Source organism: Eleutherodactylus coqui, chromosome 8 (assembly GCF_035609145.1).
Source record: "Eleutherodactylus coqui strain aEleCoq1 chromosome 8, aEleCoq1.hap1, whole genome shotgun sequence".
Taxonomy (NCBI): Eukaryota; Metazoa; Chordata; class Amphibia; order Anura; family Eleutherodactylidae; genus Eleutherodactylus; species Eleutherodactylus coqui.
In genome coordinates, this window is record NC_089844.1 from 46,392,473 (window position 1) to 46,462,360 (window position 69,888).

The 69,888-nt window shown below is 46.5% G+C and overlaps 3 protein-coding genes across 3 annotated transcripts; 1 reads left to right on the forward strand and 2 right to left on the reverse strand.

The window, feature by feature from the left end:
• The first annotated feature begins 11,579 nt into the window (after positions 1 to 11,579).
• On the forward strand, positions 11,580 to 16,424 carry TMEM177 (transmembrane protein 177). Its single transcript, XM_066575578.1, has 2 exons — positions 11,580 to 11,635; positions 13,297 to 16,424. Exon 2 carries the CDS (start codon positions 13,308 to 13,310, stop codon positions 14,235 to 14,237), a length of 930 nt encoding a protein of 309 aa, XP_066431675.1. The 5' UTR covers positions 11,580 to 11,635; positions 13,297 to 13,307; the 3' UTR covers positions 14,238 to 16,424.
• A 5,397-nt stretch (positions 16,425 to 21,821) lies between these two features.
• Positions 21,822 to 27,517, reverse strand: LOC136577471 (fibrinogen-like protein 1-like protein). The gene is made up of 2 exons (XM_066577370.1): positions 27,315 to 27,517; positions 21,822 to 22,619 (listed from the first exon to the last, which is right to left on the reverse strand). Exons 1-2 carry the CDS (start codon positions 27,490 to 27,492, stop codon positions 21,970 to 21,972), a joined length of 828 nt encoding a protein of 275 aa, XP_066433467.1. The 5' UTR covers positions 27,493 to 27,517; the 3' UTR covers positions 21,822 to 21,969.
• Positions 27,518 to 40,008: 12,491 nt separating this feature from the next.
• Positions 40,009 to 60,374, reverse strand: LOC136577472 (fibrinogen-like protein 1-like protein). The gene is made up of 3 exons (XM_066577371.1): positions 60,343 to 60,374; positions 41,839 to 42,017; positions 40,009 to 40,729 (listed from the first exon to the last, which is right to left on the reverse strand). The coding sequence occupies exons 1-3, from the start codon at positions 60,345 to 60,347 to the stop codon at positions 40,032 to 40,034; spliced, it is 882 nt and encodes a 293-aa protein (XP_066433468.1). The 5' UTR covers positions 60,348 to 60,374; the 3' UTR covers positions 40,009 to 40,031.
• Positions 60,375 to 69,888: the final 9,514 nt, after the last annotated feature.

Consider the following 69,888-nt stretch of genomic DNA (forward strand, 5'->3'; position numbering starts at 1 on the left):
CTGCCCCCTCTGTACAAGAATATAAACTCCTATAATACTGCCCCCCATGTACAAGAATATAACTACTATAATACTGCCCCCTCTGTACAAGAATATAACTACTATAATACTGCCTCCTCTGTACAAGAATATAACTACTATAATACTGCCCCCTCTATGTACAAGAATATGAATAGTTACTAGTAAATATACGTTCTTTTAAAAAAAAAAAAAAAAAGACCTCCAGCCCAGAAGAAGTTGTCGGTTTGCTGTAAGCTGGTCCTGGAGTCCCATCTCGGGCAGATCTGTAGATGATGAGAGTTGTGGTGATTAGATGAACGGGCTTGTCAGCGGAGACCCTAAATGTGGTTCCCACCTTGGCCTATAAGAGGCTCTCGGAGGCTCCTTGTGTGTAGTGACCTCTTCTTCCGCTTGTAGAGCTTGTTGACCACTAGACGCCTCTACGATGCAGAGAAGAGATTTCACCCCGTTACCAGAGTCTGAGAGGGGCGCATTATTGGGATGTGGGAGGCTGGATGGTTGTAGCGATGAATTGTCCCCCACCGGCTGTTCTAACCAGACTGTTAGGACCAGTGGATGTGTGAGGGCACACAAGGTGACCGGGCTCAGGACCCCCTACAGACCATCAGTAAAGAGGAGCATCTGATCATCCAACAAGCACCAGCAGCTCCAACTGTTTTGTTGTCTATCAGGCAGAGACAGGGGGCGCCATCGTTGCACACCTATGGCTGTCGGAATCATTTCTAGGCACTTGGCTGAAGGATATTTGATCTCGCCCCCCCCCCCCCCCCCTTAACGTGTACTGGCTTTGACACCCGGCGTCACCTACATTTGTAGTGGTGTTGTGAACGATGCAACTGAAACTTGGTTATCCTCAGCTACAAATTCTAGTTAAAGGGGTTGTCCCGCGGCAGCAAGTGGGTTTATACACTTCTGTATGGCCATATTAATGCACTTTGTAATGTACATTGTGCATTAAATATGAGCCATACAGAAGTTATTCACTTACCTGCTCCGTTGCTAGCGTCCCCGTCTCCATGGATCCGTCTAATTCTGATGTCTTCTTGCTTTTTTTTTAGACGCGCTTTTGCGCTATGTGGTCTCCCCTTCTCCTAGGTCCAGGCACGAGCGGTATTCTGGCTCCGCCCCCTTCTACGCGGCATTGCGTAGGTCCGCCCCGTCACGTGTGCCGATTCCAGCCAATCAGGAGGCTGGAATCGGCAATGGACCGCACAGAGCCCACGGTGCACCATGGGAAAGGACCCACGGTGCATCGTGGGTGAAGATCCCGGCGGCCATCTTGGTGAAGAAAGAAGAAGGATGACGTTGCAGAGCGGGGATTCGGGTAAGTAATATGTATATATATTTTTTTTTTAACACATGCCTTGTGGTTGTCCTGCGCCGAACGGGGGGGCCTATGGGGAAAAAAAAAACCCCGTTTCGGCGTAAGACAACCCCTTTAAGTTTGGGCGCCAAGGAAGGCCGTGTTTGTGTCTTGACAGCTTGGGGTGAGCACCTCAATCCTGCCTTTGCTGTGGAGCGGCACACTGCCCCCTGCTGGGGTGATGGTCTGGGGAGGTCCATCACATTTGACAGTCGGTCCTCCTAGTAGTGGTACGAGGGACAATGACAGCTCAGCGATATGTGCAGGACATCCGGCAGCCACATGTGTTCCTCTCATGGTGGCTTCCGAGAGGCAGCAGAATAATGCTCAGCTGCACACATAAGGGGGTCACAGGAAGCCCCCACAACATTGTCACACTTCCATGGCTGACCAGTCACCAGATTTATCGCTAATAGAACATGCATAGGACCATCTGGGACACTAAATTTGCCCTCCGTATCACATTTTGTATCCAAGCTAGAGGCGGTACAACAGGATACTAGAGCCTCCATGCCTGACCGTATCACATCTTGTATCCAAGCTAGAGGCAGTACAACAGGGTACTACAGCCTCCATGCCTGACCGTATCACATCTTGTATCCAAGCTAAAGGTGGTACAACAGGGTACTAGAGCCTCCATGCCCCTGTATCATATCTTGTAGCCAAGCTAGAGGCAGTACAACAAGGAACTAGAGTCTCCATGCCCACCTGTATCAACTCTTGTATCCAAGCTAGAGGTGGTACAACAGTGTACTCAAGTCTCCATGCCCTCTGTATCACATCTTGTAGCCAAACTAGAAGCAGTACAAAAAGGTACTAGAACCTCCATGCCCGCCTGTATTCCATCTTGTATCCAAGCTAGAGGTGGCATAACAGGATACTAAAGCCTTCATGCCCACCCATATCATATCTTGTATCCAAGCTAGAGGTGGTACAACAGGGTACTAGAGCCTCAATGCCCGCCCGTATCACATCTTGTATCCAAGCTAGAGGTGGTTCAGCAGGCAACTAGAGCTTCTGTGCCCGCTAGTATAACATCTTGTATCTAAGCTAGAGGTGGTACAACAGGATACTGGAGCTTCTGTGCCCGCTAGTATAACATCTTGTATCCAAACTAGAGATGGTATAATAGGGTACTAGAGTCGGTTCTCCACAATTAATTAACCTTTTTGATTTGATATTCTAATCACTTGCTTATATCAGCGTTACAATCACACAGAGAAAGAGCAATTCCCTCTGACAACTAGAGGGGGGATGGGTTTTAGTGTGTGTGTGTGTGTGTGTGTGTGTGTGTGTGTGTGTGTGTGTGTGTGTGTGTGTGTGTGTGTGTGTGTGTGTACACACAATGGGGGCATATTAGTGCTGTCGCAGTTCTGATAACTGAGGACTACTTCTTGGGTTTTCACAGATCTGGTAACGGTTTACGATTGCTCATGCGCTCTGATCGCGGTTACATTGTGACTCGGCTGTAGTCGCTGCCACTTCTTGTCACGCTGCGGTTATCACATATCTGGGTGGGGTTCAGCTCCTGGGAGGAAGTTTGGGGTATTTGAGCTCTTCAGATTCTGCTTAGTTCTTATCGCTTACTGCACCCAGAAGTAATATCGCCATATGCCGCTGTGCAGAGGATGTGGGACAATCACCAGCGTCCAGTACCGTGCAGAGCCCCCGGGGACCTGTTCTGTCTGCGGACCTCCACAAGAAGATATTCGCTGCCTCCATGAACTGGATCCTGTTACAAGTCAATGCTTGGACCGCTGCTCAGACACAGGAGCAAAGTCCTAGGGACCGGGTCACATGTGAGGACTAGATACAGCTCAGCACCCAGTATCACAGCATAGGATTAGATACACAAACTCAGCAGACGGTATCACACACAATGCGATTAGATACAACAGAGCAAACAATATTACGTAGCAGTAGATACCGCTGTGCATAGAGTACCAAACAGGATAGGATTAGATACGGCTCGTATCACACAGGATAGGACTTGGCAGGCACTATCACATATAGGATTACATAGAGCTCAGCATACAGTATCACATTGGATAGAATGAGATACATCAACTCAGCAGACAGTATTACACAGAGGTTTAGATACATCAGTTCAGGAGAGGATTAGATACTCTTTACGAGCTACTGTATCTAAGCAAATTGTGTAAAACTGCTTGCTGTGCATCTTGTGATGCTATCTGCAGAGCAGCTGTATCTATCATAGTCTGCTGTATGTAATATTGTGTGATACTCCTTACTGAGCTACGGTATCACATGATAGGATTAGATACAGCAGCCCTGCAGATTGTATCACTAGATGCACAGCACAGTACTACACAGCATGCTTAGATACAGCGGCTCAGCAATAACTATCATACAGTAGCATTAGATACGCAGTGCAGCAGGTATCACACATGCCAGGAATTAGGCTTAGATACATTGGCTTGGCAGACAATATCACACATGATAGGTTTAGGTCGGCTTCATAAGTCAATGGGACGTGCGCAAATGTGTATGAAATACGCAAAGAGATGCGTAAAAAACACTGCGGAATCTCGCTGGAAAAAGAACACATCTGGGACTCATTTCAATCGTTGCGTCATTGTTTGCCGCGCACCAATAGACATGCCCTGCGGGCGCAAAAAGTTCAGTAACATACGCCGATGTGCATAAAAAAGCATCTTTCACTCTGCAGAAACGCAGCGCTCATGTGAAGGGGTCTTGGATACGCAATTCTCAGCAGAGCTGTTTTGGGGGTCGGTCGCTCTAATCACTTGATGTGAAATATTGACGCCGTTCGCTCCTTTCTCAGGGTCTCGGTCGTCCTTCATCACTTCCAACAGCATCGCGCATTTTATAGGATCAGGCGGTTTAGGTTACGGAACTGAACAGACTGATGGACGCTGATGCGCAGTGATGGCGGGTCCACGGCTACCTCGCAGGTTGTGATCAGTCACAGAGCACAAAAAGAAACATGATGATGGCGCCCCCTGCTGGTACAGGAGCTAAATGTCATTGAGCTCTCTGTGGATGTACGGCGTACGGTATCCAGCCTGCTGTATGCTGCAGACCCAGCGCTGGGGTCGGTGTACCGCCTTACACCCCTACAGGCTGCCGCTCACGCCGTCAGGTGTCTGTCCTTGTTCTACAGACATTACACGGACCCCCTCACAGTAAGTTGGGGTATTCAGAACTATGTTTATGCAGCGGATCAATGCTGCGCATAAAACAAGTAAGTCACAGCGTGGCCTATTTAGCCGCATAATTACTGACCAAAATTGGCCATGACAGTCTATGGAGCATAAAAAACGTAGCAAACACGGGAGTTACATGTATGTGCGCTGCGATTGTTGCATATGTTGCCTAGACACGGTAAGGAAAAAAATAAGCGACATCAATTGGGCATTCTTCCAAAAAAACACACAAAAACCACCGCAACACAACAGAGACGCAGGGAAATTGGCTGATTTTGGTGGACTGAAATTGCCTACACCCGTGCGAATGAGCCTTAACCCTTTAAGGGCCGCCCCCTTATTATTCATTTTAATTTTTTTCCTTCCCACTTTCAAGAAATCTGAACTTTTATTTATTCTCGCCGCAGATGTCTGGGGGCTTCTTCTTGTTGTTTTTTCTCAGGACGAGGTTGAATTTTCAGAGGTACTATGTCATATTCTAAATGGAGTGATTTGGGGGGGAAAAAAGCACAATTCCACCATCTTTGGGCGTCTTGTTTCTGTGGTGTACACACTGCAACAAAAATGACGCAGTAACTTTATTCTATGGGTTGGGATGATTATAATGACACCACATTTATATCGTGTTTTGTTTTTTTTCCGTTGGACTACTTTTTAAGTATAAAATATCTTTAGAAAAAAAGTAAATTATTTTTTGCCGCCATCTTCTGACAGCCATAGCTTTTTATTTTCCGTTGACTCAGTTGTGCAACGGCTCGTTGTTTTTGCAGGCTATCCTGTATTTTTTATTGGTACTATTTTGGAGAACGTACAACATTTTGACTGCTTTTTATTCCATTTTTTTTTACCAAAAAAGCACAATTTTGCTTTTTTCTTTCATCATGTGGAGTAAATAATGCCTTACTTTGATACACCGGGCTTTTATGAAGGCAACAATACCAAATATGTTTTTTATTTATATTATTTTTTATTTTAAATATGATAAAAGGGTTTTTTAAAACTTTTATTACCATTTTATTTTTTTTTAGTAATTAATAAAACTTTTTTAAACCGATTTTGACACTTTTTTTTTTAGTCCCCACAGGGGACAAGAACTTGCGGTGGTTTATATTGAATTACACCACAATCTGGCAGGCAGTCTATTAAGTCTGCTGCAATCTGCAATGGCAGCCTTTCAGAAAGCATATGACTGTTATGGCAACTGCACAGCACCCCGAGATCTCATTGCGCGAAGTGGGGGAGGGGTTTGTATGGGACTCCGGAACATTGATTGGGGCATTTAAGTACCGCTGTCAGAATTGGACCTTAAAAGATATGGCATGGCACTCACATACCGTACGATGTGCACGCGAGTGCGATGTGATGGTTCCTATTGATAATAGGTTAATGCATACAGCATACGCAAAAAAACGGCAAATTCTCTATGCATATTTGCACAAAATCAATGCAATTTTGTGCGCGCGAACACGCGATGCATTCGCTCACACGAATAAAGCACTTTTCGGTCACACACATTACCGCGTATTTGCTCGGCCAAAATGCGCTTCCGTTCGTGTGAGCCCAGCCATAGAATCCACATCAGGCTTCAGGTACGCCACAGGACGCAAGTTTACATCCCGGCTGCCCGGTACTTAAGGCAAGAGGACATGAACTTACATCCTGTGTATGGAGGCTGAGCCCCTGCCATCTGCAGCGGAGGCTGGCCGTGACTGACAGCGGGGATCGGTGTTGATCGCCACATGCAGACCAACATCATCTTCCTGCCCTGATGTCATCACGGAGGGCTGATGGGTTGCCATGACTTACTGTAGTATATTATCACAGCGGTCGTATAATCACCGATTCAAGTACCCTACTTGGACATAAAAAAATGTTTTAAAAAATTAAACTAGTTAATTAAAAAGTGTAAAAAAAACTTTTTTTCTCTCTCTCTCTCTCTCTATATCTATATCTATATCTATCTATATCTATATCTATCTATATCTATATATCTATATGCACACGTTTGGCATCACGACATCCGTAACAACCTGGACAGTAAATCAAATAAATGATTTATCCTGCATGGAAAAAAAACTGAGACAAAATGTTTATTTTATTCATTTCTCTTCCTACAAAAATGGAATACGAGTGATAAAAAAGCCACAAGTACCGCAAAATGGTACCAATGAAAACTACAGCTCGTCACACAAAACAATCCCTCGCAGAGCTCCGCCATGGAAAAAAGAAGAGTGCAGCAAAAAAAAGTGGGAAAAAAACTAGAAAAAAATATATAATTTTAGTGCTGTAAATGTACCCAAATGCAGAAAAAAAGGATCATGTCATTTAAGGCTGAGAATCTCTTGTGCGTTGGTGCGTTCTGAGACTCACAAAACCTGAGCGAATATGAACCCCTTTCTTTTGAATGGAGTCCTATACATAATGCGGCGTGTCCCATCTGTTCGTGTTCCTCGGAACGCTTCGCCCTTAGTTTTCAATGGGAGAGTAAAACACATCGCACGCCGTATGATGCGCACGCGAGTGCGATGGAATGTGAAAACAATGGGAAACACTTGCCAATCCTCCGACGCGCCTGAAAGCGCGACTTCTAGAAGTGATACGAGGCATTTGTGGCAGAAAACCGCCTCGCATCCGCTCAGGCGTAGGTAGCGCAAACGCTGTAAAAAATACACAAAAAACGACAGAATTCAGGTGTTTTTTTCCTTTCTGCCCTCCAAAAAATATGATAAAAGTTTTACAATACATTATATACCCCAAAAATAGTACTAATAAAAACTACAGCTCATCACGCAAAAACGAGCCTCGTACGGCCGTGTCAACGGGAGAGTAAAAAAGTCACGGCTTCTGAAAAGCGGGGGGTGAAAATCTCTCGAAAATCGTCGTGTCCTTAGGACCAAAACAAGTTGTGTCCTTCAGGGGTTAAATCTCGTCACTTGACTTGTGCTGCAATTACTGCAGATTTTCCTGCGATTTCCCCCCCCCCCCCCCACTGATGAAATACCTGCGTAAATACGGTTGTCTGAATAAGCACTGAGGCCCGTGTTTCAGGCGCGTCAGAAGATCTCAGGTCGTTCCCATTGATTTTAATGGGACGCATCACATCGCGCTCACCTACACATCACACCGCATGCAACTTCCCCTGCAACCTATGACATAAATATACATTGTTAGTCGTTAAGGGGTTAATGTGTATAACTGTGTGGTCTGTACGAAGAAGCGGTAGGCGATTTGGACAGGCAGCTCCATCATCCATACAGGAAAACGGTAGAACAGAAAAGCTCTGGAAGCCCCGACCACAAGAGGTTGTAATTACCGCGGTAATGAATTTATCACATGACCAATGATTGCGGCAGGAGAAAGAGATCGATCCAGGAATATTTCCTCAATGCTGCATGCGGTCAGGAAGACAACAGCGCAGCATCTCTATAGGCTATAACAGAAGAGTATCCGAAATATTGCAGATTTGTTTCCAAAACACTGAAATGAAGACATAATTGCAACTTTATGATAAGACAACGTTCACACTAGCAGTTTTTTTGGGTGGTGGCGGTTCTCCTTTAATGAATGCGGCTCGGTGGTTAGCACTGTAGCCTTGCCGTGTGGGGGTTCAAGGTTCAAATCTCACCAAGGGTAACATCAATTTGAAAAACTCCATCCAGCCATCACCCGTGGTTGTTGGTTTGAATCTACAACTAACCTACAGCTAACCACTGAGCCACGGGGAGAGAGAAGGGAGAGAACCATGCCAGGAAGCAAGCCAGTGGTGGTACACGGTGAGACAATCTTCTTTTGAGGTAGCAGGTATAGAAGGAGCAGGTGTACAGGCTGAAGGCTCAGAGTACAATAAACACACAAGGAATGAAGGAATAGGGTCAGGTTTATATAGGAAGGTAATTGGGGAAGGTACAAGACATGGGGTGGACTTAGACATGGAATCACGGAGCAAGAAACAGGAGACAAGGGATGCGCAACAAGGTATTAGGACTCAGGGGAGCTGTCCAGCAGGCTGGATAGCTCAATCAGCAAGGGCACTGCCTAGTGCAGGTTTGAGACCTGACATGCCTTCTCAGTATTAACAGTGCCTCTTTAATGCCCAATGAACACGGGCATATTTGCACTGCGGGATCCGGAGCGGGCGTTCGCCTCCGGATCCTGCAACAAATACTACCCATACATATGCTATGCAAAACGCTTTTCCATGAGTGAAAAACAATGGTTGCAGCATATCCTCGTCATCCTCTGCCCTGCGCATGTGTGGCTATGTGCCAGCCAGCACATAAAAGACATCACACAGGTACGCGGGCTCACCGCCGGGGCGCAGGGTCTGATTCCGCTGGGAGATCTCACAGCTGGAATCCGATTTGGCCTAATAGTAATAGTACCTCTACGAGCTTTCTTAACAGTTATAGTTCCCCTTTAAGGGGTTGTACTAAAACTGCAAGTTATCCCCATCCATGGGGACTCCTCACTTCTGTCCTGCAATGACTTCACTGTGATGGAGCGCTGGCTGACCATGCGTGGTCACTGCTACCTTTATTTCAATGGGGCTGACGTAAAGATCCGAGGATCTCAGCAGTCCCGTTGACAGTGAATTGAGCACTAGCGCCCTCCTGTCCTTCTCCTCCTAATTGTGGGGAGCACAGTAACCCTGCAGTGAGGAGAACGAGGGACACTAGACCCCCATTCTCAAAATCGTCAGGGGTCGCAGGATCGGGACCCCCACCACCAATCAGCAAGCTACACTCGTATAGCCTTTGGAGTAGGGAATAATTTGCAAATTTGACACAACCCCTTTAATAGCAAAAGTGGCCCCAAGTAGTTATAGTGCCCCCTTCATAGTGATAGCGCCCCCAGAGCCTCTAAGGTCCAATTATGCTGCTTTAATAGCCCCCACATAAAAAAGAATATACATATGTAAACTTGGCGAGCGCAGAGCCCTCTTCTGGCCGATGCAGGCAGTGAGATGGAATGATGTCATCACACTGCCTGCATTGGGACACTACGTCCCGGCCTCGGCTGTCTCTACAGTCCTGTACACTGCAGGGCTGCCGGAGGTCCTGACTGCAGCAGAAGGGGCTGCGCAAATACGCTCATGCGAATGAACCCTAGAAATCACTATACAACTGCTATATGTCAGTACAGAAGTGTATTGGAAAACCTGTGAAGCTCAACCGTGGTAGCTGGCAGACCCACAGCCCAAATCCAGGCCAAACTATCAGGCCCCTGCGATCACATTGTGATGGGTGACCGTGGCATGTAAAGGTTAAACTGCGGGGATCAGTGGGTTCCCCAGTCCCCGCTGCTTGAGCCAGTACCGCCCTCCCTTCCCCTTTGGCTTAAATCCAGGCAACAACCCTACAGGCATCCCAGCCTGCCAGTCTGTGACTGCTGACCTCTCTGGGGGCGGTAGTGGTCAGACTGCACTGCCGAACCTGCAGGCCACATTAAATGAGGTGGGCCTTGTGTTTCACACATGTGATATAAGCAGTCAGATACAACAAGTTCAAGTCCCCGATGAAGACTAAAAAATACCAAATATGTGGTTTAAAAAATAATATATACAGCCAGGGTAAAGTGAGCAAAAAAACATTTTTGGGTTATTTTTTATGTCCCTGTAGGAGACTTGAACCATGAAAGCTCTAATCACTATAATACACTGCAGTATCACTCACAGGCCACGGCAGGCTCGGACACCAGTGTATTACATCACGGAGGGCGGTTGGCATCACAGAGGGAGCACACTCCCTCTGTGAAGCGGGATGTACACTAATCGCGGGATGTAAGGGGTTAAGAGCGGGGATGGGTGTTCTCATCGATCCCCGCTGTTTGGGCGGGAGGCCGGCTACCATTCACGACCAGTTGTCAGTCGCAGTCGGTTCACATCTGAGCCAGCGCCCTCCACAGGACGTAAGTTTACGTCCTGTTGCATTAACTATTACCCTGCCGGGATGTAAACTTACGTCTATTGGCGTTAAGGTATTAAGCAGTTACATGTACGATTTTTCTATCGCTGCAAGAAAAAACAATGCGAAGGAAAAAATGGCAGCATCTCCTATTCTTGTCCGATTCACACATTGTAGGGGTCCCATACAGCATAGAGATGGAGATGTCCGCGAGCCGTGCAATGCGCTCGGGAATAGCAGGGGCAACGTCCGTGTGCGAGAAGCCGCAGGCGATAATACGTGCTTTTCACTATTGAGAAAATCGCACGGTTGTTTTTTTTGCAACACACGTCACACTTGCATAGAAATCGTGTGACGTCAGCCCCCGGGCGACATTAAGGGAGTAGAACCTCAAAAATGAGGGGGAAAAAACCCGCGAAAAATAATCTCATCCAGCCTCCCAGCCGCTGACGTGCGGGAGGAGGACGGGGGGCATATTAACACATTCTGCCGCAGTTCTCCAGCGCGGCCGATTCACCCAATCAGCTGGCTGGAATCGGCACATGTGACTACACAGCGTGCACGCGGATTGCCTGCAGCAGCCATGTGCACTACACAGTACAGTTAAGCAGCCGTGTACTACACACTACACTTAAGCAGCACGGGGTTAGGGTTTAGGGTTAGGTTTAGGGTTAGGTTTACGGTTAGGTTTAGGGTTAGTGTTTAGGGTTAGGGTTAAGCTTTAGGGTTAGTGTTTAGGGTTAGGTTTAGGGTTGGGGTTAGGTTTAGTTAACCCTAAACCTAACCCTAAACCTAACCCCGTGCTGCTTAAGTGGAGTGTGTAGTACACGGCTGCTTAACTGTACTGTGTAGTGCACACGGCTGCTGCAGGCAATCCGCGTGCACGCTGTGTAGTCACATGTGCCGATTCCAGCCAGCTGATTGGGTGAATCGGCCGCGCTGGAGAACTGCGGCAGAATGTGTTAATATGCGGACGGGGGTGACAGCATGAGCGCCGCCACCGGCAGAGATGAAGGACTGCAGCCGCTGACACTGACGCACTGAGCCGCTTCTGTCCGGCGCGTGACGTCACCAGCGTGCCCGTCACTGACACGCAACGTCTGCTTTGCGACATCTCCCACCCGCGCTTTACGGCAGAAGAGCCTGCACATGGGTTGGAGGTGAGTGTCGGTAATATCACGATAGAGATTTACATGTATGGGTTGGTTCCAATATATCGTGGCATTGGGTGCTTCCTGCGCGCCCCGAGTATAGATGGCCCTGCTGGGATTATCTGCAGGAATGTGTTTACTGCCTCAATTTAACCCCTTAGTCACCTGTTTGCACATCCGTCAGTTTTTTTTATCGTCCCATTCCCAGACCATGACTTTTAAACTTTCCCGTCCCCGCAGCCGTATGAGAGCTTGTTTTCAGTGGTACAAGTTGTTGCATTTTTTAATTAACATCATTTTTGGGTACAAATAAAAAGAACTTTTTTTTAGGGGGAAAATAAAGAAATTCTCTGTCATTTCGTTAAATTTTTACGGCATTTCATGGTGCAAAATAAATAATATTATTCTGGCGATGCCAGGTTTAGGGCGGGCTGACACGGCCGTAAGCGTAAAACGCTGCGATAAGATAAGGCTTGCCACAATTTTTTTTCCCGCATTGCGATGCGGCACAGAAATCGCTCATGCGTATGACTCCATTCAAAAGAATTTTTGCATCTCGCAATGAACAAATCTCGCTCAAGAATCTCGACCGCGTGAAATCCTTCTTACCGAGAGGATCCGTTAAAACCCTGTAACTTTGTCATCTGTCCCGCTTCCGTTCGTGGATTTCTTTCCGCTATTAACGGATGCGTTTAAATTAACAGAACAGCAACGCAGATGTGAGCGGCGCTTGCTGCGCGACCCACGTCCGGATATACAAATGATCTGCAGGAAGAAGCTGGTGTCCGGGACTAAAAGGTGTTGTGCCAAGTTATGATTGGTGGGGGTCTCACCGCCGGGACCCTCACCGTTCCCAAGAACGGGGGTCCTGAGTGCATGGAGCGGCGGTCACTCAGGCTCGCTGCTACTCCATTCATTTCAATGACCGCACCGGAGATTTCCGAAACACTTGAACTCGGTATTCTCCGCCACTGAAGTGACTATAGCGGTAGACCGCCTGCGCGACATCTGCTCCATTCGCTCAGCGTCCGGCGGGACCCCTTTTCAGTGGCGTTCCAGCGGTGAGACCCCCCCACGATCATAAAGTTATTCCCTATTCTGTGGGTAACTATAACTTGGCACAGTCCCTTTAAAGGGATGCCCCCATGTTTGCCAAACATGGCTGTCGTGAGAACGCCGCTGTGTATGAGGTGGTGGGAGGACCGAAACAGCCGAGCGCAAGTACACTACACTGTTTTCCTAGCTCTGATAGCAGTCAGTGGGTGTTTCATATACAGTATATGTATTACACACCTAGCTTGCTGTACTGTATATGTAACCCCTATTGACTTCTATGGGAGTTTCGGAAAGCGTGTGGCGAAGCCCTTTCAGCTGCTCCTGTAATCCCAATCATGGCCCCCCACAATCTGCAGTTGTGGCTCCCACTGCCACTGGCCTAGCTGCCTTGTACGGCTGGGCCTGTGGCATTGGGGGCCACAACTACAGACAGGCAGGACCCCCACCTATGTGACGTTTATGGCATATACCCCTATAGAGTATGGGGGCGGGGGGGAGGGGGATGTGCCCCCATGTCATTGATCGGACATTACAGGGTCCGTCTGTGAATGATCCCGCTGTGTTCTGCATTCTGCAATGACAGTTCTGCTCGATGTCCCTTCTCTGGTTGTCAGGTTGTCGGAGCATGGCCTTCCGCCTCTTCATGAAGCTCTGCGTCTTCACTCAGCAGCATCGGGGGAAATGTCTTGCGGGGTCTTCACTTGGACTGTTTGCTGTGAACGTTTTCTACCACGTGTTCCCAGAGCAAACCTTCAGGGAGTTGTATCAGGAATGGTATAAGGGCGAGCGGACCGCGCTGAGCGACAGACTGCGAGCCCAGTTCCGTGACGTCTTGGATGAGACCCGCTTGGACTCTTCGGGTTTCACTCCCTTCGCAGCTTATGGCTTCCAGATCATCAGCGCCGGCGTTCCTTGGCTCCCCGGCGGCTGCTTGATTGGAGTCCCTACAAATTATAACAGCAGGATGGAGGACGGCACGTGCATCGCTGACCGAGTGGTGTTGGTTAATGGGCAGGAGGTGGACTGGACGCGGGAACCCGGGATCAGCTTACAAGACTCTTTGACCCTTTCGGTGAATGCCCAGAAATTCTCCATGGCCCGGGAAGCCCTTCACGCTCAGACTGGTGGCCCTATCCTCCGGGCGTCTGTGGCCCCGCTCTCTTTGACCGCTGTCTGTGTGTCCGCCGTGGCTGTCAAGCAGCATCTGGGTTTGTATTCCAGGCCCATATTGTTCAGGGGGTTCTACAACGTCCTCATTGTCCTCCTGGGGCTTACCGGCTACTGTTTGGGCTACGATATGGTCAGCCAGTTCTTGGACTACAAGGCTGACAGGAAGGCGGCCGCCATCTCTAAGGCCTATGCCCGGGGTGGGCTGGAGTTGTACGAGAAGATCCTGGCACACAATAAGCTGCTGCGGGGGATTTTTGGTAAAAAGGGGGAGACCACGTACGCCTCCAATGGGAATCTGTTCCCTGGATATCTGAGGCAGAAGCACGCCTCGTACACGTCCCGGAGAGACCGGATCAAACACGCTCTGGAGAAGCGGCAAGAGTAAGCCTGTCATGCAAAACATCGGCCGGAGGTCAACGGACTAGACCTTGATGGGTAAATGGGTCCACGGTGCCTGCTCTGGGCCAAAACCAATTTATGGAGCGCTACTTGCCATTCCCAAGATCCTCCACTTCCTATACGAGGCTGCAGTGATCGCGACCTCTCAGGGGTCGTCCTTGACGTTATGGTGAACGAATGGACATGACACAGAAGTTGCGCCACTCCGCTTTCTGCCTGTGTAAAGAACCCCATTATAATGGATGTTTCAGCACGGCCGTGGACCTAAAAACTACCGTATTTGGGACCGTGGCCTGTCCGCTTTAATCCATGGTCCGCACGCAGCCCCGATCTAGGCCTATGAGGCTGTACACATGGATATGTTTTCACACAGACTGATGTCATAAGTTTTGTCACGCAGACCGTGTCCCATTCCTGCCCTCCTCATGGGTGATGGATAGTGCGGCGGTGTGGGCAGTCTTTGTATCTTGGTGATGCCAGTTGCTCCCGAGCCTCTCTGGCGTAAATCGCACTTGCAGCTTACTAAGTGGGCAGAGCACTTGGCCTTTCTCCGAGGTTTGGCTCACAGAGGTGCCTTCACACAAACGAATTTCCCGTATGAGTTCTGTCTAATTGTGATGCGGACGGAACTCGCACGGGAAAAGAAAACTTGTGTATTTCAATATTTTAATTCACATGAGCCATTCTTATCTCGGACTGATGGTTCAAGATAGAAAAATCGCAGCGCGTCCTGTTTTTGGGTGACTCCGTTAAAAAAACAAAAACCCTATTCTTATTTTTGGTAGTAAAAAAAAAATATATCACACTGGCGTGTAAGACTGCTTTCACGCGACTGAGAAAATTGCGTCAGATTTGTGCGTTGCGAGACGCACAAATCTCCCGTGAATATGAACCCCATTCTTTTGAATGAGTTAATATACGCAAGCAATTTATTTTATTTTTTTCCCTCGCATCGCAGTGCGGGAAAAAAGTGCAGCATTTCCTATATCTGGGGGTTTCTTCGGAACACCTTCCTCATTGTTTTTAATTGGGTCGGCAGTGGGAAACCCCGAGCGGCTTTCGTCCGCGCTGGAGGATCGCTGCTTCCCTCAAGTGATATGGGCTGTTTATCACGCAAAGACACCTCGCATCTGCAGGGAAACTGGACGTTTCCAAGCGCGATGTCAGCCAGAGGTTTCTGGCCCAATATCATGTTCGCCCCGTGTGTAATTATCCTAAATGTGAGTTTCATGCAAGTGCAATTTTTTTTTCCTTTTAACTTTTGAAACAACGTGTGATATAAATATATAATATATATATATTTTTTTTCCCATACGTGTGAATTTGCACATATTGTGTTGCGATTTGGTTTTCTCTCAAAATGCATCTCATTCGCGTAGAAAGCTGCTGCTTTGCACGTGTGACATCTGTCTGAGCTTCTCGGACCCGTAACGCACTCGCCCCATGAATTCGCCCTAATATTTGCCTTTCGCGCAATTGCTCGTGAGCAGCGGGCTGCAAGCTGCCGGGTCTGGATACGAGGCAGCCATGTGCAGTCTTAGCAAAGGAGCAACTGAAATACTTGTAAATGTCACACAGCGCACGGCCAGACCGCGACTTCGGTCACATGACCTCAAGACTCAGGAATGTGAGGCGCCCGAGAAATTGGTGCAACGAATCTGTGATTTGGTGTCTCACATCTGTGTCAGAGCTGGGATTTGACAGATCATGGGTACGTTGCAGCCTGTGATGGCAAAGTCGTTTGAGGGCGCATTCACATGTGGCGGTTTTTGCCGAGGAACGGCAGCAGATTTCTCCCTTTTAGTGAAGTCTGCTGCAGATCAGTGGCAAGATCCGCATCAGTGGCCAGGGATATCGTGGTGGATTATCCCCTGCAGAATATCTGCACCAGATCCGCTACGTGTGAACGCACCCTGTGACTAAAACCCAACATTTTGGGTATTTTTGTGACTGTTGTATTGAGGTCGCAGGACAACCCCAATGACAATCATCGGATCACTGTTTCAGCGCGATACTCTGATCTTCATGTTGTGCAGCCAAGATGGCCGTATAGCCCTGGCCCATTGCAGGTAAAGTGAAGCTGCGCTCTAGTCGTACGCAGTGTGCCTGCAGACGCAGAACGGCATCCTCACCTGTTGCTGATCCGTCACTAATAAATGGTTATTTTCCAGAATCCGTCTGTGTTATTATGTTTTACAATGAATCACCTGTAATCAAAACATTTTGGAGGCGTCGGATCTGAAGTGAACAAAAAGTCGCGCTCTTACGGCTCGTTCACACCTGCGTCTGGACTCCATCGGGTGATTTTCGTCTCATTTTTGGAGTAGAGAAACGGAATTAAACAAAAAAAATACTTCTATTTTTTTCCCCCATCGATTTCAATGGGTTTAAAAAAAAAAAATAAAACAGAAACTTTTCAGTTTGCTTCTGTTCTGTTTTGCTGTCCGTGTTTTTAACGGAACGGATCGCGCTGCAGACTGCGCTGTCTGTGCAATAAAAACGGAACGGAAGCCGACTGGAAGCTTTCCATATTTTTGAAAAGCCCTTTGAGGTCAGTGGAGAAAAACAGAAGTTAAATTCCATTTATCTGCTCCAAAAATGGAAGAGAAACTGAAAGCCTGAGTGGCGCCCAGATGCTGGTGTGAACGAGCCCTTAGGATGGTATAACCACATGCCGAGGCGTATTCATCATTACCCACTGAATGTGCTCGGACCGGGACGCCCATGCTCTGCTTATTCATCATTGCATTGCACATCTCTGGAGCGCTTGTCGCTACCGGGTGACACTTGATGGGGAGTGCTAGGACACTGCTTGCTCTACAAATATGGTGGCGCCCCGAGTCCACGTTATTGTTGATGGACAATTGGACAGGTTAAAATGGATGCGGAGACCGCGCTCAATGCCTTTGACATCCATCTGCTGGCTGGAGTGCACTGAGGTCACCTGCTTATATCTCGAGATACTCAGGGAGTAACCCAAGAGTGCGATGATGAATACACCTGGATCCTCTCTAATCAGTGTCTCCGGCATCATGTAGTACTGTCCGATGTCCAGCAGAGGCTCCAGTTGTTGCTCTGTTGTGTCACCTGTAAGGCTCGATTCACACGGGGCGTAATTGCCGCAGAATTTCCGTGCAGACTTGTGCTTGACACGCATTAACGTGTAATTGCGACAACTTTAGACACCGCAGTTTTGCATCGTGTCTACCAAAAAGGATGTGGCCAAGACTGGTTGTAAAATGCGGCAGATTTAATAAAGACATCGCTTGGTGTAAATGTCGCCAGCCGTGAGGGTTCTACAATTTCCCCGTACCGTGTAAAAGGCCCGTGTCATCAGAAAATGACTGATTTCATATAAATCACATTTTTTGTGTCAAACATATTTTCTAAGAATTTTTTTTTTTTTTTAATTCCTGGTCACAATCTATAATTTTTCACACCGACCACTGAGCCGAAAACTTCCTGATTAGAGATGAGCGAGCATACTCGCCAAGGGCAATTGCTCCAGTGAGCATTGCCCTTAGCGAGTACCTGCCCGCTTGAGAGACAAGGTTCGGGTGCCGGCATGCGGGAGCGGTGAGTAGTGGCTGTCAGCAGGGGTGAGTGGGGGGGGAGAGGTTTCTCCTCCACAGCTGCTGCGCGCCGCCGGCACCTGAACCTTGTCTCTTGAGCGGGCAGGTACTCGCTAAGTGCAATGCTCGCTCGAGCAATTGCCCTTAGCAAGTATGCTCGCTCATCTCTATTCCTGATCTGTAGAGAAAACTTTTAAGCTGTCACTACACTAACATCACAGGCAGGATTACACTGAGAGGTGAGACCAATATATAGATTACACAGGATCCACCAATTACAAGAGGTACAAACTGCGACCATCTACCCCCCTCTCTCACCATCACCCCTGCAGGTCACAGAGGACGTCTAGAACAGTCCCCCGTACAAGGCAGTGTGCCGCCTCCTGGCCCTCATGTAAAGGGCCCATGAAGCTGCTGTAAAGCACATTTTCTAAATCAGGGTTGTCCCGAGGGCCACATCAGCAGTCCGGTAGCCTTCAAGGGTCCTTTTAGAAGCTCTCATTCACATGGGCGTATAATCCATATTACGCGTGTAATATGGACAGCTTAATCCCCAATGGTTTGCATTGGGGTATTCGAAGATGGGGTTTTCATGCTTGTATTTTACATATGTGTATTTTGTATGTCGCATTTTAGTTCGTATTACAGACTGAGGGATTATTCTGACAAACGGAATTTTCGTCAGCATTTTTTATTTTTATTTTTGCTCGTGACACGAAGGGACCGACTCCTTCCACCCCCTGTGGATAAGCTTTTTAAAAAAGCCAACAGTACTCTGGCAAGCACTGCAGCGTCTTCTCAGGCCTGTGATGTCACATTCGTCAGTAGCAAGTGAATGGGTCTGAGCTGCAATACCAAGCACAGCCACTATGGAATGTATGGCGCTGCATCTGGTATGCAGTGAAGAGGCCGCAGCGCTCATGTGAGCATTACAGCCTCTTCAGAACGCTAATTGTGGCATATTGAGAGTCAATTCTGAGCGTAAATCATTGAGTTTATTAAACCCCTTAGAGACCAACCAATGTTGTATGTTAACCCCTTAAGGGCATGGCCTACTTTAGACTCAAGGACGCAACCATTTTTGGCGGATTTTTATCTCCATTTTTCAAAGCTGTAATCTTTTTATTTTTCAGTCGACGCGGCCGTATAAAGGCTTGTTTTTTGCGTGGCGAACTGTAGTTTTTATTAGTGCCAATTTTGGGTACATAGACTAGATTATAAAACTCTTATTAATTTTTTTTAGGATTGTCCCCCTCTGCCAGGGTGTACAGTTACGCCCTGTGGAGGGAAGGGGTTAAAATCAATGAGATTGCATAGATATGCAGAGATACATACGTGTTCACTGCATATTTATGTATGAAGGCAAGGGAAGTCTATGGGACCTTCTGGCGTCTTTTTTTTTTTTTTTTTTGCGCATGTGAAAAATGCAGTGAGCACGCTCGCATAAAAACTGCAAGGACCACCAAATCCGCAGTGAATACACACACATGGTATGTGGAAACGTTGTACATTTCATGGATCGAAACTGCATACGTCCGTGTGAATGAGCCCTAAATGTAACTACTCCTTACCGTGCCTTCTCTATTATGGGGTTTCTGTTCTTTAGTTTCCTACCTTGGAGAGTGGCAAGGTTGCCCGGGTAGGGCTGGCAGAGCTGTGGCACCACCTGTGAGCTGAGCAGAGCGATGTGGAGGTGTCCGCCGAAGCTCAGAATCCAAAGTTACAGGGTCTCCCAGGATTGGCGCTCTGAGTATCCTGTATGAATGGAGCAGCTGTGTGCGTGTGACTGCTGTTCCATTGACTTCTGTGGGCTGAAGGAGGGTTGCCCAGGGCATCGACCTCCTGTCCCATAATAGCCAACGGTTAGACACCGTCGCTGAGGCAGAAGCCACCTATTCTTGAATAGCAATTTCACTGACTAGACGCCTAAAATAATGAATTTTATTAGATACTGACTAAAAAGATGGGAATAGCGGAAATATCACCCATCCATGGACGAACAAACATATAAAGCAACCAGAAAATAGACCGATGTTATGAACAATGGTCCCTGTGCAGAATGCAGCAATAGAGCCAATGTGCCTAAGAGGAAAGAGGGAATAGACTCTTTCAGTTAAGTAACCAGAACAAACCTTAGTGCGCCGGGGGGTCTGCAGTACCGGGCAACAATGTATCGGGCTAGAAAACCCGGGCACTAAGTGTTCCTGTAATCTTGCACAAATTAGGTCCACTATTCGTACCCACTATATTTTGGGCTGAAGTGGTCCCAATTTGGCTACTGACATGAAGGGTCCAACGCGTTCCATTAGAGGTATAATCTTCAGGGACCTAAATACCCTCATCCAGTGTTAGAGTAAGAACGGATGTAAATGGGTATCATACCTCACGATCAGGAAAGATGGGATCACTTAGAGCCTACTACTAGAGATGAGCGAGTATACTCGCTAAGGCACATTACTCGAGCAAGTAGTGCCTTAGCCGAGTATCTCCCCACTCGTCTCTAAAGATTCGGGGGCCGGCGCAGGTGACAGGTGAGTTGCGGGGGGGAGAGAGAGATCTCCCCTCCGTTCCCCTCGCCGGCCCCCGAATCTTTAGAGACGAGCGGGGAGATACTCGGCTAAGGCACTACTCGCTCGAGTAATGTGCCTTAGCGAGTATACTCGCTCATCTCTACCCCCTACCTAATAGGTGGACTGATGGCCATTTGGACAAAGCCCATACTCTTTCAGGACCTTCTAGTGCGATCTTATCAAAAACAAACTCGGTATTCTGGCATCAGCAAAATAGTCGCTCACAAGATTGTTAAAAGATGAAATATCAGATGGTTCCAAAAATAATCAAAAACATAATAAATAGAGATGAGCGTGTATACTCGGTAAAGGCAATGCTCGCTCATCTCTAATAATAAATAACCAACAACCCTGCTGGCGGATTGTCAGTGCGACTGAGCGCTTCCATTCTGTCTCCTTTTATACCTTCCAAAGGTGCAGCCTCCTGGGGGGTGTGGCCAATCGGTGTTACTCTCCATGATGACATCACTCCTAGCCACCTCCTCGTCATGTGATAATCAGGTCACATGAGTTGTAGTCATAGAAACTACCTATAAACATCTCTGTATTCCGTCCTCCATAGGCCGATCGGTAGCCCATTCTCTTTACAGAAAGATATCCCCAGATCTGCTGCAGTGATATCTGATCATACTGGGTATCCTAGAAGTACCTGTCAGGGGTATGCAGCAAGTATCCCCGCTGGCAGCAGCACCAGCGTCAGCGGTCCCTCCCTGCAGGCGGACATACTTCGGCGCTTGCGTAGTCATACCAAGTACAGTGCTGTGGGTGTGTACGGCGCAGCCGGCTCCATAATATGGAGACACAGCGCCGAATATCAAGTATTCCCATAGCAACTACTGCCTAACACTGTATGAGGGTATTTAGGTCCCTGAAGATTGCACCTCTATTGAAACGCATTGGACCGTTCGTGTTTGCAGCCAAGTAGCCTGCACATGGGCGGATTTGCATTGCAGAAACTGGAGCGGGCGTCTGCCTCCAGATTCCGCCGAAAATGCTGCCCAAAGCATGCTACGGCAAAACACGATTTCCTCTACATGAGCGGAATTCGATTGCGACTCTTATGCGGCTTCTGTGCGGACGGCTTCCATTGAAGTTAATGGAAGCCATCTGCCCCATGACCCTTCCGCAATTATCAATGCAGAAAGGACGTGGGATCCGCATCATCGCCTAACAACGACGCAGCATAATCCGGACAGGTACGCGGGGTCACCGGCCGGACACAGGGTTGGATTCCGCTGCGGGAATGACGAACCCCATTATAGTTATTGGAGTCCGTCTGGTGGCGATTGTGCGCATCATGTACCAGATTTCACACTTTACATATTTTCGCTGCATTGATCCGCGCTTCACCGCGACACAGAAATATCTCTGGACTCCATTAACATATTGTGCTTTATTAATTAGACAAAATTATTAATTATTCGGGCGCCTCCGGTCGCTGCAGCCATCGCAGGTGGGAGGAATTCTCTAAGGTTTCTATGAGTGGAGCTTTTCAGGGAGAGATTAATTAGAATCACTAACGATGCAGAGAAGTGATTGGCGTTTTGTATGTAGCAGAGCCCAGTCGGTGCGTCTCTTACACCCGGTTACAATACATGTGAATGGGTCTGATGAGGATGAGCGAGCTCCGGCAGTTATGGTCGCACAGCGGCTTCCAGTGCAGGCCCCCCTTCTTGTTGAGATGGGCATCGTAGCAGGAGTCGAACCACCAGCCGCCCCCGAATTCATTGGCGCAGTTTTGATTGTAGAGCCGATCATTGTCGGCATCAAAAGTCGAGAACCTCATATTGTCGTGCAGGTTTTTATTGGAACTGGAAGATAATCCGTCGCCGGCGTTGCCTTCGTATGTGCCTAACCTCATACGGTATCTGTCGGCAGCATTGGTCAGATGGAAGCTATCGTAGTCGGCATATCTGGTCCGGTTCTCGGAATCCACCAGCAGGAAGCGGACTTTGTTCCACTTTTGCGCAGTTAAGAGGTTGATGTAGTAATTGCCGATATAATGATCCGACAGAATGTTCCCATAGCCGAACTCGTAAGTCGTCCACGCCGCGCTCCAGGTGAGGTAGGTGTCAAAGCTGTTCCTTTGGAGGACGGTCCAGCCCCCGCAGTCATGCATGTAGCACTCTACTACAACAAAAGTGGAGTTTTCAGGCTGAATTACGTAGACGCCGTTCTTCCTGTGCCCCAAGAGGTAGAGCTCCTCGCAGTCCCTGGTGAAGAAGACTGAAAGAGAACAGAAAGCCCATAAGGACATTTATAACATAGCAGCGGAAGTGACTGTGACACACTCGACGAGAAAATGCTGGACGGTCCCCAAAGGTCAGACTATAGGGGTGCAGCGAGGGGTTCAGGAGCAGGGTTTAGATTTCTAGACCATGGAGTGAATTACCTATATGATGGACTGCTTACTAGAGACAGGTTGCACCTGACAAAAACAGGTAAGCATATATTTGGTGGCGCCTTGCTTCACTCATTAGGAGAGCTTTAAACTAGAACAATATGGGAAGGGACGTGAAAGACCAGGTAACAATATACAGGTAATTAATGCATTTGAGAGCCTTGTTATTAGAAGTGCAAGGAAAGAAAGCAAAGACAAAAAATTCTGAAGGAAAGTAGTTCTACACAAATGCACTTGGTGGAATGATACGATTGGAAGACAAGGCTTGAAGGATACAACTTATTTATAAGAAACAGACCTAATATAAGGGGAGGAGGTGTTGTGTTGTATGTTAGGAAAACATTCATCTCCACCGAGATTCCAGCTTCAGAGCATGGGAGTTCTGTGGAAACTGTTTGGCCTCTTGTCATGACGCCCCCTCTAAAGACCCCATACTCCCCTTCTGGATTCACTGTGCTCGTACCACATGACACGGTGGGCGGGGACGTGTTATCACATGATACGTCCCCTGTGCTACAGCGGAAGTATAGCGTGATGGCCAGCTTCCATTGACTACAATGGAAGCCGGACATGCGTATTCTTGCAGCAAATAGAACACGCCATGGTTTATTTCACGCTGCAGAATTCCGTAGCGTGAACATTGAGCTATTAGGTTCAATAGAACCTAATAGCTGCGGCATAACGCCGCGGAAATCCGTCCATGGGCAATAGCCCTTTGATTAAGAATACAAGGAGCGAACAACAGAAAGGACACCATTGTAAGCTTTTACTATAGGCCGCCTGGACAAGCAGAAGGTATTGATGAACTATTTCTACATCAGATGGCCAAGCTCTCAAACAGTACAACATAGAGATCATGGGAGATTTTACCGATCCGGACATTTGTTGGGAATCTCTCAGGTAAAAGTAATGGATCCAACAAATTCTTATCCGCTCCCACTGACAACTTTATCTTCCAAAAGGTATAAGAGAAAACAAGGGGATCTGCTATCTTGGACTAATTCTTACCAACAGGGAGGGAATGGTTAAGGAAGTAAGTGTGGCTGGGACTTTAGGAGGCAGTGATCATGATATCCAGGGATTTTGGATAAAAAGGGGAGGAAGACCTGAGAAGACTCAGACCTCAAGGTTGGATTTCAGAAAGGCAGATTGTAATGAACTCAGAAAGAGGGTAGGAAGAATCCAAAGGCTGGATGTTATTAAGGACAGAAATGTCCAAGAAGGTTGGGAAATATTGTGAAATGAGATTCTTAGGCCTCCTTCCCACGAGCGTGACGGGCTCCGCCGCGTAATATTCCGCAGTGAAGCCCGTCACGGCGCCCCCCAGAGACCCCATACTTACCAGCGGAAGATCGCGTGAAGACGCTTCCCCGCCCACCGCCGTCGCGTCATGTGACGCGCGGCGGTAGGCGGGGAAGCGTTTTTTCACGCTATCTTCCGCTGGTTGCAGCGGGAGATAGCGTGAACGGACGGCTTCCATTGACTGCAATGGAAGCCGTCAGCGCGTACAGCCCGTCCTCACCCGCAGCAAATAGAGCATGCTGCGGGTGAGGACGGGAGAAATCGCGGTGCGTAATTCCGCGGTGGAATTACGCATCGTGAGCATTGTGCTATTAGGTTCAATAGAACCTAATAGCATGGTGCAACGCAGCGGATTTTTGCCGCGGATTTACGCGGCGTAAATCCATTCGTGGGAAGGAGGCCTCAAAGCACAATCGTTACCAATCCCTAAAAGAAGGAAGAATGGGAAGCATTTAAAGAGACCAGGATGGATGAACACAGAACTTGTACACATGGTAAAAGGGAAGAAAAATATGTTTATCAAATGGAAAGAGGGGGAATATCTTAAGCAGAATATAATGGGGTCTGCAGAAACTGTAGGGCAAGTCTATGATTCTATGAAGGTAGATGTATTCTTAGATACATGCAGATGATTGAGGGATGCAAGAGAGTTCTCCATAACTTCTGAAACAACTGGCTTTAGTTTCAAATTCATGTTCTTAAAGGGAGTTTCTTATTAAAGACATGCATCCCTTATCCACAGGACAGTGGATAAATGTCTGGCAACTGGGGATCTAATTCCTGGTGATCCCAAGACCAGTGCACCCGAATGCCCCATGTAACTAGACCAGCTGTGTCCATGCTCAACCGCTGCTCCATTCACTTCTATGGGACAGGCTGAGATCAATGTATTCGGAAATCTCCCTCCTTACCTTAGAAGTGAACCGAGCGCTAATCATACAATTGCATTATTGCACCATCCTCATGGGGTATTTGGGTGCGCCAGTCTCAGGATCACTGGGGGTCCCTTGTTTATTCCTTATCCAGTGGATATACTGGACGAGCCATGCATTTTCACACTGGCCACCCCGCGGTTGAAAATCTTGTGAATGGCTGCGATCAAGTCCTGAGCTGCCGACGCGTTTTCTCAATTCATCCATTCACACAGGCAACTGCGGCATATTAGCGAAAATATGCGCTGCAGCATGGAAAAACCTTTGGTTGGCATAAATCCTTGGAATGACTTATAATAATTAAATAGAGCCAGCTGTAATCATTTCCCACCATTGCCCGCTGCTAAACTCCCTCCCCCTCCCTTTTTTCTGCTCCCATAGAAGCCAATGGGAGCCTCCATCATATCTTGGCAGAAGATATGGCTAGACCTATCTCTTCTGGCCGCATATAAAATCAGTCACCATTTTTGGTCGGCGATGGCCTATTCTCGTCACAACGTTTTTATGCAGATAATCTGAATGAATACATCGGAAACCAATGCGTCAGATGCTCGTGATTTTATGTAAAAATGCTTGTGTGAATAAGTCCTAAGACACGACAACTGCTGTGAATAACCAGCACTGGTCAATAAAAGCAGCGTGCATCAGGCGCTCATAGAAGAGGTTCGGCCATTTTTGTTTTTCCAGGACTGGAGGGTCGCTTTAAGGGTCAGTTAGCCGAGTGTGAGTTGCATCCCAGACTTCCTGGAGCAAGTCTCAATGGACAGCAAATGGACATGGGTCTGTGTGCTGTCTGACATGCGTGGGTATTGGACATTGCATGAATCAGACCAGAATAGGACATGCAAGTCTGCAGTGTATATATACAATGATATGTAGAAGCTGCAGAAGAAGGTGCAACATTAAACTCAATTGGAAAAGTGATTGTCAGCCCAAAACACATGCATTTAAGTGGGAAAAAAGGTCGCCCATATCGTAAGGGCATATCTCCAGAGCTCAGATCCCCACCATCCATAAAGTGACAGCATATCAACCAAGAGTGTACATACCATAGAGGGGTCTTTTAAAGGGAAGTGCTTGAGGGTGGGTCAGATTGAACTCAGTGAATTGAGGCAGCTTATAAGGGGCGCTCTCTCTACTCAAGGATGGGGGTGATTTATGGGAATTACACCAACATTGTATAAGGATAGGATGGAAGCAGATGACTACTGGACTCTTCATGGAGTGCCGTTATGTTTGCTCCAGGTCAATCTCCCTTGCTCTACATCCAAGATGGACCGGACATTGTGGAGCAAAATAGTCACCAGATCATATTAATATCGAAGGCAAAATATATATATAATATAAAATATATTTTCTGAATGAAAGTTTTCTGCAAGATCTCTGCTTGCTGTCAATCCATGGGATTATTCGTATTTACATCAGGAGCTGAAGTCTTGTACTGACTGAATACTTCTCACAGTTGAGGATTTGTTACAATCCAATCTAGAGAGTCCTCAATTGTACTGTATAAACATCCTGGACTCCAGACTGATACATTGTAACAAACTACCAGAACAGGAGAAAGATTTGGACTGCTGATGTATTTAGCTCACAGGTGATTGCTTAGGCTGGATACAATTGTGTGAAGTGTTAAGAATAGAGATGAGCGAGCATACTCGCTAAGGGCAATTACTCGAGTGAGCATTGTCCTTAGCGAGTACCTGCCCGCTCGGAAGAAAAGGTTTGGCTGCCGGCGCTGGTGAGTTGCGGCAGGGAGCGGGGAGGCAAGAGAGATCTCCTCTCCGTTCCTCCCCGCTCTCCCCCGCCGCCGGCAGCCGACCATTTTCTTTCGAGCGGGCAGGCACTCGCTAAGGACAAGGCTCGATCGAGTAATTGCCCTTAGCAAGTATGCTCGCTCATCTCTAGTTAAGAACCTTTCACACGGGGCAGAATATTCCGCAACAGTGTTGCTGTCCTGGAATTTCAAACCAAAATCCACATGACTAACCGCGGGTTTGGATGCGGAATTGCTGCAGAATTTCCGCCATTTTCAATTCTGCATCAAAATCCACAAATTAGCAGTGCGGATTTTGATGCTGAATATTCCGCAGCGTTGTCAGCCAGGGTCCTGAGCGATGGGCCCCCACCGTTCATCTATTGGTGACCTATTCTGAGTATGGGTCATCAATAGTATTTTCACGGAAAAACCCTTTAATGCACCATTGATGGAGCAGCCTTATGGACGCCACTTCTCCAAACCCAACCAAAGTCCTGCAGCCTGCATGTGAGGACGCCGGCTCTTACCGTTCCTCTGTCGGAGTTGGTTATAGTTGAGAATGAGTCCTACGTCATTATTAATCATCTCGAGATTAGCGATCACCGGAGTCCCCTTTGGGTTGGGATTGTTCGCCTCATCCGTCCAGGAGACTGATGCACCCAATAGCACCAGGCAGCAGATGCTCCACAGCTTTACACCCACCATCCTGGCACTGGGAGATCTTGCACCTCTGCTCTTGTCCAGGACCCAGAGATTTGGAAATGTGAAAAAAGCCTTTTATATCGAGTTATTAAGGGGACGCTCAGTCGTTAACTTTAATAGGAGTGTCCAGCAGCTGCGAGGTGCGAACCGACGCGGAATAACAGTCACGTAAAACCAGAACAAATATCCCACTGTGGGCAGAAAGTGTCAGGGCTGGCATCGGGAGAAGCTGACGTGATGATGAAGGTTGTAGTTCCATAGATTTGACGGGGTTGGGGTCACTCCCCGTATCTGACACCTGTTGTGGTAAAAGTTTATAAGCGGCATTGTGCAGATTTACAAGACTTGGTTTTACCCGTGAAATATTGAAAGGCATTTCCCTCAACGCCTTGAGTCATCTTCTTCCACGTCTTCAGAAGCTGCAGAGCTGTATACCCTAAAGGACACTCCGTGGGTGATTTGTACTCATTATCTACAGCACTGTGCAAATGTTTTAGGCAGGTGTGGAAAAAAAGATGCAAAGTAAGAATGTTTTCAGAAATAGAAGTGTTTATAGTGTTTTTGTGACTAAAGAAAAATTCAAAGTGGACTGAACAAAAGGGAAATCTAAATCCCATCAACATTTGGTGTGACCGCCCTTCACAACAGCATCACTTCTTCTCGGTACACTTGTACGGTCAGGGATTTTGTAGGACTATAGTCAGGTGTGTGATTCACGAGCTAGACCAAACGGGTAATAATAATCATTAATTTCATATCTCGGTTGAAATACAGTTATTAACTGAATCAGAAACACTGTGTAGGAGGCTTAAAACTGGGTAAGGAACAGCCAAACTCTGCCACAAAGGGGATGTTGTGGAAGACAGTTTCATGTCACAGATCATACACCATGGAAAGACTGAGCACAGCAACACGACACAAGGTAGTTATACTGCAACGGTAAGGTCTCTCCCAGGCAAAAATTCAGCCTGAGGAAGAACCCTGAGTAGGTTGGAAAGCTCGCTGTAACATCATGTATTTTTGTTAGCCATTTAAAGGTATCAGATCTACAAGATTACCTGGTTTCTCTTGCTGGGAACAATCACACTTTGGGATAAACATTACTTGCATCTCCTTTATGGCCCGAGGCCCTGATCTCAAATGCCTCATACACACAGAACACAATAGATATTATAGACGCCACTTCCAAAGGCCATCAGACATTACTCCGTTACTCTTCTCAAATCCGTACTACCATTCTATCACATGGGCCTTAGGCCGGCTGTCCACGGGCAATGCGGTATCCCGCGGCGAAGCTCCGCCGCCCGGGAGCAGGAGCCGCCGGCGAATCTCCACCGGTCAGCCCTATCTAATAGATTTGCCCGCCGCGTGCGGAGAATCACACCTCGTGGACAGGTGCCGGCGCTTTCCATAGCAATGCTATGGGAAGCGTTGGCCGGCGTGATTCGCCAGCGGTTTACCGACGGCGAATAAACTGCCGTGGACAGCAGGCCTTACTGTACAATTATATATTCTGCATCAGACACATCATATACATTACACTCCATCATAAGCACATATAACATTATTGCTACCTAGCCATTAACCCTTTATGCCAGGCCTTGCTTTGTCAAGAAACTATGGCAGCATGATTACTGTCCTGTGAGTCCATCATCCTCCCCACCGTGAAAAAGGGGGTTTTACATTATGCCATATTGAGAGTTGTAGTCCACTCATGCGTACTTGAAACCTTCTTTGCTACTCACTTCGCTCTTCGGCTATAGCATCTGTAGGAATTATTCGGCAATGTTGTTCCTCCCATGCACTATGGGGGACTTCACCCAAGGGGTCCAACTGCTTCTCCATCTTCGGCCCCCAGATCTTTAGGGCCCTTAGATGGTCTCTCTCAGCCATAGCTGCTCTTCAAGGACGGCCTCCGCCACTTCCCAGCCTGCTGCTGCGCTACTCTCTCCTGCTGCTCTACTGGAGCTGTGACACGTTTCAAATCTTATATGACGCCTATCTGCACGCCGAAGGTGTTCCTGCACTGGTGGTGAGGCGCAGGCAAAGTTCCTTACAAGTTTGGGGCACTTCATCTCATGCAGTTGGGGATTTTGTCAGGATTAATGTTGTCCTCAATGCTGAGATATACAGGCAGATACTTATCCATCGTATAATACCATCAGGGAGGCGTTTAATTGGCTCCACATATATTCTGCAGCAGAACAACCACCCCCAACATCCAGCCAATGTTATTAGGAACTATCTTCAACATAAAGAAGAAAATGTGCGCCTGCAAGTGATGATATGGCCCCACAGAGCCCTGATCTCACATCATCCAGTCTGTCTGGGATTACATGAGGAGACAGAAGGGTTGGAGCAACTCGATATCCCCAGAAGATCTGTGCTTAGTGCTCTAAGATGTTGGGGACAACCTCCCTGCCGAGTTCCTTCAAAACTGTGTGCAAGTGTTCCTAGAAGAACTGATGCTGCTGTGAAGGTAAAGGGCGTCACACCAAATACTGATGGGATTTACATTTCTTTTATTAATTCACTGCACTTTAATTGACAAAAATTAACTATTAACCCTTCTTTTTCTAAAAACATTCTTACTTTGCAGAATTTATTTTCCACACCTGCCTAAAACTCTGCTCCATTAGGACACAACTAAGATCAGTGACTTCTGTTCAGCTGCATTGTCTATTGAAGTCGTAGGTGATCTCATCAGAGGCTCGGGTATTTTATTTGTCACTTCCTCATGCTTTACACTGCAGCACTGCTCTGCTAGGACACAGCTATGATCAGTGACTCCAGCTCAGCTACACTGTCTGATGAAGCTTTAGGCTGCTCTCACACATGAAAGCGGGAGAGTGCTACGATTTCAACCGGTGAGCTTTGTCGCGATTTTACTTTCGCCTTCGGTCGCAGCTGCCTGCGGCTGGCAGCGTGTTTTAGCACACCCCATCATTGTGATGAGGTGCGCTAAACAGACAAATATAGAAGAGACTCCACTCAAAACTCGTGGCCCTGGAAAGCGCCATCCAGCGCCGTGATCGAGCGCATGTCTGCGAGGCGCCATTGATTTCAATGGGAGCGTTATACTGCGATTAACGTGGAGTTCAAAACTGCATTAATCATGGTAAAAAGCGTCTGTGTGGGAGAGGCCTCAGGGAGTCTGAAGTCCACATGCTGTCTCAATAGAGGCTCAAACTTTGTATCTGTCTTTCCTCTATGCTTTACACTGCAGCTCTACTTGTTCGGTATAAATACACGCTCAGCAGGCAGTAAGGGCACGGAGAGATGATTTATATTAGTACAAGGACATAAGATTATAAACTTGAAACCACCAGTGAGAATCGGGAAACTGCGGAGGGGGGGAACCTGAAAAACAAACAAACAATATACAATATGGCAGCCATTACATCTCTGACCGGACTCGTCGCACAAGGGCACCGACTCCCCCCACCCCTGTTGATCAACTTTTTGAAAAAGCCAACGGTACTGTGGGAAGCACTGCAGTGCCTTCTGAGGCCTGTGATGTCACATTCATCAGTAGCAAGTGAATGGGACTGAGCTGCAATACCAGACACAGCCACTTGTTTTTTGTGGGAGGAGTTGTAGTTTAAGGGGTACCAGTGTGCGGTACATGTGACTGCTGGATGGTTTTATTGCTTTTTTGGGAGGTGAACAAAAAAAAAATAGCATTCCAGCTTTACTTTTTAAAACTATTTTTACGACATTCACAATGTGATATAAATAACCAAATACTGTCATTGTCTGTTATGAACGCGGTAATACCTCTTATGTGCTGGTTTTTTAAAACTCTTTTTGTGGGGAAAATGCATATTTTATTTAAACTGGATGTTTTTTCTTAAAATTAAACTTTATTGAATTTTTTTACACAATTTTTTTTAGTTCCTGCAGGAGACTTGAAGATAAGATTGTACAATTGCTAGAATGCAGCACTACTTATGTAATACATTCTACTAAGTAAGGTGACCAGATTTTCCCGGGATGTGGTCAGGGGGCGGGGCTTCTCACAATGTACGATTTTTCTCTCCGTTGTTATAAAAAGTACAGAATTGGTTCAAAAGAGATAGGAGGCAAATACCGCAGCATTTCTGCATCCAAAAATCTGTAAAAATCCGTACCGTTGGTGAGGGGGAGCGCTGCATAGTATGACATCAGCTGCGGGTATGTAACCGATTTTCAGTCAAAATCAGTTCTGACTGTTTTTTGGATGCGGAAATGCTGCGTAATTCCGCCACGTGTAAACATACTCTAAGTCACCTTGTGGTATGCTGCCATGTGCAGAGTTGCCTCAATAGTAATAGCGTCTCCTATATCGGCTCCAGTAGTAATAGTGACTCCCACAGTGGGCCCAGTACTAATAGTGTCCACCACAGTGGCCCCAGTAGTAATAGTTTCCCCTGCATCAGCTCCAGTAGTAATAGTAACCCCCACAGTGGCCCCAGTAGTAATAGTGACCCCCCACTGTGACCTCAGTAGTAATAGTGTCCCCTATATCGGCTCTAGTAGTAATAGTGACCCTCACAGTGGCCTCAGTAGTAATAATGACCCCCATAGTGGCTTCCGTAGTAATAGTGTCCCCTATATTGACCCCAGTAGTTATAGTGATGCTCAGAGTGGCCTCAGTAGCAATACTATCCCCTATATCGGCCCAGGTAGTAATAATGACCCGCACAGTTGCCTCAGTAGTAATAATGATCCGCACAGTGGCCTCAGTAGTAATATTGTCCCCTATATCAGCTCCAGTAGTAATAATGACCCCCACAGTGACATCATTAGTAATAGTGTCCCTTATATTGGCCCCAGTAGCAATAATGATGCCCACAGTGGTCTCAGTAGTAACAGTGTCCCCTATATCAGCCCCAGCAGTAATAATGACCCCCACAGTGGCCTCAGTAGTAATACTATTTCTACTAGGACTGATATAGGGGACACTATTACTAACAGTATCCCCTATATCAGACCCTGTATTAATAGTGACCCCCACAGTAGCCCCCCTATAACCAATCTACTTACCTCCTCCTCGTCTTGAAAGCTACGCTGTTCCTTTGCTCAGCACTGCTGCAGGCTTAAGTGTGTGCGCCCGGATGCCTCCTCCCTTCTCTCCTCCTGCGGAACCAAGAAGAAGAGGTCAGGGGAGGAGGATCCCGGGTGCACACACTGCTGTTGGTGTGTATCCCGCAGCAGCGCCATTGAGGGATTACTAGCCGGGCAGCTGCGGCACCCCGGCTGGTAATCGCCATCATGGTGACTAGACGTCCCCAAAGGAGGACAAAGATGTTCTATTCTTTCAATGGCTGCTGAATACTGTGGATTGTCCGCGCGGGTAACAATCGCAGATTCGGCAATTCAAATCCGGTACTTCAAGACAGGTACGTGGGGGTCAATGCCGGGGCACAGGGTCTCATTCCACTGCGAGATTTTGGTGTCCGACCCGGCTGTGTGCATTCGGCTTTAATCATACTGTAGAAATGACATGTTACATTTTTTTCTGCAGGTCAGTATTATCACAATACCAAAATTATATATTTTTTATGTTTTTAGACTTTTGCTCTTTTTTGGTGGGGAAATATATATATTTTTTTTGCATCGTTGTATTCAAAGTCCCTTAACCATTTATTTTTCTTCTGTGAGGATTTGTTTTTTGCGCAACAAGCTGTCATTTTATTGGTACCCTGTTGAAGCACATCAGGCATTTTGATCGCTTTTGCTCCTTTCTTTTAGGTGTCAAAATTACAGAAAATCCTTTTGTTCAAGTTTTTTTCTTATCCCGTTGCCTTGCAGAATAAAAAGTGTGTTCACTTTATTGTTTGGATCACAACGGATAAACAATAATAAATGTGGGGTTTTAATGTTGTTTTTTTTTACATTTTCAATAGATGGGTTGTGATCTGCTGCACATCCGAATCAAAATCTGTACCAAATAGTCTGGGTTTTTTCACTGAGAAAAACTAGTATAAAATTTGCTACGCTCCCTTAACCCTTTAAGAACCAAACTCCGTAAATATACGGTGCTCGGTTCTGGCCTTTAATTCCGCCTGATTGCAGAAATATGACTCGGGTTTAAAGTCTCTGTTCTGCAATAAAGCAGGAGTAGGTCAGTTATCAGCTGCCAGTCACAGCTGAGAACCCGGAAGAGAAGGAAGAAGCGTTTTTTTAACCACTTCTTCCTTCTCCTTTCCCCGGTACATAGCGCTAAAAAGTGAAAGTCGGAGTGTTTCTTCTACTACATGAGACGGCGATCACGTGACCCCCGGGTGCCCCTGTTACAGCAGAGCTGCATAGTCCTTCAGACCCTGACCAGCTCTGCCATTGACTATTGTCACTACAGCGAATGTTTTTCCCTGTAACTAAGGTTCCTAAGGATGCCACGGCTACAGTGGAAGGGCTTATGTACACAAGCGTATATCGGCCGGTGTTTTCACGGCTGGCCGATATATGCTTCCATCTGAGCAGTCCCCTCACCAGCTCTCTGCCTCTCTCCTCCAGTCCGGCATTTGCAATGGGAGGGGGTGGAGCTAAGCTCCCGCCCCTTGCCCATAGCTAGCCCCCTAGCTGGAGAGAGGAGAGAGGCAGAGAGCCGGTCAGGGAGAGGGAAGGGGGGAACAGCTCAGATGGAAGCGTATATCGGCCAACTGTGAAAACACTAGCCGATATTCGCTCCTGTAAATAAGCCCTAAAAGTGTGTAATAAAAAAAAAAGAATGTGAATATCCCCCAGAGGTCTTATTTGACTTCATGGGCAACATAGATGGTAAAAAAAATGTTACATAAATAAGTAAGAAAAAATTAGAGAAATAAATTAAAAATATTACATAAAAATGAAAATGGCCCAGAGTCAACGCCAACCAAAACCACCACCGTATGCGCCCTGTAATCCAAAACCATACATCTATATATATAAAGACGAAAGCCCTCACTGACTCACTCACTGACTCACTCACTGACTCACTCACTCACTGACTGACTGACTGACTGACTCGCCAAAAGTTCTCCAACTTCCCGATGTCGTAGAAACATGAAATTTGGCACACTCATAGATTATCTCCAAAATAGGAAAAGTAATTTGGTCCCAACTCGATTATTCAATTCTAGCGCAAAAGAATTGGCGTAGAAATTTTATGTACGTAATCTAAATCTGTCACTTTCCAATGTCATAGAAACTTAAAATTTGGCCCGAGCATTGATTATCTCATAAATGGGAAAAGTTAATGGGTCCCAACTCGATTATTCAATTCTATGCGCAAAAGAATTAGCGTACAAATTTTACGTACGGAATCTAATTCTCTCACTTCCCGGTGTTATAGAAACTCGAAATTTGGCAGGAGCATTGATTATGTCATAAATAGGAAAAGTTAATGGGTCCCAACTCGATTATTCAATTCTATGTGCAAAAGAACTAGCATCCAAATTTTACGTACGGAATCTAATTATCTCACTTTCCGGTGTCATAGAAACGTGAAATTTGGCACGAGCATTGATTATGTCATAAGTAGGAAAAGTTCGTAGGTCCCAACTCGATTATTCAATTCTAGCGCAAAAGAATTGGCGTCGAAATTTTACGTGTGGAATGTAATTTTTTCACTTTCCGGTGTCATAGAAACGGGAAATTTGGCATGAGCATTGATTATGTCATAAATAGGAAAAGCTAATGAGTCCCAACTCGATTATTCAATTCTATGCGCAAAAGAATTAGCGTCCAAATTTTACGTACGGAATCTACTTTTCTCACTTTCCGGTGTCATAGAAACGTGAAATTTGGCACGAGCATTGATTATGTCATAAATAGGAAACGTTAATAGGTCCCAACTCGATTATTCAATTCTATGCGCAAAAGAATTGGCGTCAAAATTTTACGTGCGGAATGTAATTTTTTCACTTTCCAGTGTCATAGAAACAGGAAATTTGGCACGAGCATTGATTATGTCGTAAATAGGAAAAGCTAATGGGTCCCAACTCCATTATTCAATTCTATGCGCAAAAGAATTAGCGTCAAAATTTTACGTGCGGAATGTAATTTTTTCACTTTCCGGTGTCATAGAAACGGGAAATTTGGCACGAGCATTGATTATGTCATAAATATTAAAAACTAATGGGTCCCAACTTGATTATTCAATTCTATGCGCAAAAGAATCAGCGTCCAAATTTTACTTACGGAATCTAATTTTCTCACTTTCCGGTGTCATAGAAACGTGAAATTTGCCCCGAGCATTGATTGTCATAAATAGGAAAAGCTAATGGGTCCCAACTCGATTATTCAATTCCATGCGCAAAAGAATTAGCGTCCAAATTTTACGTGCGGAATGTAATTTTCTCCCTTTCCGGTGTCCTAGAAACAGGAAATTTGGCATGAGCATTGATTATGTCATAAATAGGAAAATCTAATGGGTCCCAACTCCATTATTCAATTCTATGCGCAAAAGAATTAGCGTCCAAATTTTACGTACATAATCTAAATCTCTCTGTAACGACGTGTACAATACATTGAACATGCTTATTATCCTGCATGGCAAAAAGCGTTAAAAAAAATGCTAAAAAACTTTTGCCTCCCAAAAAACGCAATAAAAGTGATCAAAAAATTGTGTGTACCCCAAAATGGTACCAATAAAAACTACAGCTCGTCTTGTAAAAAATAAGCCCTCAGAGAGCTCCGTCCATGGAAAAATAAAAAATCTATCGCACTTTGAATGCAGTGAGTTTAGAAAAAAATAATTTCCAAAAAAGGATTTTTATTGTGTAAAAGTGGAAAAACCTAAAAAAAATATAAGAATTTTGGTATCGTTGTAATCGTACCGGCCCGCAGAAAAAAATGTAGTGTGTCATTTATCCTGCATAATTAACGCTTTAAAAAAAAACAAAAAAATCTATGGCAGAATTGATGCGTTTTCTCTCCCTACAATCATAAATAAAATTATAAAAGTTTTACCATATAGTCCTATGTACCCAAAAATGGCACCAATAAAAACTACAGTTCGCCACACAAAAAACAAGCCCTTATACGGCTGCGTCAACGGAAAAATAAAAAAGTTATGGCTTTTGAAAAATGGAGATGAAAAAAATACCAAAAATCGTTTGGTCCTCAATGCCAAAATAGGCCATGTCATTAAGGGGTTAAAAGGCAAACGATTGCCTGTTTACACCAAACAATGATTAATCAACCAGCGACTATTTTAGCTGAGCTGAAACAAAGCGACCGGTGAATTGTTGTTTGTCACGCGGTTGGTGGCCATGTTTACACGGAACAACTGTCACTGAAGGGTATTTACTATAGAAAAAGGACGGCCATGGGGCGACCTTATAACTACGTATAAATATACTCATTGTCAGTCTGGTCAGAACAGCCCAGGGGGCAGCAATTCATCGATACGACCATCCGGCTTCTCACACCCTAATAATGCGCCCCTCTCAGACTCTGGTAACGGGTGAAATCTCTTCTCTGCGTCGTAGAGGCATCTAGTGGTCAATAAACATACATAGTAACATAGTATGTTAGGCTGAATGAAGACAATGTCCATCTAGTTCAGCCTGTTTCAAACTCCCCCCCTGTTGGTCCAGAGAAAGGTAAAAAAAAAAGCCAATTTAGCTCATTTGGAAGAAAAAAATCCTCCCTGACTCCATAATGGCAGCCAGAGTAATCCCCACTTCAACATTTGAGATAACCCCATTGGTCACCTAATGTCTATATCCTGTAATATCATAGCGCTCTAGAAAGACATCTAGTCCCTCTTAAACTCCTCTATGGATTTTGCCATCACCACATCCTCAGGCAGAGAGTTCCACAGTCACACTGCTCTTACAGTAAAGAACCCCCTTGGGTGAATAATCCCAATTTTGATAGCCTCTCTGGGTATTCTAGTTCTCCCATTTGGTTTATTAATTTAGTTGCCCTTTTTTGGACCCCCTCAAGCTCTGCAACATCTTTCCTGAGCACCGGTGACCAGAACTGTACGCAGTACTCCATGTGAGGCCTGACAAGTGTCTTATATAGTGGGAGAAAAATGCTCTTGTCCTTCGGCCCTATGCCTCTATAGTACACCCCAAGACTTTATTTGCTTTTACAGCAGCTGACCGGCATTGATTGCTCCAGTTAAGTCTACAGTCAACTAGTACCCCAGGTCTTCTTCCATCTCACTTTTCCCTAGCAGTGCCCCATTTAGTGTGTAACAAGCTCTACACAATCGGAAGAAGAGGTCACTGCACACAAGGAGCTTCCAGGAGCCTCTTATAGGCCAAGGGGGGAACCACTTTTAGGGTCTCAGGTGACAAGACCGTCCATCTAATCACCACAACTCTCATCAGTTACAGATCTGTCTGAGATGGAACTGCAGAGCGAGTTTTGCAGCAAAACGACAACTTCTTCTGGGGGCCGGAGGTATTTTTTTTTTTACAAAGAGTGTATATCAGGGGTCAATATAGAGATATCTCCCATCATCTATTTATACCCAGGACTGTAACAAGAGGGCGCTGTCTACGTTTAGAGGAAAGAAGGTTTCTATACCAACATAGAAGGGGGTTCTTTACGGTAAGAGCAGTGAGACTATAGAACTCTCTGCCTGAGGACGTGGTGATGGCGACCTCCCTAAAGGAGTACAAGAGGGGCCTGGAGTGTAATAATACTATGTTATATCACTGATTACTCAGAAGGGTCGCTGATCCAGGGATATACTGATTGCCAGATTGGAGTAGGAATTTTTTCCCTAAAATTACAAAAATTGACTTCTTTCTCATGGTGGGTTCTTTCCTTCCTCTGGATCAACATTGGAGAGTAATAGATGGACAAATGTCGTTTTTTTCATCCTTACACACTGCAACAATGTTTATATTCACTGAGTTGAGCGACTATTTGGATAATAGTTTTTCAGTGTAAAGCCACTCTTAGATAGTGAGCGCAGGTAAAACTTTTGCGCAGGGGTCGGTGGACTGCAAGTTATCTCTGATCACCGTTCAGTATGAAAATCTGGAGTAATAAGCATCAGCGCTCTATAATCTACAGTTGGGTGTACATTATACCGTATCCACTGGCGTAACTATAGGGAATGCAGGGGATGCGGTTGCACCCGGGCCCAGGAGCCTTAGGGGGCCCATAAGGCCTCTCTTCTCCATATAGGGAGCTCAGTACTATGATTAAAGCATTATAGTTGGGGGCCCTGTTACAGGTTTGCATTGGGGCCCGGGAGCTTCAGGTTATGCCTCTGAGGTCCATATCTGTAGCATGTCCTGCATTATAAGGGGCCCCCGTGCTACCGTTAATATGCTGAGTATCGGGTGCAGTGAATGGCGCGGTCAGGCTTCTGGACTGACAACTACGTGTGATTTGCTGCTGACCTGGAAGAGCCGGACTGCAGACATGTTACACATGACAGGGGCTCCAACTTTATGTAGACTTTAAGGCACATTTATTACTGGTGTTGAGGCAGAATTCTTGCATAAGTAGCGCTTTTTTTTGGCACAAACCAAGATAGACAAATTTACTTTGTACCATAAAGAGCTGATGCTGTGCCTCTCACTCCTGAAGAGTCTAGAAAAGGAGGCGGAGTTGAGTGGAGGGACGTTTTTAGATAGATTTAAGAATTTTGAATGTGTCACAAAATTTTCTGCGCTCTTACTCCAGCAGGTAGGGGCGGCACAAAGTAACTCCGCAGGAGGGGACAACTTGCTGACCAATGGGGGTCTCACCACTGCAACCCTTGCCGATCTTTAGAACGTAGATCCTGTGTCCTCCGCTCTCCTCACTGCAGGGTTACTGCACCTCCACAGTGATGAGGAGGGTAAATGAAGTGCTGGTCGGTCCACTCACTTTCAATGGGACTGCTGAGATATTGCGCGGCACCCACTCATATACTTCCGCCTCTCCAATTGAAATGAATGGAGATCTCCATTCAGAGTGACATCACTGTGGGGGTGGGGGAAGCAACCTATGCAGTGACGAGAGAACGGCCCCCCCTCCCCCCAATCAGCAAGTTATCCCCTATCCTGTTGATAAGGGATAACTTGTTACTCTGGTGCAACCCCTTTAAATTAACTTTCTGGATGTAAGTAAGTGTATCTACATTCATTGACAGCAAGTCAAGATCTTGAATTGAATGAAAAAGTTTATTAGAAGTTTGCTGAACTTATATATTATACAGTGCAGCAGCATTGAGGGGGTATTTTATCTTCGCCAATCATGGACAAGAGAAGAATAGCTTTCTCTACAAGATGTCCGTGTGTCTGGAAATAGCAGAAGACAGCCCACTTGGCTGTTTCCTTAATCCCAACCATGGCAGATCGCAGGGACGGGAGCTGGGGGAGTCAGACCTTGAGATAGGTGTGAGTCCCAGAGGTGGCACCTGCATCTATCAGACCTTCATGGTATGTTCTATAGATTTGCTATAAAGGTCCAGGATGTGTATACCGTATTTAAGAACACACAGAGACATTCATTGTAAAGCTTCAGATTTATTGTTGCATTGGTTTAATCACATTGAACCAGCAGAGATCCTACCCTGGCTGTGGAGGTCAGTATCTGGGGTGATCTATGATGGGTGACTGGCACTAGCTGGTATGAATTGGGTAATGCCCCCCTGCACCGGGCAGCGGTATCGGGGAGCAGTTCTTGTTGCTTGGTTTGATCATGATACTTGTGGCCTGGCAGCTTCTGCCCTCGCCGCACAGCCCGCCCCAGTAGATGGTTTGGTCTGTATTGAGGAAAGCAGAGTGGCAGCTGTCGAACCACCACCCTCCTCCTCCGAAATCCTCTGCGCAGTTCTTGGACCAGCGGTCATTGTCATTGTCTGGGGTGGAGAACTTCATGTTGTCGTGGGTACCCTTCTCGTTCATGTCAGTCAGTGCGTCCCCAGCATTCCCAGAGTAGTCCCCCACCCTCAGGGTGTAGCCGTTGCCCTCACTGTCCACCCTGAAGCTGGAGTAGTCTGCGTGGAATGTGTTACCCTGACTATCCACTAGGAGGAACCTGACCGTGAAGGCGTTCTGCTTGGTGAGGTGGTGGATCAGGTCATTACCCAACCAGTGGTCACCCATCAGATTACCAAACCCAACTTTATACTGGTTCCATTTATGTGACCCAAAAACGGAAATGTTCCGCGCTGAGTTCCTCTGCAGGTAGGTCCAGCCGCCCGCCTCCTGGTCACAGTAGACCACCATTGGGGGGGATTCCTTAGGCCACACCACGTAGAGTCCACTGGTTGTTCTATTGTTACGATAAGCCGCTCTGCAGTCTTTAGCCACAAGTTCTAACAAAAAGAAATAAAATAACTATCAGTAACTTTCTAAAACTTTTACTGAAGTGGAATGACATCCTAGCTTATACTCTAGTCACTTCCAGAGCTGCATTCACAGTTCTGCTGTTTTTTTTTTTTACTAGAGAGCAGCACGTCGATTATAGTAACCACGTATTTTCCGTGCAGAATCCGCCTATTCAAATGAGAGGGTAAATTCTGCACCAAATGGTGGGTTTTAATGTGGATTTTGCGCTGCAGGATGCCTGAAACATTTTACTTGTGTGGAAGGTCATTAAGGGCTGCTTCACACGTACCATATCGTTCTGCAGCGTGCTGTGGAATATTCCGCTGCGCTGAAAGATCCAAACCAAAGTCTGCATGTGTTACATACGGATTTTGATGCGGAATTGCATTCAGCTGGCAATTCCACATCAAAGTCCACATTCAGGCCGAGAAACTCGCACTGGATTTGTCTGTTGCGAGACTCATAAATCTCGTGCCAATATAAACTCCATTCTTTTGAACGGAGTCATATACATGAGCGACGTGATGTGAGAAAAAATCGTGGCCTGTCCTATCATTTCATGTTCCTCGGAACGCATCGCCCATGGATTGCAAAGGGACCTTTAACCCTTTGCAATCCAATTTTGGATTCAGGGTTTTCCTAGGGGGCTTTCTCTTTATGCCATTATACAATAGCGCCATCTTCTGGCTAGACCAGTACTGCGGTATGGGACATGCTGGAGAAGCCCCCAACAACAGAGCGGCCAGTAATATACAGTAAGAATACCCGGCCGGATGTCTTCTTACATGGGAGCTGTACAGCCTTCAATCAGAATGTCTTTAGACGTCAGACAGTGGATTGGAAAGGGTTAATGCATCGCATGCCGTGCGTTGTGCGGCCTCCCATTGGAAAACCTTGTGATCCTCTAGTGTGCCAAAGGATTGGAATTTCACAGATGCGATGCGATTTTTTTCCCTGAAAATCGCCTCACATCCGCGGGTAAATCGCACGTTCTCCCTAGCCTACTCAGATCAAGAAAACCCCATGCCCCTCAGCGATGGGGTAGGGGGTGCTCCCTTCTTGAGCCCCCAGTATGGCTGACAGTGATGCTACTCACCGCGATGCACTCCATATGCCGGGACGTTGAGGAGCTGCAGCAGTTGCGCCGGGTGCAGCAGTTGTCTATTAGCCAGTTGGGTATATAAACTTTCCCGGGACACGAAGGTCAAACCATCACATGTCCAAAGAATCCCGGTGAAGAGGAAGCAGAGAACGAAGATCCCCTGAGGAGTCATCCTGAGGAAGAGACAAGCACACTTGTTACAAAAGTCCTGCAACTTTCTAATTCTTTGCCACTTTCAATATCTCTGCTTGCTGCCGGTTAATGGAAACATTCTTAATCAAACCCAGAAGCTGAAAACCCTAAAAGACCCAATACATCTCACAGCTGAAAGGCTGTTACAATTGTATCCAGTGCAAACAATCCTCTATGAGCTGAAAACAGCAGGCGAATCTCTCTCCGACCCGGATAGTTGGTCACAATGTATCAGTGCAGCTAACATGTATCAGTATGGATAGAATTGTAGCAAACCCTCAGCTGTGAGACTTAGGTCTGTACTTCAGCCTCTGGACATAAACAAGAATGTTCCCATTCACTGACAGCAAGAAAAGATCTTGATAGTGGAAAATGAAAACACAAAGTATATGAGAAATTTGCAGAACTTTTCAAGTATACGATCTGAGCAGAGAAGACACAGGACAAGGTATTCTCATCCTTCTGAAGCGATGATTCCCAACCTTTGTCGGCTCGTGGCACACCTTGCCCAAAAAATGTTATTTTGTGGCACCCCTGCTGTATATTTCCCGTGGCGCCCCCTAGGAGCTTCTCGTGGCACATCAGGGTGAGGCCCACTGGTCGGGCATCAATGCTCTATAGGGTCTACATGTACGAGGATTATATCCCAGCATGTATATTCTCCTCACCTCGAGGTACTTACTTTGTGATGCAGGCTCTCGCTCCTCGCAGCATCTCCAGGACCGCACTGCTACCATATGATGCTCCACTAATATTTTATAGGTCAGTAAAATTCAGGAGGACGACCCGGAGGTGTTTGAGAAAGGAGTTTACGACCAATGTAGAATTTTAATATTTGCTGTAGGGTGAGCGCAGTCCGGCTGCCATCGTAAAGAAGGGCACCAAGAGGCGGCATCATAAGATCTATTAACTATTTCATGGCCCTTCCTAAATAGCGGAGATGCAGCCATGATTGGGGCTTGTGGTACCCAACACTATCAAACCCTGGTAGACCCCAAATATTTAACCACTGACTGCTTATCCAGAAACCTCAGTCCGCAGTCCAGTAGATGTGACCCAAGGACCACAGCGCAGGGTTACCCATATCATAATTCTAATTACACAGCAGTGCTCATACAGTACCGTGCAGCATTGTTTTCCACACCTGGCTAAAACTTTTGCAAAGTAAGAATGTTTTCAATAGTATTTATTTTGTGACCAAAAACGAAGTAGAAACAAGGCTAAGTGAGTTAACAAAAAACATAAATACTGGAGCGCAGAAAGATGGCAGCAGGAGCTCTGGACTGAGAATTCAGAATGTGAAATATTTGTCTGTAATAGAAGGTAGTTTGTTCTCCGAAGAGCTGGAGAGAAGTACAATAATGATGGAGAGCGGTACAATAATGAGTGTCTGCAGGCAGCAGTGAAGGGTGGTGGAGAGCGGCACAATAATGAGTGTCTGCAGGCAGCAGTGAAGGGTGGTGGAGAGTGGCACAATAATGAGTTTCTGCAGGCAGCAGTGAAGCGTGGTGGAGAGCGGCACAATAATGAGTGTCTGCAGGCAGCAGTGAAGCGTGGTGGAGAGCGGCACAATAATGAGTGTCTGCAGGCAGCAGTGAAGGGTGGTGGAGAGTGGCACAATAATGAGTGTCTGCAGGCAGCAGTGAAGCGTGGTGGAGAGCCCCCTTGCTCAAATCTTCTGACGTCACTATCGTATCACATTAAAAGTTTTATGAGGTGACAGTAAGACTTTAACACCTTTTTATTGTAATACATCCGTTCTAATAAACCTGGGATGAGAATGTCACCTTGCTTGTGTGCAGCAGCTGGTGGGCACCTGGCACCTCCCCAGGACGGGCACACGTGGCACCACTACTTCCTAACATGTTTTCCAGTACCAGGGTGGACATGTAATTTTTTGACCAAAAGCTGATAAAAGAGTTTGTCCGTTCTCATAGAAAGATCTCTGCTTACTGTCAGTGAATGTCATCATTCTAGTACACAACCAGAAGCTGAAACCCGACCTGACCTTCTCACAGCTGAGGGATTGCTACAATTGAATCCAGTTCAGACAGTCCTCTGTAAGCTGAAAACACTGCAGACTCATACATTGTAACCAACTATCAGCATAGGAGAGTTAGGCCTCCTGCACACGGGCGGAAATTCTGCGGTGGAATTTCCCGCAGAATTTCCGCCCGTGCCTGCTGCCATTGGATTGCATGGGATAATGCAATCCTATGCAGACAGCCGCGGTTTGACCTTGTGAAAGCTTGCGCGGTAAGCAAATTACGGCATGTCCGATTCATTAGGTTCATACTCATGGGTGAGTATAAGGTCAATACCGAGGCACGGGTCGCATCTGGCTGCGAGAATTCTCGCAGCGGAATCCAACCCAGCCCTGTGTAGGTAGACTTAGGCCGCCTGCGCAGGATCGGTTTAGGTTCCGCATGCAGGAGCCCACAGCGGAATCCATCCCTGACCACCGCTGGCGTCCGCACGTATCCGTCTTTCGTTTTCATCTGTATTGCGGATGGTCCGGATGGCTCGCCGGACATGTGCAGTACCGATTTTTTTTAAATGTTTGTTTTTCCCGCACTGTCGCTAAGCGATGACACGGGCACCCGCGACCTATCCACAATGTCAATTGCAGATGGGCCATTGGTCAGACGCTTCCTTGGAAGCCATCTGTACGAAATCTGCACTAAAATAGAACATACTGTGATTTTTCCTCCGCTTGCGTAAATCGCGATTGTTTTGCGCGGGTGTGCAGGAAGAAGCGTTTTTTCATAGCATGTTACGAACGTCACCTGCTGTAGGTCCACAGTGCGACGCGGACCACAGATTCCCCAATAAGAATCCCTTTGTGTGCAGGAGGCCTCACAGTAGCAGAGAAGTGTTCATCTCTGTATAGTTTCATGGTGATGACATCACGGCGCCTCCGCATTACACACCGGCAGAGCTGACATTCTCTTATGTGGTGGGGACCCCTCTATGTGCCCATTACTACGAAACTTTGTAGCGCTCTTTTGACTGTATTTTCAAGGGTTTGGGGCTTGAAATATAAGCCCTACTTCAAAAATAAGCCATGGCTGCAGTGTGCGAGTTTTCTGTGTCTTGCCCGTGTAGTTTCTGCTTTAGGACGATTTTCTTGCGATGCGACAGAACTACAAACCGCATGTTTGTGAAGCCCCTGCTTTCCTATGGTTTCCTTCAAATTAGCGTTGTTTTGTAGGCTACTACATTGTGAGATTACAAAATCGTGGCACGCTATATACAGCTGCAATTTGTGATATTTTGTAGCCCATGTTTCCCTATGGATTCTTCCTTTGTGTTGTTTTGCACGTTGTTTCCTTTGTGTTGTCTTCTTGCAGTGCAATGCAACTTTTCATTAGGACGTCCTACTGTTTGTCCCTAAAATAAGCCCTAGCTGCATTAAAAAAACAACACATCACCTAACAGGTGCTGTCCGCTCCGCCGCGCATCTACTCTGCAGCTCTGGTAGACTTGCTTGTAGTTTTCAGCCAGTGCTTCCTGGATTGGAGGTACAAAATCCCCACATCAGGGAAGCGCTGGCTCTGATTGGTTCTCAAGCGCCGCGGTTCAGTATTTTTATTTATTTTTTCTTAATTCTTTATTCATAAGTTTTCCATATAAAACTGCAATTCAACATTTACCAAATACAAAAACAAAATATATGTGTACATTAGAGATGAGCGAACACGTTCGGCCCCGCCCCTTTTTCGCCCGAACACCGAACTTTGCGAACACCTCGGTGTTCGGGCGAAAAAGTTCGGGGGCCGCCGTGGCAGCGCGGGGGGGTGCGGCGGGGAGCGGGGGGGAGAGGGAGAGAGAGAGGGCTCCCCCCTGTTCCCCGCTACTGCCGCCCGCGCCGCCGCGCATCTCCCCGCCCCCCGGCGGCACCCGGACACTTACGCGCGAACACTGCAGTGTTCGCTAAAGCCGGTGTCCGGGTGCGGATGTGTCCGTTACGGACACGTTCGCTCATCTCTAGTGTACATACATCTTTAACATTCCAAAATATCAGTCACAATATGGGACCAGGTAGGTCCTGACCATATGTACCTTAACTTGCAGCAAAGGTAGGGAAAGGGAACATAGAAGGTTTGAGGGGGAGGGAAAGGCAAGAAGACAAAGACGGATAAGACAAAAAAAAAGGGGGGGGGGGGAAACAAATACAGGTCCCTATGTTCTGCAAGGGAAGGCATATAGGGCGTAGAAGTGGGGGATTTAATAACTGGCTGAAAACCCCTGTTGGAAAAGCTACCTAACGTTCTGTCCAGAGAGATTCTTATATTCATCAGAGTTTTGGAACTCCAACCAATGATGCCACGTTTTGGCAAATTTTTCACGAGCGTCTTTGAGTGATGCTGTGAGCTCTTCCATCTCTCTGATCTCACATATAAGATGAAACCACAATGAAATAGAGGGCAGTAGTGTTTGTCTCCAAAGTTTTAGGAAACAAGCCCTTGCTCCCTTTACCAGGTGTCTCACCACCGAGCGCCTGTAGGTATACTCCGGGATGTCACTGAGATGCAGGAGGAAGAAGGCGGGCGATTTTGGCAGAGCGAAGTCCGTGAATTTGGAGGCAATACGCCACACCTTGGACCAAAAACCTGTCAGCACCGGGCAGTCCCAGAAAATGTGTAATAAAGTCCCCTGGCCAGCACCGCATCTCCATAAAGTGGGGATACTGCAGGGAACATTTTATGTAACCGGGAGGGCACCCTGTACCAGCGAGAGAGAATTTTGAATCCTGTTTCCTGAATCTTGCTTGAAATGGAGGATTTATGCGTGTAACTGTAGATTTTTGATAACTGTTCGGGTGTAAATGACATCCCCAACTCCCTCTCCCAGGCCAAGACATAGGGCGGTGTGGAGGTCTCCGCTTCCAATGATAGAATATTATACATGCGTGTGAGGGTATGGCGTGAGGGACCTGCCCCACTACAAAGTTGCTCAAATAGGGTCTTTGCTCGTGAAAATCCCGTGGTTGAGGGTAGGGAAAGGAGAAAATGCCTAATTTGATGAATTTGCCAGAAGTTCAGCGGCACTGGGTCTGTGATGTTGGTCAGCTCATCTATTGACAACCATTGTCCCTCTGAGATAAAATGGAACGCTCTAAACCTGCCGTTACGAAGCCAGGCTTGAAACCCACCAACCTCTAGACTAGGAGGGAAGGCTTGGTTACCTAGGATAGGAAACAGTGGTGAGGGACTCGGTGAAACCCCAGCATGGGAAATTCTGATGTGCAGCGACACGATACGATTTTCTTAACACATCACGTATTCTCAGACCGTCGAGCTGGCCTGTGTAATATAATTGGTACTGAAGTGTTGTAAATCGCCGCCATCTTGGGACGTAGCGCACTTTCCTAATACTTGTCCTACCTGACCGCACCCCCAATAACGGCTGTTGGGGGTTGGGCAGTGGTGAATATGGATGCATTCTGGCCCCCTCCAGGCAGGGACCACCGATGAAATGAGTTCCAGTTTTGTTCATAGGATGGTTACCCCCCCCCCCATCCCTATGAGAAACGGGCCGATGAAGGTGTAGGACCCCTTAAGAGGATTGTACCAAAATCTAAAGTAATGGCCTATCCACAAGAGAGCGGATAACATTATCATAGGTGAGTCCAACCGCTGAGACCCCCTCTAGTACCAAGAACAGGGGTCCCAACGGTCTCTACATGAATGAAACGAGGAGGCACATGAGCGCTGCCGCTTTATCCATTTAAATGACAGCGCCGGAGATTGTCGACGACTCGGACTCAGCAGTTTCCGCCGATGTCATTGCAATGAAGGGACATGCGCATCCTACCCTGCATTCATGTGGAGACCGTCGGGACTCCCTGTGATGGGATTGGGGGGGGGGTCCCAGCGGTCAGACCTCATTGATCATAATGCTGTGGATAGGGCATACTATTGGATTTTGGTATAATCCCTTAAAAGGGGTTGTACAGGATTACATAAACATGGCCGATTTCCTCCAGCACCACACCTGTCCTCAGGTGCTGTAGTAACCCACACAACTGGTTTTAAAGGAAAGAAGACGTTTTTCTAATCCTGTACAGACCCGTGCGGACAGATTCACATGGACGCATTTGCGCTGTGTATTTCAGCATTTTCGCCAATCAGAGCCAGCGCTCGATGAACCAACCACAGTCATCGCACTGAACGGCTGTGATTGGTTCATCGAGCGCTGCAGTGATTGGCTGAGTGATGGTGCTCAAGGGACAATCAGAGCCAGTGCTTCCTGGAGGCAGGGTTTTTGAACCTCCAATCCAGGAAGCACTGACAGAAGCCTTCAAACAAGTGCTGGGGACCTGCGAGGAAAACTGCGGCGGAGCGGACAGCGGCTGCTAGGGAATGTATTGTGCTTTTTAAAAAAAATGCAGATAGGGCTTAGGTTTGGGGTAGGACTTATATTCCAAACCCCTCCCCCCAAAAAATCCCGGCAAAAGAGCGCTACAAAGTTGCGCAACATTAAAGTGATACAAAATCGCGATATCACGCAGAACACAGAAGCAATATAACTGCAATCTTCTTGCCGCGATATCGTCGTCGCCCATGTGAAAGAAGACTTAGTCTACAGCACCTACAGAAGAGTTTCCATGCAGAAGAGTTTCACACTCGTGTGCATGTAGCCTTAGGCTTGTTTCACAAAAACGTATTTGCGCAGTAAAATTTGCGTCCGCAATGCGTAGTACATAGAATCCATTGACTTCAATGGGTTTGTTCACAAGCGTATATTTTGCGTCACGCCCCAGTGCATTTTCACAGGGAAATAGAACATATGAAAGTTATTAGGCTAATTAGCGCGTACGGCTGCAGGGTTTTTTTACGCACACAAATATGTATCTTTTGTGCATGCAAAAAACGCTCTTGCGCACGCAAAAATTCGATCTCTGATGCGCAAAGACACAGCTAAAATCTGCGGCGCTCGTGTGACCCAGCCCTTAACCCTTGCATCCCCAGCAGGCAGACCACAGTGGTGTGCATTAGACGGAGTAGTAGCAGTGAAGGGGTTAACCCCGCAGCCTGTGAAGCTGGATCTGATCATTTGGACATTTCACCCGGGGCGAGCAATGTCCTATTACCAGCGAGTTTGGCACGCAGTAAACCTGCTATATTTAGAGTCATCATCTTCACAGCTCAGCAAGAAATATTAACGCCTCGGGCGCTCCGATATGAAGGACGCTCGGGAAACGCGCCAGGAGAGATTAAGGTAACTTTTAATGCGCAAAAGTTCGGTCTTGTTACCATTTGATGCTGGCGCGTCCTGTGACATCTCAATAACTCTGCACACTTCCCCTCGTCCCGGTATCCTCGGGATGGCAGCATCATGCCGGATTACAGGATTAACCCTCTAATGACCAGCAGGTTTTCAAATTCGCCTTTTTGTTTTTTCATCCCCAATTTTCAGGAACTATAGCTTCTTTTATTACCTGTCGCACGGAGCGGTGAGAAGGCTTGTTTTTTTTTGTTTGCGGGACGCGCTGTAATTTTTAATAATACTGTACACCACAGTAATATAGTACGTTAGGCCGAATGAAGACAACGTCCATCTAGTTCAGTCTGTTTCTACCTCCTTGTAGATCCAGAGGAAGGCAAAAAACCCCAAGAGGCAGAAGCCAATTAGCCCTTTCGGGAAAAAAATTCCTTCCGGACTCCATAATGGCAGTCAGAATAATCCCTAAATCAACCTCTGATAGATCCTACCTGTCTGTAAGACCCGGAACAACAACCTCTCTGGTCACCTAAAATTTATATCCTGTCTATATCCACTCTAGAAAGACATCTAGTCCCCTCTTAAACTCCCCTATGGATTTTGCCATCACCACATCCTCAGGTAGAGAGTTCCACACTTTCACCGCTCTTACAGTAAAGAACCCTTTTCTTTTTCTTCTAGACGTACCGGGTGCCCTCTTATTACCGACGCAGTCCTGGGTATGAACAGATCATGGGAGAGATCCTTGTATTGTCCCCTCATGTAATGTATAGAAAATTGTTTTAAAATTAGGGTGAAATAAAAGAAAATCCACAAGTGCGCCATTTTTTAAAGCTTTGTTTTTACAGTGTTGATGGTGTAACAAAATCGATGTGTTAACCTTATTCTGAGGATTCATTTAAGGCTGCATTCAGACGACCGTATATCAGCTGGGTTTTCACCGATATACAGCGTCTCTCTCAGCAGGGGGAGGAGGCTGGAAGAGCCAGGCGCAGTGCTCTGAGCTTCAGCCCCCTCTCTGCCTCCTCTCCACATCCCTGCACTATTTTCAATGAGGAGAGGTGGGATGGAGGCAGAGCTAATTCCCGAAACTTAGCCCCGCCCCCATTCCGCCTCCTCTCATTGCAAATAGTGCAGAGGGGTGGAGAGGAGGCAGAGAGGGGGCTGAAGCTCAGAGCACTGCTCCCGGATCTTCCAGCCTCCTCCCCCTGCAGAGAGAGACACCGTATATCGGCCGGCGTGAAAACCCAGCCGATATACGGTCGTCTGAATGCAGCCTGAATGTGATGATTACAAATCTATAAAGTTTTTTTGTGGTACTGCTAATTTAACTAAAAGAAAAACTTTCTGTCTCCATATTTTGATCCCCATAAAGCTACACACACACGAGCGCAAAATGCACGTGAGTTCTGTGCGCTACGAGACGCACAGATGAGACATACAAATGAGCGATGCTGTGAGGTAAAATTAAATCGCTGCATGCCTTATTTTTTCACGTTCATCGCGACACACTGCCCATTTGTTTTCAATGAGAACTTAAAGGCATCAGTGTTCCCTATTGAAAGAAATGGGAAGCACTCGCGATTCTCCGACACACAAGGATGAAAACTTCATGGAAGTGATGCGAGGCGTTCCGCAGGTTAAACGGGCACTGACAAGTGTGATATCAGGACGAATTTTTCAGCCCGGTATCGTGCTCGCCCTTGAGAATGTGGCCGAACTTTTCATATTTTTCCGTTGATGCGGCTGTGTGAGGGCTCGTGTTTTGGGAGGCGACTTGTAGTTTTTTAATGGAAGCATTCTGGGGTACATACAACATTTTATAAGAGACTAGCTGATATACCCGGCTTCGCCCGAGTTAATTTGGTACTTGTGTTTATCTGGTGTTCACACGGAAAATCTTCTGAAGCCGTGGTTACTTTAGAGATACCGGAAAAACATATGTTCACCATTTTGCATAGTTCTCTGCGTTACCCAGGAAATACCACGTGGAGGTAACCATGCGACGTTTCCTTTATATAAAATGACATCAGGAAGTGAGAGAATTAGATTTCATACGTACAATTTGGACGCTAATTGTTTTGTACTTAGAATTGAATAATCGAGCTGGCACCCATTAACTTTTCCTATTTATGACATAATCAATGCCTGTGCCAAATTTCACATTTCTATGACACCGGAAAGTGAAAAAATTACATTCCGTATGTAAAATTTGGACGCAAATTCTTTTGCGCTTAGAATTGAACAATCGAGGTGGGACCCATTAACTTTTCCTATTTATGATATAATCAATGCCCGTGCCAAATTTCATGTTTCTATGACACCAAGAAGTGAGAGAATTAGATTCCGTACGTACAATTTGGACGCTAATTCTTTTGTGCTAGAATTGAATAATCGAGTTGGGACTCATTAGCTTTTCCAATTTATGACATAATCAATGCCCGTGCCAAATTTCATGTTTCTATGACACCAAGAAGTGAGAGAATTAGATTCCATACGTAAAATTTGGACGCTAAGTCTTTTGTGCTAGAATTGAATAATCGAGTTGGGACCCATTAGCTTTTCCTATTTGTGACATAATCAATGCCCGTGCCACATTTCACATTTCTATCACACCGGAAAGTGAGAAAAATACATTCCGTACGTAAAATTTGGATGCTAATTCTTTTGCACATAGAATTGAATAATCTAATTGGGACCCATTAGCTTTTCCTATTTATGACATACCGGTAATCAATGCTCGTGCCAAATTTCACGTTTCTATGACACCGGAAAGTGAGAAAAATACATTCCGTACGTAAAATTTGGACGCTAATTCTTTTGCGCATAGAATTGAAAAATAGAGTTGTGACCCATTAGCTTTTCCTATTTATGACATAATCAATGCGCATGCCAAATTTCACGTTTCTATGACACTGAAAAGTGAGAAAAATACATTCCATACGTAAAATTTGGACGCTAATTCTTTTGCGCGTAGAATTGAATAATCGAGTTGGGACCCATTACCTTTTCCTATTTATGACATAATCAACGCTCGTGCCAAATTTCACGTTTCTATGACACCGGAAAGTGAGAAAAATACATTCCGTACGTAAAATTTGGACGCTAATTCTTTTGCGGATAGAATTAAATAATCGAGTTGGGACCCATTAGCTTTTCCTATTTATGACATATTCAATGTCCGTGCCAAATTTTAAGTTTCTATGTGAGAAAATTACATTCCGAACGTAAAATTTGGACGCTAATTCTTTTGCGCATAGAATTGAATAATGGAGTTGGGACCCATTAGCTTTTCCTATTTATGACATAATCAATGTTCGTGCCAAATTTCACATTTCTATGACACCGGAAAATGAGAAAATTACATTCTGTACGTAAAATTTGGACGCTAATTCTTTTGCGCATAGAATTTAATAAACGAGTTGGGACCTATAAACTTTTCCTATTTATGACATAAGCAATGCTCCTGCCAAATTTCACGTTTCTATGACACCGGAAAGTGAGAAAGTTACATTCCGTACGTACAATTTGGACGTTAATTCTTTTGCGCATAAAATTGAATAATCGAGTTGTGAGCCATTAACTTTTCCTATTTATGACAGAATCAATGCTCGTGCCAAATTTTACGTTTCTATGTGAGAAAATTACATTCCGCACGTAAAATTTGAACGCTAATTCTTTTGGTTTTATAAAGTTAATTCCACCTAGACAATCCCTTAAAAGGTTAATGCACATTTGTAGTTTACTATGAGACTACTCAACACAGAGGCCTCATGAACAGCATTACACATTAACGAGACCCTCCGGTCCCAGACAAGTCACGGTGGCTACACTGCTACTCTGACTACACCATGTACATGGTTCATCAGTAGTCTAAAACCCTACACACTGCCCTGATTGGTCATTAATGCTCATGTGAAGAGCACTGGCCAATCAAAGCTGTGTGTGTTTTCAGACTACTAGTACATACTAATACACAGGGTTAGGCCTCCTTCCCACGAGCGTGACGGGCTCCGCAGCGTAATATTCCGCTGTGAAGCCCGTCACGGCGCCCCCCAGAGCCCCTATACTTACCTGCGGGAGATAGCGTGAAATCGCTTCCCCGCCCACCACCGCCGCGTCACCGCTCGTCACCGCTCGTCACCGCTCGTCACCGCCCACCGCTCTCGCGTCACCAGCCGTGTCACGTGACGCGGCCGGACCGCGTCATTCGGCGTCATATGACGCTCGGCGGTGGGCGGGAAAGCGTTTTTTCACGCTATCTCCCGCTGGTTACAGCGGGAGATAGCGTGAACGGACGGCTTCCATTGACTGCAATGGAAGCCGTCAGTGCGTACAGCCCGTCCTCACCCGCAGAAAATAGAGCATGCTGCGGGTGAGGACGGGAGAAATCGCGGTGCGTAATTCCGCGGTGGAATTACGCATCGTGAGCATGGAGCTATTAGGTTCAATAGAACCTAATAGCTGCGTGCAACGCAGCGGATTTTCGCCGCGAATTACGCGGCGGAAATCCGTTCGTGGGAAGGAGGCCTTAGGGTTCTAAGGGAGTTGGAGAAGCGGCGCCGCCATTTTGGTCTGTCTGGAACTAGAGGTCCTCTTTCAGCTCCCTCTCTACTACTCTTCTGCCTGTGTGTCAGTATTCACTGTACTTCTAACATCCATTCATTAATCAACAAGTTCAAGATGAACAGCGCTGTAGGCCCCTTCCGGGTAGGAAGAAGTATACGGGAATATGAGAGAACACAGAAAAAATAAGTAGTAACTAGAAGAGGCATTACAGTATATATGGATTATTGGCAGCAGCCATGACCCATCTGTGACAAAATATGAGAATACACAACACAGAGGCCTCACGAACAGCATTACATATTAACGCTCCGGTCCCAGACAAGTCAAGTTGGCTACACTGCTGCTCTGACTACATCATGTATATGGTTCACTAGGAGAGCTTTAAACTAGAACAGTATGGGAAGTGGAAAGAAAGAACAAAGACAAAAAATTCTGAAGGCAAGGAGAGGAGCAAGAGACACCGATCACAAACTAACATGTTTCTACAGAAATACACAGAGCATGGGAAACAAACAAGGGGAATGGCAACTTCTAACACAGTAAGAGAAATATGATGTCATAGGCATCACGGAAACATGGTGGGATGATACACATGATTGGAATACAAGGCTTGTAGGATACAACTTATTTATAAGAAACAGACCTAATAAAAGGGGAGGAGGTGTTGTGTTGTATGTTGGGAAAACATTCATCTCCACAGAGATTTAAGCTTCAGAGCAACTTTCAAGCTTCAGTTCTGTAGAAACTGTTTGGGTAAGAATACAAGGAGAGAACAACGGAAAGGACACCATTGTAGGCATTTACGATAGGCCGCCTGTGTAGTGGCCCAGTACATCCATTCCTGGCCCCCTCCATAATGTCATACATGTATGTCTTATGTTGGTGCTCTGTGCAAATCTGTGTAGTTATTCTGTTATGTGAATTGCACAGCTTCAGTGTGTGATGGGTTAAGTGTTTGCAAAAGCCTGAAGCTTGCCTGTGAATATATCAATCTATGTCCTGTCATGTGGTATGAGTGAGGTTATAAATGTGAGTGTGTGAGAGCGGGAAAAGGTCAGTTCAGTTCAGTCCAGTTCTTCTGGGTTCCTGTGAGAAAGTGCCAGCTGCATGGGGGTACCTTCAACCCTCATGCGGTGAAGAATGGAAGAGGAAGAGAGGATGCGTGTATCTGTGATGAGAAAAGAGTGAGCCCCAAGAGAGCGAGCGTGAGCCAGAAGTAAGTGCAATTTCCAAGGCCTAGTGCTGAGGTACTTTCTGACCTCTTTTCCTACACAGTCGTCCGGAGTTATTGGATCACCGTGTATAGGTACTCTTCTTCATTCATCACACTTGGCTGTCCTGAAGTCTGGGATCACTGGGTGGAGGTACTATTACTCAAGTCTGTTTAATAACTACACTTCAAGAACTGTCAGTTGTGCCTTGTGTTATTCTGAAGTTAGTCAAGTAAAGTTCTTCCAGGCCCTGACCATTCCCAGGGATCTGAGGTACACCAATTCTGTCTGCGGCTGCATTTATTTACCTCCGAGGGTCATACTGGTGAGTAACGAAATGGTGGAGTCACCCGTGACATCTGCTATCCCTGTTCTCCAGTTTATTGGGCATCCCTATTCTAGGAGTGTCCAGAAGAGGCCCAGTGCTTCCCTGGCCGAGGCTACATACATCCCTTCGGGATGAAGCGTGGTGAGTGCCGCCGTGACAAGCCAGCATTTTACCCTCCCGACTCCTCAACGTACGCCCTGTGTCCGGGGTCAACCCACGCGACGCTGCAGGATCCTACTTCTTGGCATCAGCATGAACAGGATAGAATCCTCTGTGACGCATCATTCTGCCTGCGATAACGCAGAGGTACTCCCAAAGAAGAAAAGGTGTGAAGATTTACAATGTTCTAATGCCTTACAAATGTTTGCACACCACGTTCCCGCCAAGACGACTCAAAATGGCACCCAATCGCCAATGCTCTCCTCTCTCCAGCTCACTCCTGCCAAAATCTTCCTGCCAATCAATTGGCGCCAAGAGGACCACACCCCAGCCGGACTCAAATTAGGGGGGAGGATTACCCCCATCAGAGGTGTTTAGTCTCTCCCAACAGACAACCCCCAAGGGGTGAGGCTCCATTGCTTTAAAAAACTCTATCTCGTGTTTCTGGAAAAAGTCTCTTGGGATATGGCGTTAGCTGCTGACTCCAGATGCGGAGTAATCCAAGGTGTAGCCGCTAGCTACCCGCCGACTAGGCCCAGGTTCTTCTGGGGTGATGTCAAGGACTTTTTTGAAGAACCTGATTCGGAGGATGCTTCGGTCACTTCTCCCCGGCTAATCCAGAAGGTCTACGGCCTCTAAAATGGTGGCTTAGGCTGGGACCTCTACAGCCTGCTAGACCCCGGAGAACTGCCACCTGGGTGAGCACACCAGAGGCCTCCATCTCGGTGGCCCCTGTGACTGTAACCACTAGTCTTGAGCTACATTGGAGGCTGTGCCGCAGCTGCTGACCTATCATTAGTCAGATCTCATACTCCCATGGATAGTAATTCACCAGGCCAACAAAGTCGCCCGGTCAGCCATACCCCCAGTGTTCCGTCCCTTTATCAGGGACTTTGAGGACCCTGGGGTACAAGTTTTGTTTCAGACCCGGGAGCATCTACATGCACAAAGGAAGCTGTGTCCTCCTTCCACTCAGCCTGCAGTACCAGAGGGTCTGTGAACAGAGAGATTACTACGTCTCCCGGAATCGTAACCTGGCATGTCCGGAACCCCGACAGTCTCTCATCTGTTGCTTCGCTGGGGATCCACTCCTGGGAAAGTACCCTCACACCTACTGGCTGGACCACCGGATTCGATGAGGAAGAGGAGATCCTAGTGAGCAGCGTTACCCGGTCCTGTTTTGTATTCTAAGCCATGGACTCTTTATGTAAGAGACTTGTTTCTACACTCGGTTAAGCCTCCTTTCTATCTAAAGAGAACTTTCAAGTTATTTCCCTTCTTACATAGTCATGCACTGACCGTTTCTTTTTCATATTGAAAAATTCGTAATGTTTGCAACGTTCAAGCCATGTGCAGGAGGAAGTGTATGTCTGGGCTCGCTCATGCTTAATATATTTATTGTAATGCATTCCTTTAACCCCTTCCCGCTCCAGGACGTACATTTACGTCCTGGAGCGTCGGGATATGTATGCAGAGAGGTTGTGGGGCAACCTCTCTGCATACAGCGCGGGCGTCAGCTGTTTAGTACAGCTGTCACCCGCGGGCAATAGCCGCGATTGGCCGATCGGGGCTATTAACCCTTTAAATGACGCTGTCAATTCTGTCCCGTACGGCTTCCCCCGCGGTGAGATCTGGGGAGCCGTGCAGGTGTCATGGCTGCCGGGGGCCTTCTGAAAGGCCCCAGGGCTGCCTTGAGAGACAACCTATCAAGCCATCCCTATGGGGTGGCTTGATAGGCTGCCTGTCAGAATGCAGTATGACGTAATGCTATAGCATTACATCTTACTGCAGGAGCGATCAAAGTATATTGTAAAAGTACAGTAAAAAAAAAAAGGAATAAAAGTTTAAATCGCCCTACTTTTGCCATATCTATGATTTAAAAAGTCTAAATAATAAAATAAAAATACATGTTTGATATCGCCGCGTCCATAAAAGTCTGATCTATCAAAGTAGCACATTATTTATCCCGCACGTTAAACATCGTCTGAAAAAAAAATTAAGAACGCTAGAAATGCACTTTTTCAGTCGCCCTGTCTCCCAGAAAAAACGCAATACAAAGCGATCAAAAAGTCGCATGTATTCCGAATTAGTACCAAAAGAAACTTCAGGACATCCCGCAAAAAATGAGCCCTCGCTCAACTACGTTCACGGAAAAATAAAAAAGTTATTGCGCGCAGAAGGTGACGGCAGAAAATAATTGAAAAAAATTAAATGTCTTTGAAAAAAAAAAAAGAGTAGTACAGTAAAAAAACCTATACGAGTTTGGTATCGTAGTAATCATACTGGCCCATAGAATAAAGTTATCATGTCGCTTTTGTTGCAGTTTGTGCGCCGTAGAAACAAGACGCACTGAAAGATGGCGGAATGTCTGTTTTTTTTTTTCATTTTACTCCACTTAGAATGTTTTAAACGTTTTTTAGTATATTAAATAGTACCATTGAAAAATACAACTTGTCCCGCAAAAACCGACGTCTATGGATAAATAAAGGAGTTATAATTTTTTAAGGGGGGGAGGAAAAAACGAAAATGGGGAAAAAAAGGGCCGCGTCATGAAGGGGTTAAAGTATGATATATTCATTTCAATTCATGCCTAGTTTAAAATATGCCACCGTGAGTGTGAACCTGTGTGCATGGTATGTATGATCTATGTGTATGGCTGGAGGTTTCATGTTCCCCATGTAGAGTCTCAGTGTTGGTCCACCATCCAGTCTGTCCCAATAGGTGGGCCCTTCCTTTCATCTTTTTCTTCAGTCAGAGAGAGTGACGCTCATTCCACTCATCTCTTGTTTTTTCTGCCAGTCGCCCTTCTCTAGTTTTTGTAGTTTGGTAGCGATGTGTTTCAATTCTTATAAATTTCTCTAAAAGAGAAAGTGATGGTCATTCCACTTATCTCACTTGTCTTTGGGGAAAAGAGTAATGAACAAGCCCCATAGCTATACTAGTTAATCCTGAATTCTGTTCAGCCTAGAAAATTCTAAATGTACTTGCAAGTCATATCAAAGGGGACTATCTAAAGAAGAATATAATGCGGTCTGCAGAAACTGTAGGGCAAGTGTCAGAAAAACTAAAGCTAATAATGAACTGAGGCTTGCAACAGAGGCCAAAAGCAATAAAAAAGATTTGGGGGGGGGGGTGTCAAAGCTAAAGAAAAGTCAAAGATTCACTAAATCATCCCAGACAGATGTCTGTCCAGCGTTTGTTTGAACACTTCTATTGAAGGAGAACTCCCCACCTCTCAAGGCAGCCTGTTCCACTCATTGATCCCCCTCACTGTCTAATATCTAATCTGTGTCTCCTCCTTTCAGTTTCATCCTATTGCTTCTAGTCTTTCCTTGTGCAAATGAGAATAGGGCTGATCCCTCTGCAGTGTGACAGCCCTTCAGATATTTGTAGACAGCTATTAAGTCTCCTCTCAGCCTTCTCTTCTGCAAGCTAAACATTCCCAGATCCTTTAACCGTTCCTAATAGGACATGATTTGCAGACTGCTCACCATCTTGGTAACTCTTCTCTAAACTTGCTCCAGTTTGTTGATGTCTTTTTTTAAAGTGGGGTGCCCAGAACTGGACACAGTATTCCAGATGAGGTCTGACTAGGGAAGAGTAGAGGGGGATAATGACCTCACGTGATCTAGACTCTATGCTTCTCTCAATACATCCCAGAATTGTGTTTGCCTTGTTTTGCTGCTGCATCACACTGTTGACTCATGCTCAGTCTATAATCTATTAGCCTTCCTCTGGATGGCTCCACAAGTGCAGCTAAGCTGCAATATCTGGACTGACCCGGAGACATCACCATGCATGCGCCGATTTCAGAAGTGCAGCGCAAGCGCAGTATGTGTTACATGTGGCTTCTGGAGATGTAAATCAGAGGTGAGGCTTATTAAAATGGAGGGCAAGAGAAAAGAGACAGACCAGCTACACGACTGCCCATCGAACTGTAAGACTAATCGGCATACCATGCGTGCCATGCAAAAACGGCAATAATTGGGCAGTGGAGTCAGTATGACGGGGACGGTTCGGTTGTACTTGGCGGTCCCTCAACTTCTGTCGCTTCATGATGTGACGTTTAGGTGATTAATGACTGTGATTATATGAGGGGCTTATAAATGGCGCCGCAGAGCTTCTGTATCCACCACAAGAACTTCTGCTACACATCCCGGAACATTCTACTGCCGGATGACAACACTGACAAGTAAAACTGCAATCGGTGTGACTGCGGGTGTAATGAGAGAGCGGGCACAATGCCCGCCGTGCCCCGTCAGTCCGCCCCAAAGGCAAAACAATGCGGCTGTGACAGGAGCTCTAATTCATCTCCTGACAAGCCGAACCCCGCCGAGCGGTGAAGATGGCGGCGACTCCCCCCGAGGACACAAACAAACTGCAGAGCTTATCCCTCTCAAGTCATCTGTGAACCCCCTCCCCCGCCCCGCGGAGACTTCCCCTCACTGCGTCCTAATTACAGCTTTTCACCGGATGGAAATCTCGCGCCTCACAAGACGCAGCGCTGGATGTTTCTTCTTTTGTTTTTCTCCCCACTTAGTTATAAATGAAGGAAGGATCTGCAGGGAGCCGCGTTGTGCCGGAGGACATAAAATGACGGTGATTGTGTGAATCCACGTAAATAGTATAACTGGCAGCAATCCAAGATGTAGAAAAATGCAAAATCCGTTTTATTTACCCCATAACAAAGAGAAACGACGTTTCGGTCAAGTAGACCTTCCTCAAGCTCATACAATGACATGCAAGTGCACACTATATAAAGACAAATGTGATATACACAGACCAATAAAATCAAACTATACATAGGTGTACCTCATCCATCGCTGATTGCCCCGTTATCCACGTCCTGGCTGTTGTCCGGCGCATACTGGATGACATCATATCCCAATCGACTGTATTCCTCCGGGCCCGGTCACGTGGGTCTCACAGAGCGATCTCTATTGCGCATGTGCGGGATGTCCGTCATCGCGAGAGCTAGTACCGGGCTCCATTTCTATGCACAGACACCCAGCACATTACCAGCACAAGCGCGGTATGCAAAGAGCATATACACAGCTCAGCCGGTATTAACAGCGGTGCATCCCGCTACATTCACATGGGACAGCGGTCATTATATTTGCATAATCGATAATCACCCATTTGATCTGGGCAGAATTAAAGAACATCATCTCTCTTATAATCCAATTATATGCATTTTGTAAACCTCTGTCACATCCCATGTATATATATAGGGGATGATAGTTTTATATCACAAATGTGAACAGAAACCAATAAAGGTGGATATAATGTGTTATCATATACCTAACAACCACAACCACACCTACAAAATAGGGGTTGAGTGTAATTATAATAGATATGGAATAAGGAATTGGACAACCAACCGGTCCTGTCCATAAATTTTTCAATATAATTACCTAAAATTATGTCTAATAATAATTAAACAATTCCACATAAAGCAATTTAAAAATAGGGGATAATTAAAGACAGAGATAGTATTTAACATGCCAGAATGTCGATTTATTGTTATTACATGCAAATTATACACAGACAAATTTTCCAGGTTGTAATAACAGCTGACGTGTGACGAGGGAACCAGCGATAGAGGATTCCTGTAAAGATGAACAAAAATAGATACAATTACACATATACCAAAATATTAAAAAAAATAGATATAACCAATTAAAAGCATGTACACAATGTATATAATGATGTGTGTTCCAAGAATTCATAGAAATGGCTGAAAAATATATTCCTGGTTAAGCCCCTTGGGGTGCATGGAGTCAAGTTCATATATCCATTTCAACTCACATTTTTTAAGTAATGATTCTCTGTCCCCACCTCGAGGAAGCAAAGGGACATGGTCAATGACCCTAAATTTAAATTGACTGATATTATGTTTAGCTTCCAAGAAGTGTCGTGATACAGGTAACTTCAAATTTCTAGTCCAGATCGTGCTCTTGTGCTTCACCATACGTGATCTAACCTCCATGGTGGTTTCACCCACATACCCCATGCCACAAGGGCAGGTGATGAGGTAGATCACGTATGATGAAGCACAAGTATACCTTTCTCGTATTTTATACCTGTTGCCCCTTGAGGGGTGACGAAATTCGTCACCTCGAACCAAATTGTTGCAACAACTGCAGGCAAGGCATGGAAAATTTCCCTTTTTTGGGGGTTTTAAGGTACTCTGAGTGCCGGATTTTTTTTGGACAAAATGTGAGTGAACTAACCGATCACCTATGCTCTTTCCCCTCCTGTATGCCATTATGGGTTTTTTTTGAAATTCAGGTATTAAGGAACTATCCAATGTCAATAGTGGCCAATGTTTTCTAATAATGTTGCCAATAGTCCCACTCAAGCTGTTGTATGTGGTTACAAATGGGATTCTGTCCACCGTTTTGTTTTTCAATTTCTGTACTAGTAGGTTTTGTTGTGGTATTACCCTGGCTTTAGCAGCCGCTTTCTTGACGATGTGTGCAGGGTATCCCCTCTCAAGGAATCTCCTGCACATCTCGTCCAACCTTACATCTACGGTTTGATCGTGTGTTATTCTTCTTACACCTAGAAGCTGGCTCCATGGGAGCGAATCTTTCATAGCAACAGGGTGATTGCTACTATAGAGCAGTAAGCTGTTGCGATCACTTTGTTTTGTGTACAGATCAGTTTGTAGTTTCATGTCCTGCTTCTTGATCAACACATCTAGAAACTGAATTTCTACAGTGGAATAAGACATAGAGAACTGGAGCTCCGGATAAATGGAGTTTAGAAAAGCATGAAACTCTTGTAAAGATTGGGAGGAACCTTTCCATATGGCAAACACGTCGTCGATGTACCGACCCCAGTACACCAACGACGTTCCATATACAGAGGTATAAATGTGTTTTTCTTCAAATTGGCGCACGAATATGTTGGCGTATGTCGGCGCCATATTTGAGCCCATAGCAGTGCCCTGTCGCTGTCTGTAGTACACCCCCCCCGAACAAGAAATAGTTGTTCCGGAGGATGTACTCCAGCAGCGACAGGGCAAACTGCATGCACCTAAATGACATTGTAGAGGCCATCAAAATATGCCTGACTGCCTCCACGCCCTTGTTGTGACTGATGGAAGTATATAGAGCAGTGACGTCGAAAGTGACCAGGAAAGTATCCTCGGTCACATCGAGTACTGCGATTTTTCTCAAAAAGTCAGATGTATCCCTAATATGCGAGTCTGCCTCTTCTGCAAATCGTCTCAAGATCTTATCTAGGAAACGTGCGATATTGCGGAAGAGTGAGTTTCTACCAGACACAATTGGCCTGCCAGGCGGGTTCTGTGGATCCTTGTGGATCTTTGGCAAGATGTACAGGGTAGGGACAATAGGGTGTTGAATATCAAGAAATTTCAATAATGATTGTGATTGTGATTGTGTGAATATCACTGGAGGGAGAGAAAGAAATAAAAGAACATTCCCTGCAGAAACAACACCGTTCCAAAATATCGTAAACCGCGGATTCTTTGTATGTGACGGCGTTCGTGAATGAGCTGCGAATCCATGAGATCAACAAAGTAGCAATTCTATAATATAAGGGTTAGTTTAGAAACTCATTTGTATAGGGGCTGGTCCTATCTAATTGTAATGTGGAAGGAACTCGTACGGGACAGTATTGATTTCAATGGGTTAATTTACGTGAGCGTTTTTTTTTCTTTTTGCTCATACCAATAGTGTGAGATGAAAATATCGCAGCAGGTCTTATCTTGGGGCGATATCGGCCATTATTTTCCATGGGGGCAAAAAAATTGCCAATAATTGAGTCGCATTCGCACGTAGATGGGATTTTCATGTGATTGCGATTTTTTTTTCCTATAGAAACAAAGTGCAATTTAGACTTGCATGAAAACTGCAGGTGCAGCCATGTTTTTCTTGAAAACGCAAAATCGCAGGCGCGTATGTGCAACATCAATCTGATATTCCTGCAGCGGAATTGGACCCGGTGTCTGGCCAGTGACTGGTGCATACCTGTCTGCAGCGTTCTTTATCTGTAACGTGAGTGTGCCGGCCAGCGCACATGCGCTGTACAGATGACGTCGCACCATTGTAGGCGATGACATGAATTCCGCGGCCTGTCCGCAGTGACAGTTGCAGACGGGCTGCGGATCAGACAGCTACCATTGACTTCAATGGAAGCTGTCCACGTGGCATCCACACCGAAATAGAACATGCTGCGATTTTTCCTCCATGAGCGGAAAATCGCAATAGATTTTTGCTTGTGGACAGGGAAAAGCAATTTTCTATAGCATGTCTATAGACAATATTTGCTGCGGAATCTGGAGGCAGCCCCTTTAAATATTTTCACCTTCCGCCTTATCTTCTCCGTAGAGACACTTTATTTTGTTGAGGTGCTTCATACAACTCGATGAATTCTTAGGGCCTATCCACATTGGCGTTTTCCCACCAGTGAAATACATTCACGATATTTGGCCCCCTATGGCCCATTAGGCTGTACACACAGGCGGCTTTTCACATGGATTGATGGTTTGTGTCAAAAAATTGCAACATGTCTTATTCTGGTCTGTATCTCAGACCAAGATCAGACATACAATGTCCACAGCTCGCAGGTATCAGGTAGTACATGGACGTCCAATGTGAGGTGTGTGCACGTTACACCTATGTGAATGGACCCTTGTAGACAATTCAGGCTTTCAGGCTTCATCACATTCTTGCCAACTTTTGAGAATGGCCATTGGTGGACTCCAAGGAGAGGAATAGAAAGCCACATGTAGCATAGTGCAAAGTGTTTGACCTTTGTGCCCTTCCCATTTATGTACATGGCCCCATTCAAGTTCTGTTGGTGATAAATCTGGCGACTGGGCAGCCATGGAAGTGTGACAATGTTGTGGGGGCACCTGTGACCCCCTTGTGTGTGCGGCCGAGCATTATCTTGCTGGAAGATGCCATGAGAGTTACACATGTGGCTACAGGATGTCCTGAACATATCACTGAGCTGTCATTATCCCTCGTATCACTACTAGGGGGGGCCGAGTGTCGTATGCGGTGGCCCCCCCCCCCACACCATCACACCAGCAGGGGGCAGTGTGCCGCTCCATAGTAAAGGCAGGATTGAGACGATCACCCCGAGGTTTTCCAGACACGAACACGGCCGTCGTCAGCGCCCAAACTAGACCTGGATTCATCGCTGAAGACAACCCGGTTCAACTCTGGAACAGCCTTGTTTTGCCATTCACTACAACGAGTGGGAGATGGTGGGTGTCAGAGGCATTACATGTAATGGGCGTTGTCAGACCAAATGTCCTTCCGACAAGCGCCTGGGAATGGTTTTGACAGACACAGGGGTGTAACGATGCTGTAGTACCCCAGAGTTGTGTACTCCAGCACTTTCCACAGGGTTAATGTGGTGTATGTTATGATGTTATAGTGTTCATAGTTCTCTGAGTTGTGTATACTGATTATATCCTCCAGCCCCTAGTGAGTACTGGTCACTTTACATCAGTCAGGGGAGTGTTTAGCCAGGTGTAAAGGGCCTGTGGTTGGTAGAATTCCTTGATAGGTTGGGTTAGGGTAACAGTACAAAAAGAGAAAGTGGGCGAAGTTAAGTCAGTCTTCTAGGACCAAGTGAGAAAAGTCCTAAAAGAAGCTGGGGAGGAACAAGGAGAAAGCCAGTGCAGTAAGAAGGAGAACATATAAGTGCGAGTACTCAAGAGCAAAAATTGCTCAATACGAGAGAAAAGAGGAGAGCAGAAGGAGATCTAAGTCTGCCATACATAGGCGCAGTAAGGAAGGAAATTAAGTCAGACAGAGGCACAGCCAGGGAGTAAAGCTGGAGGGAAAAGCACAAAGGATAGGTGTACTTCCCTGTGTCAAGCACCTGCGGAAATTATCAATTCCTGCAACTGTAACTGTTTATTCAAAAGTCATCTAATGTGAACTATATGCAACATGTCAAGTTACTTTCTTTTTCTGCTCTTGAGAAATAAAGCTGTTTTGGTTTACTTTTACACCCGACTCCTGGAGTCACTTCCTACCACCACTTCCATCTGCACTGAGGTACTATACTAAGCTCTCCAGGCAGGACAGAGGTCTCCCCCATTTTTGTTTAGTTCTCCATTTTTTTGCATTTATTATTTTGTTCAGAATGGGTCCCTACCCATCCAGGAGCTGGCATCACGACAAAATAACATCTTCCCCTACCCAACTTTGCGGGTAGCACCCCAATGGGTTATCACCATCTTACCCTGCCCGACCCCGCGGGCAGCACGCAATAAGAACTGCCAAATTTAGCCCTGTATGCAGCGTGCTGTGCCAGATCACGCTTGATTATGTTTTAAGGGAGCAGCAGAGCCACCGTGACCACCATCTTATTCCCCGCTGCTCTTCCCCCTATTATAGGTCTGCACTCAGTTTAGCTCACTGCAATGGTGGCACCTGTCCCTGGATCGCTGATAATGAAACAGTTGGAGCTGCTCATGCTTTCGGATTATCTGACGATCTTCTCTACTGGTGGTCTCTCAGGGTCCTGAGCCCGGTCACCTTGTGTGCCCTCACACATCCACTGGTTCCAACACTTCCTAACAGTCTGGTCAGATGTTCCTCTCTACTGGTGGTCTGCAGGGGGCGTCCTGAGCCCGGTCACCTTGTGTGCCGCCATCCACTGGTCCCATCACCCTGTAACAGTCTGGTCAGATGTTCCTCTCTACTGGTGGTCTGTCGGGGGTCCTAAGCCCGGTCACCTTGTGTACCCTCGCACATCTACTGGTCCCAACACCTCCTAATAGTCTGGTCAGAACGGCCCTGTGGGGTACAATTCATCGCAACGACCATCCAACTTCTCACACCCCAATAATGCGCCCCTCTCAGACTATGGTAACGGGGTGAAATCTCTTCTCTGCGTCATAGAGGTGTCTGGTGACCCACAAGCTCTACACAAGCGGAAGAAGTGGTCACTACACACAAGGAGCCTCTGTGAGCCTTTTATAGGCCGGGGGAGGGGGGACACACACCACATTTAGGGCCTCAGGTGACAAGACCGTTCATCTAATCACCCCACACCTCCCATCATTTACAGATCTACTGAGATGGAACTGCAGGACGACAGCAAAACAACAACTCCTTCTAGGGGCGGGATTGTTTTTTTTTTAACAAAGAGTGTAATAGAGACCTCAGACTAGTTATAGACCCCTTAAATAAAGTTTGCAACCCAGACTGAATATAGACCTCATATCAGACCCCATAAATAAATATGGACCTTAGACCAGACCCCCTAAATATTCAGACACCTGTCTAAATCCCCATAAAAATACAGACTCCAAACTACCATTTTATAGACTTCAGCGCAGACTTTCAGATATAGCCACCATGTTGTCTGTTGGCGGCGGGAGGCACAGGCGTGGGGACGGGGAGTTTTGGGGGTAATGGGAGATTGGCTGGCTCTACTGGGACATGTCCTCTTTGTCTGAGAGTCTCCTGGGCATTTGAGGGAGCTGAAATTAGGCATTTATGGTCTTGGTGCAGCGGTGTCACAACTCAGAACTATCACCTGGTAGTAGGGTTATGATAAAAGTGAACTAGGACTGACGCATTTGGGAGACTTTCCCATTCAACCCTATTGAAATCTGACTCCAGCAAGGAAAGAGTGTGGGATATGACATAAATATCTGATACATGGTGGGGTCCCATCTCTGTGGCCCCTTTTTTGCAATCCAAGCCCATAAATAGGGGAAAAAGCTGAAGACAAATGGCAGGTGGGCTAGGGGTGTAACCAGGGAGGGCCCGTGCCCTTGGTGCCAGCCTCTGCGCTGTGACCTGGCTGTTTAGATACAGGACCGGCACGGTGGATGGAAGCTTTGTCCTGTGAGAAGAAAAACGAATGGTAATTCTGCTGCTGATATCCATAGGAATTACAGAAACAGCAATCCCAACCTTGGATTCTGAAGCAAGCGTCGCCTGACTGACGGCTCTTCAACCGTAGGGAGCGGCGCCATAAATGGGATCTGCCTAGGGTTACCACCCAGCCAGTAAAACACCAGCTTGGCCGGTATTTTTTTTTTTACCAGCCCTATTACAGGCCGGTATTTTCAAAACCTGCACTGCCCCCTAGTGCCAGTTAACTCTCCTCCGGCAGGGGAAACACAGACCTGTAGAGCCGACAGATTCCAGGGCCCCCAATCATGTCATGTGATAGCCTGTGTGGGAGGAGTCAGGGATCAAATGACCACAGGGGCTAAGTAAATGTAGCACTCTACAGCAGTGGTAGGACTGCAGCTTTGTGTGTGTCAGGATGAATGTAGTGGAGCTTTGTGTTTGTGTTGGAGCTGTGGGGTTTTGGATAGATGGATTGAGTGAGTGAGTGGAGCTGTGTGTGTGGGGGTCAGGATGGATGTAGTGGAGCTGTGTGTGTGATGTGTGTGGAGGTCAGGATGGATGTAGTGGAGCTGTGTGTGCGATGTGTGTGGGGGTCAGAATCGATGTAGTAGAGCTGTGTGTGATGTGTGTAGGGGTCAGGATTGATGTAGTGGAGCTGTGTGTGTGATGTGTGGGGGGGTCAGGATGGATGTAGTGGAGCTGTGTGTGTGATGTGTGTGTAGGTAAGGATTGATGTAGTCCAGTTGTGTGTGTGATGTGTGTGGAGGTCAAGATTGATGTAGTGCAGCTGTGTGTGTGATGTGTGTGGGGGTCAGGATGGATGTAGTGGAGCTGTGTGTGTGATGTGTGTGGAGGTCAGGATGGATGTAGTGTAGCTGTGTGTGCGATGTGTGTGGAGGTCAGGATTGATCTAGTGGAGCTGTGTGTGCGATGTGTGTGGGGGTCAGAATCGATGTAGTAGAGCTGTGTGTGATGTGTGTAGGGGTCAGGATTGATGTATTGGAGCTGTGTGTGTGATGTGTGTGGGGGTCACGATGGATGTAGTGGAGCTGTGTGTGATGTGTGTGTAGGTAAGGATTGATGTAGTCCAGCTGTGTGTGTGATGTGTGTGGTCAGGATTGATGTAGTTCAGCTGTGTGTGTGATGTGTGTGAGGGTCAGGATGGATGCAGTGGAGCTGTGTGTGTGATGTGTGTGGGGATCAGGATGGATGTAGTGAAGCTGTGTGTGTGATGTGTGTGGGGGTTAGGATGGATGTAGCAGAGCTGTGTGTGTTATGTCTGGGGATCAGGATGGATGTAGCGGAGCTGTGTGTGATGTCTGGGGATCAGGATGGATGTAGTGGAGTTGTGTGTATGATGTCTGTGGATCAGGATGGATGTAGCAGAGCTGTGTGTGTGATGTCTGGGGATCAGAATGGATGTAGTGGAGTTGTGTATGTGATGTCTGGGGATCAGGATGGATGTAGCGGAGCTGTGTGTGTGATGTCTGGGGATCAAGACGGATGTAGGGGAGCTGTGTGTGTGATGTCTGGGGATCAGGATGGATGTAGAGGAGCTGTGTGTGATGTCTGGGGATCAGGATGGAGGTAGCGGAGCTGTGTGTGTGATGTCTCGGGATCAGGATGGATGTAGCAGAGCTGTGTGTGTTATGTCTGGGGATCAGGATGGATGTAGCGGAGCTGTGTGTGATGTCTGGGGATCAGGATGGATATAGTGGAGTTGTGTGTGTGATGTCTGGGAATCAGGATGGATGTAGCGGAGCTGTGTGTGTGATGTCTGGGGATCAGGATGGAGGTAGCGGAGCTGTGTGTGTGATGTCTCGGGATCAGGATGGATGTAGCAGAGCTCTGTGTGTTATGTCTTGGGATCAGGATGGATGTAGCGGAGTTGTGTGTGATGTCTGGGGATCAGGATGGATGTAGTGGAGTTGTATGTGTGATGTCTGGGGATCAGAATGGATGTAGTGGAGTTGTGTGTGTGCGATGTGTGGGGGTCAGGATGGATGTCCGGACGGTGCTGCAGTGACAAGAGTCGGGACCCGAGGAGGAGAGCGGAGGAGCAGTACATGCGGAACGAGGTATGCACCATGTACTGCATGTAATCTTGTATGTTTAGGTGGTATATGTTATACCAGCTGTACATATTATTACATACAGGACATATCTACCTTACATCAGCATCACAGTATACAAGGGAGGTATATTTAGTGTGAATCACACTAAACATCATCTACTCGTGAAAACACGCTGGCCTGGATCCCACACATGCGCACAGCCGCTGGACGGGAGCCAGGAGATAAAGGAGGGAAAAAATGCAGCAATAAGCCACGCCCCCGGCACCCCCCCCTTTTTTTTTTTACCATGGCCGGTATTTTTTTGTGACAAAGGTGGCAACCCTTGGTCTGCCATATACCGCACCGTGTAAGGGCAACATATAATGGTCACAGGTCCGCGATCCTCGCAGCCGCAACCACACGGCTACAGGAGTGATTAAAGA

What these genes read in the sequence shown, in the direction of transcription:
- LOC136577471 (XM_066577370.1), bottom strand. Translation starts at nt 27,492, where the DNA reads ATGGTGGGTGTAAAGCTGTGGAGCATCTGCTGCCTGGTGCTATTGGGT. An exon ending in CCAACTCCGACAGAGGAACG is followed by an intron (nt 22,620 to 27,314) that starts GTAAGAGCCGGC and finishes GTTCTCTTTCAG; the next exon opens with TCTTCTTCACCAGGGACTGC.
- TMEM177 (XM_066575578.1), top strand. Translation starts at nt 13,308, where the DNA reads ATGGCCTTCCGCCTCTTCATGAAGCTCTGCGTCTTCACTCAGCAGCAT.
- LOC136577472 (XM_066577371.1), bottom strand. An exon ending in GGCATATGGAGTGCATCGCG is followed by an intron (nt 40,730 to 41,838) that starts GTGAGTAGCATC and finishes TCTTTTTGTTAG; the next exon opens with AACTTGTGGCTAAAGACTGC.